Below are 72,089 nucleotides of genomic sequence, written 5' to 3'. Positions count from 1 at the left end.
TTAAGGTTTATACCTGTACATATAGATGTTATTTCGGTGTTGACTTTGTCCAGTGATACTCTTGATTGTCCTAAACCTGACGAAATGTAGGCCTGTGCGTCTTAACATTACGTAGTCAGCGCGTGTAGAATTCTCACACATAATCTTGGCTGACCCAATAATCGCGATGCACTCTGGGTATTACGCGGTGGCGTTATGAGCAAAAACTTCTTTTGATGGGGGTGGAGGCAGAAAAATAAAATGGTTTGATCGGTAGAAACAGCAGCGACAGATCAACAGATAAAGGTGAAAAGCTTCGTGACCTGTCTGACCCTCCACACAAATATGTTATCAATCTCCCACCGCTTTACCCTTATTGTCTTAACGAAAAGTACGAGTATTGCCATTACACAGTCAGTGCATGTTAAATTCTCACACATAATTCTCGGTTGACCCAATAATCGTGGGACACCGGTGCATAACGAATTAAATGTATGGCTATTACCAGTGGCTCCCCGAGGCATTGACATTTAGCTCAGTCTTTACTTTTGATCACTCGTATTAGCGTGACGACGGAACATCTTGTCATAGTGCCAGTTATATTAATTCTTTTCCCTGAAATCCCATTCAGCAGTGGCAGTTGACATTAGGATAGAGCTGGTCTAATTTTCAACTCGGGATATTCGCTAGAGCCACTGAAGCAAGGGAAGAAAAGATAGATAAATAAATAAACAATCAAACAAGACTCGCCCTGGATAAAAAATTTGCATGTTGAGTATAAGTGGACCGTCGTGACATGTTTACTTCATGAGCTATGATAACCTCTTAGTGTATGAGCAGTGGGTCAATTCGATCTTACGGCCAGTACGGTACTACGGCCAATGGAGGTCCATTTTCCATCATATCACATCACATCACATCACATCACATCACATCACATCACATCACATCACATCACATCACATCACGTCACGTCACATCACGTCACGTCACGTCACGTCACATCACATCACATCACATCACATCACATCACATCACATCACATCACATGTCATCACATCACATCACATCACGTCAGTGCCATTACATGTACATTGCATATTATGGAAGAATTTCAGTGATAGGCTAAGACTCAAGTGTTGATACGACCGATACAGTGGGTCAATTCAATCTTACGACCAGTACGGTACTACGGCCAATGGAGGTCCCTTTTCCATCACATCACATCACATCATATCACATCACATCACATCACATCACATCACATCACATCACATCACATCACATCACATCACATCACATCACATCACATCACATCACATCACATCACATCACATCACATCACATCACATCACATCACATCACATCACTTCACATCACATCACATCCCATCACATCCCATCCCATCCCATCACATCCCATCCCATCCCATCACATCACATCACATCCCATCACATCACATCACATCACATCACATCACATCACATCACATCACATCACATCACATCACATCACATCACATCACATCACATCACATCACATCACATCACATCACATCACATCACATCACATCACATCACATCACATCTCATCACATCACATCACATCACATCAGTGCCATTACGTCATGTACATTGCATATTATGGAAGAATTTCAATGATAGGCTAAGACTCAGGTGTTGATACGGCCGATACAGAGAATCTGATTGCTCGAGCGCCAACACATTTGCCACACAGTAGTTCAACAAACATACACACAAACACACACACTCACCCTCCCACACACCCACACACACATACACATACATACACACACACTCACTCAAAGACATGCATACACACACGCACGTTCCACTCACATCCCGAGGCTAATATTGCTATTATCACCGAACGAAGCCTTATGTTGGAGAAAGCCGATGAAGTGTAAAGTGTAATTTCCCAAGGCGGTGTATTGATGTGATTGAGAAGGCAGATGAAGTGTAAAGTGTAATGTCCCCGGGCAGTGTATTGATGCGATAGTGATAGAGAAGGTAGATGAGGTGTAAAGTGTAATATCCCCGGGCGATGTATTGATGCGTCTACTGATAACAGCTTGCGTCTTTTTTTTTTCCCGCCGTATAATAGGTTTCTCAGTATTCTTACAATCTTTTGTGGAGACGGCTGGTGAAAGTCGTGTATTTTAAAACACGTTTCCTAGAAACCCATTAGACTCATCTATATCGTCCATGAAGTGTCTTTCTTTATCATAAGAAAGGTAAATCTGTTCTTTTGGCAAAAGATTACAATCATATGCAACAATAATTCCATTTCGAATACGAATGGCAGGAAAAGTAGAAAACATTGTATTCTCGCATGTAACGTCTTCTCCGAACACGCATCCCTGGTGGCTACGACGATAGCCATGTGATAGGTTAGTACTTATGATTTACTGTTCGATATAAACTTGGAATTCATGAGCCAGGCGTCGATGGATTGAGGTGACTCAGTTTAAAAAAGAGAGAAAGATGACCCGTGGGTTTTGCGAACCTGTAATATACGACCAAACCTCAAGCCGAAGCCTTAGTAATTGGCCATTAAAGAGCCTTTGCGACATAATCTTCCCTCGGGATTGGTAAGAACATCATCACGGGGAACTGAAAATGTGCGCAAAACACTCCTTCCCCCCCCCCCCCCCCCAGTAGTTGCATTTGGTGTCGACGGAAAGCGAACGGAGTGTGTGTGTCTTCAAATCGCTGAGGATGATGTCCGAGGAACGGGCATGACAAATCACGGTTACTGTTTCCTGGGTCAATATTTAGGACAAGCGCGGTGCAATTAAGAAGGCGCAACCTCGCGGGCTTAATGGCACTCTGGTGATTAGTCCGACAGAGGGGAAGTCTGCAGAGAGCAAAGCTTTGATGTATACGGGCGCCCTCACGCTGGTCCTGTCCCATAATGAGGCAGGTGTTCCGCAAGGTGTTCAAAGATACTAACTGCGCTACAGAGAATATAGTCACCGATAAAGTCATTTTCTTTCATTGAAAAAAAAAGTTTAAAGAACGCATCAATCATGTTAATCTTTGATTCGTCTGATTGTGCTTAAAGGAATGAAAAAGAAAGTGATGGGATTATTTCTTTTAAGAAATACGGCAATATCTCTCAACTGATTGCTCAAGCGAACACTGAATCTTTAGACTATAACGAATCTAGGTTTATTATGTCAAAGAGTGTTACATTATCTGGTTCGAAGCTTTCCATGTATTGCAATCTATTGTTCTCATTCATTCATTCATTTTTCATACATTCTTTCATGCATTTTCCATTCCCAACAAAGGCATAAAGATATAAATCTTCACAGAAACAATTGACGAAATTTATAAGTTTGTAAAGCATTGCAAATATTAGATACTGAAATGGGTAAAATGCTTTTTGAAAAACGCAACGCTTATAGGGTACATTTCCCCCAAAACGTAATAATTCAAATTACATAGTTGTTATACATGATTGATATATTCTATCTAGGAAGATACTTTCAATACTAAAACTTTGATTTTGAAAGATTGTAGTTTAGCTATCATGAAAGACAAGTAAGCCTACATCCTTGAAGGGGTTAACTCGGGCTCCAGGCATCGAGTCGCCGTTGGTATGCGGCGATTTAAACTGTATCAATTTGTTGAATCAACGTCAATTACTTTAGAAAGAAAACATCGTAAGCAACATTTCTGCCTTCATGAACGTCGATTACGTGCAATTTCCCTCAGTAATCTTGAGGTCGCCATTATATACCAAACGAGTGGCCGCACGCAGGCCTTCGAAGGTCGAATGAGAGTTGACGGGGAACTGCCCGCTCTGACCAAGAGACCATGACCTGAGCACTGACAGGAATATTAAGCAATCCAAACAAATATCGCTTTCTTTAGCGATGCACCGTTCGAAGACGGGAATGGCTGGCATTCGCTTCCAACACGTCTCCGACTGAAAAAGCTGTAAATGTGGGCGACCTCACGCGGGGCGTGCGGGCGAGGATATAACTGACCAACCGCTGGCATGGTTTTCTTAACCCTAATTACAGGTATTGATCGAACGGCACGTACGCCTTGAAATCAAACTCTGTCATGATAACTCAACCTTTTCTTAGAGGCACCAACCTTCCTAAACGTAAAATAAAAGCTGCATCTCTTTTCATATATCCTTTTTATCTGCTAAATTTCGTCTACATAACTATAATGTAATGATTTGTAAAGGGGAAGGGGGAGTTGATATCTAACGAATGCATTTTCATTCCATTTCATTTCATTTCTATTTCATTTCCGACAACACAAAACATTTACATGGTAACACAAAACCAATACAATGCTGTGACAACAAAAAATACTGTGAACTGACAATAGATATTATGACCTTTTTGATTATACCTAGTTGTAATTAAAATTGTTGGGAATGGAGGAGACTGTTGAAATGCAAAGCTTGTAGTTTGCAGAGATTTCCTATTAGACAATAACAAATGACTGAACCGAGCACATAAAACTAAGGCAAAATACCTAAGAAAAGAAGAGTAAAAAAGAAATAAAATTACCTACTCACACACACACACACACACACACACACATATATATATATATATATATATATATATATATATATATATATACAAACAAACAAACAATCAAACTCGAGGCGGCTCTCTTGTCAAAAAAAAAATAGAGAGAGAGAAAAAAAGGAAAAAAAAAAGGAGTTAGGTAGAAAGAGACTAAAGGAGGACAGAAAAGACACGGAAAAGGGATGAGGGGAAGAGGTGTTGAAAGGTCGATACCAACATACGCGAGGCACAAGATGCTATAGGACTCACCAAGAAGTATAAAGAAATTGTTTAATCAAACAATAAACGATTTTGATAAGGAGAGAAAAGGACTTGAAATAGGAGCGTCCAATAAAAAAACAACAACTCATTTTTCTATATAAGAATTTAAGAAAAAGAAGTCTTCAATTGAAATGTAAAAGTATTTAAACTCACACCTTCTTTTGAAGAAAAGGGGTAATAGATTATATATATATATATATATATATATATGTATATATAAATATTATACAAATATTGACTGCTCATGAGGATGATGGTGGAAATTATCATTCCCAAGGTGCTTTTCATACCGACCCTTCTATCACCCCGAGGCGTTAGCCGAGGGGTGATAGAAGGGCCGGTATGAAAAGCACCGAGGGAGTGATAATTTCCACCACCATCCGAATAAAGAGCAGTTAATATTTGTTTTATATACCTCATCGTTTAAGACTAACGTTAGGTCTAACTAGTAACTAGCAATGTCAAGATCTAGGGCTAGACCTAGTCAAAAGTAGATTCTAACGTTAGGCACAACGCTCGCTTGCATGTTTTGTAGACTATCCAGTACTCACGCGGCCTGCTAATTGTGCGAGCTCCTGCATACAATCTTGGCAGAAGATTACAGTATGTTATTATCCACGTTCCCGTCGCTCGTGTTTTAACATGTTTTCCAACTTGTTGAAATTTGTCTCTGCTTCGGGATCCTAAGAAATCCTAAACACAAAGTGTACGATTTTTTATTCAGCTCACTTCAAATCACGGAGGAGCACTCGGCGGATCGCTATGCCGTGTTGAAACATGCCTGCTGCGCTGTGCGCTAAACTAGCTGGTTGTGCATGTGTTACGATGCGCGTATAGCAGTGAACGCAACGTCTTTGGAGTGGTAGGTTTGCGGACACCGCGCGCGAAGTCTAAGTGTACTTGTTATGTGTGCGAAAGTCGCGGAGGGTTTACGAATTCTATCACGAGGGTTTTGACTTACTATCACGAGGGTTTTGCCTTTCTATCACGAGGGTCTTGCCTTTCTATCACTTACATGAAAACCCTAAGGCAAGATAGACGGAACTACACCTTGTCACGTCATATACTTTTGACCAATCAGTGATAAGAATCTCACTTATGAGGTATATAAATATATATATATATATATATATATATATATATATATATATATATATATATATTAATATTATTAATATTTTCCATTAAACGCTTCTGTCATCTTGGAAACGGTGATATAATTGTGACAATGAAGACAATCTCTCCACCATGACCTCTGTAAACCAGGCATGGGCATTGTTTTAGTTTGTTATTGTTTGTTTGTTTGTTTTTTTATGAGGTTTTGGTTATACTATTCTCGTATAGTGAACTCCTCACGTGCTTGGCGTCTGAAGTGACCCTCATGTTTGGGCGTGGTAGAGTCATTCCGCGGCAGAGAATGACACTCTTGGGATAGATAAATGCGTGTCGTTTATGCCGCGTTTGAAGTCGCGACGTTTTCTGTGTCAATGTCATTAACAAGTGTTTAAACCATCGTTGTTGGAGTAGAGACGAGATAACCACAGCCTCAACTTTCATGACAAACTACCTGATAATGCCGAAATGACCTACCGCCATAAGGTCTTTAAAGGTCAAGTTCACTCAAATATATGTGTGGAGGGAGTGAATGCAGCAACATTAGTACAACATATCAGTGAAGGTTTGAGGAAAATCGCACAATCCTTTCAAAATTTATGCATTTTCAAGGTTTCTGTGCAGCCATAGTTGGATAAGAAGATTACGACCGTATATGATGCCACATATGTACCACGATAAAAAGAGAATATCAACGTAATTCCAAAAGGCTTCCTTTTTTTCAAAGAAAACTACACATTCCCTCGACTTGTTACTAACATATCGTTATGCTTATGTGACGTCACAAGCTGTAGTAGTCTTCTCATCCAGCGAAGGCTGCACAGAAACTTAAAAAATTCCTAACTTTTGAACGGATTGTGCGACATTCCTCAAACTTTCACTGACTTGTTTTCACTAATATTGCTGCATTCACTCAGGTTTAAAGTGTATTGTGTACTGCTTTATAGTAGTACATAATATAGTGTGTTATATCAAAACCGTGAAGACTGATCTGTTTGAAAAATCATGATTTCATCTTATAAATCTGATAATATAATGATCTGCAAAGAAAGGTGTAGAAATTACCTACAAAAGTAACACAAACATCAGCATTGTAAGAAAAAAATACAGCAACCTTCGAAAGGGGAAGTCACGAAATTGTGTGATATAAACGAGAGAAAATAATGAGAGTTTTAATCTCCCGGCGTTCATGGTGTTCTGATTCATAGGAGGAGACGAGCGGAGTAGGGACTGTGGCAAATTAGCCACGGGGGAAGATCTAGCACTTCATTGGTGTCCTTCGTACGTGCTCTTGGAGCCACCGTTGTTTACTTGAACTCTTCGCGATTTGAAATGCATAGTATCGCCACGTTTAATAGCACTTTCTCCCCTCCCCCCCCCCCCATTTCTCTCTACAGTCTTTGGAATCGTTTCAGCAGATGCTTTCTTTAGTACTTTCTGTCTTTAATGATGCCACTTGAGACCGATAGCCAAGCATTGTATAATTTTTTTTTTTTTGCCTTAGGTAAGGCTTTGCATAATGATCCGACATTACTGAGTTGATAAAACTTCACCCATATCTTATTGTCCGTTGCAGCGCAATATACACCGGATCGCACTATTGTTCCTTGCACACGCGCACACCAAGCTGCTAAACAGATGATACACATGCTTTGGTAAGGACACACTTCTAACAAATGTCTCTACCTTGACTAACACGAAATTTTTAACCCTCGACACTAGATGGACAAAATCGCGGAATATGACCAAAAACCACTAGGTCAGTGGAAATGAACGTATAAACTGTACCGCCACCGAAATAATGAGCTATCGACAGCGAATACATTATTAGCTTTACGTTTCAAAAGCGAAACACAACGCCTAATTTCTGTTTTCCTGTATTCCTGACCCTGACACGCTGGAATATTGAGACAAACGAACTCTATCCATTTTCTAATATGAAGGCTTATCCATGAAATTTGTTCTTTTAAAATCATTCTTTGACAACTCGTAAACATGAGCAAAACATTATCATTTATTCAATACTGTTACACTTGCTTGTAACCGGTTCAAATTTCATCTAACAAAGATGCAAGGCAAGTAATTCCCTTCTGGAAAGAACACAGTGTCCCACAGTATGTTCACAGTGTGTTCACAGTGTGTAGTCGACTATGTGAAAACGCTCGAATTTAACAGTGTGAAGATGATTTCACACTGTGGTGTGGTTTTCACAGAGTGTTCACATATTTGTTTCACACTGTAAATTGACGACTCACATTGTATTCACACTGTTAAAACGCTCGAATTTTACAGTGTTAAGAGATTTCACACTGTGTTCATAATCTGTTCACACTGTATTCACACTGTGGTTCTCGCACTGTGGGAAATGAACCAGTTATTCCGTAACAATGAGAATCATGAAATACAAACACGTCCACAACTTTGAGGGAGCAAAAGAATATGGTGAAACAATCGGCATAGTTATTTTGGTGGTTGTGTGTGTGTGTGTGTGTGCGTTTGTTTATGTGTGTGATGGTGCATGCATGTGTGTATAACGATGTGCGCGCGTTTGATGGTGTGTGTATGTGTATATTATGTACAAAGAAAGAACAAAAGTTATTTCTTTGATAAACAAACTTCATGCAAAATTGAAAATCACACACGTTTCTTTTCACAGTATGTCAGAGAATTTATTTGTGGTATTCTAGCCGTGTCTATTAAAGCGTCACCCTGGAGAGAATTTCAGGGGAGCATTCTGTAGTTAACATTTACCGGAAAAATCAAGAGCCAGGCTCTCAAACCCAGTAAGGTCATTGTGAAATTTATACGATAGAAAGTCTAATCACACATTTATGCATGACACTTGTGTGAAATAACGCTATAATAAGACGGCTTCCGTTCTATAACAATGAAAATGCGAAATATCAACCAAAAAGTTTCGCCGGAAGTATTATTGTCTCATTGCATACCCGATGGTGGCTGCTAAGTATTTTTTTTTAATAGTCGATTATCGATAAATAAAGACGCTCAATCGTCGCAGGCGATTTGCAGCTCAGTAGAAAAGCACGACACGCTGCTCCTCCGGTTACCGTACCCCCCCCCCCCCGTACATACCGAATGCCGAACACGACGCTACGCAACGCACCAGCGAACACCCAGCTAGACTACAAGAGCCGTGCGAGCCGTCCACCCTAATTTCAACATGGACGCCCGAATACCTACCGAATGGGGCCGAATGGGTGCACGCACAAAACCGCATAACAGCCATGCGCATGAAAATCTCTCCTACGGGCTCCGATCATGACACAACTGAGAGGGCTGTGTGTGTACGTACGTACCTGGCTCCAGTCTCTGTTTATTTGCACTGTGGTGCCAATTTCAGCAGTCTAAGCAATAACATTTTAAAATTTCTGGCAATATCCTATAACTATATTATAGATTTTAGATATATATATATATATATATATATATATATATATATATATATATTACGTTATTAGATATTTAGTTTTATGAATATGGTTTAACGAAGAAATATTAAAACTCTAAGCTTCATGTATATAGCAAGTTGCAATACATATGACAAGTTGTTTTGATCATTGTGCAATGATCTGCTGCATATCCCATGTCAGCTGTGATACGTTCGGCCGGATCGTGACATACAAAGTCGATATAAAGTCATCGGTATGTCAATATCAATGTGTGTGGTGTGCGTGTACTGTTTGCAATAAAAATTAAGTACTGCTTCAGTTCGGCTTAGCCTTTAGTTTAGTAATGAAACTTCAAAATGGAGATCAAACAGCCCTCGAAAGACTGCAAACGTATTTACTTGTATGACGCTATCGCAGGGCCCCCTTTTACCACGGCCACAGGTACACTGTGCAGTGCAACTGTGGCCGTTGGCCCTACACGGTCACAGCCGCGACGCCTGAGCAAGTACATGATACAGGGTCTCCGACCCAATCGTCCATGTTCAAAATAGACAGCTCTGCGGTCATATCCGCAACCCATAACGATGTCTTATCGTCCATGATGGCCATTCTCACATTTACCTGCACACATGTATCTATTGTCAACTGATTGTGGTCTTTACTCTAGTCTGATCTGATCTGACGAGTATAGTTGACGAGTGACGACGATCGACGATGCGATAATGAGAGGAGGCTACTATAGAAGGTGCGTATACGTATGTATAACTACGGCCGGCAATATTTGCGATCGCTACCGTATACCATGCATGCATTTCACATGTACAGTACGTACACATGGCTGAGCTCAGCGCTCAAGCGAGGAATCGAGATACTATAGCGCGATACATTGCAGCAGGGATGTCTTGCGCACACACACATTTCGCTTCGTAGTAACTTCGGAAGCAAGTTTACGTGGCGCCACCCGCGGCTGAAATATGTCCGTGTACCCTCGTGACTGAGTGTCTTTAACAACTTTGGACATAGCAGCATCCAATGATCTTGCGCGTTAGAGTGAAACGTATGCGGTTGTTGGAAAATTCGATTGCTAAGGCACGATCGATTATCACGTAACCATGGTAACGTTTTACTTGCACCCACTGCTGAATGGGCAGAGCACTTCGGGAATAAAAATCGTTTGCATACGATCGAAATTGTTTTACACTTTTGATCTCAAAATGCTAAAAAAAAAAAAAAAAAAACGTTATCTTTAGCAAATCACGTCAGCCGGATAAGTTTCTTGGTAAACCCTTTCGATGTATTGCAAGCAAATTCCAAAATGGTGGCAGATGAATTTTAAGCCCATCTTCAGAAGTAATACTATGTTTGGGTTTTAACTCTTGTCATATTTTGTTCTTTTATTTGTACAGCATTCAAATGACGTATTCCGCAGAACATAAAGAGAAATTATAGGGGAGAGAAATGATAGGGGAGAGACTACCTTGTATAAAGAACACAGAATAAAGTAAATAAGTAAATAAATAAATAAATAAATAAATAAATAAATACTGTCATTTGATAGCTACTATAACCAATGATGCGCTACACTGTATTACTTTATCATGTTCATCCAAAGGCTGATCCAGAATGACTATCCAGTAATCCATGTAATCCATGTAATATCAGACAATAATGTCATCGAGGCCCACACATATGAAAAAAAAAATGCAATGATAACTACCCTAGTTGAAACAACACAGTGATTTGTGCATTTGTGCGTTTGCCCACAGCGCTCTGCTGTCTTTCAATACACTACATGAGTTTCCCCAATATCTTCGACGTCGGGTGCTCGTGACCAATATGTTCCATCTCTATCCTAGAGAAAGACATGAGGATGCGGGACGACCGACGTTCGGTGACTGCAAAAATTAGATTTATCTGCAGGATCGGCGTGAGAGCGACCCCGTCGGTAGCGTCCTGTCGCGGAACATTACATAGATGATTTTTATTTTGAAAGCTGTGCGCTAAACTTACACTTTTTTTTATCTACTCCTATCAAAAAATAGTCGTTTCATGTCTACGCCCTCGCTTTCTCATTTCCTATTGGTGATGGGAAACAGGCCTGCATCCCAGGCACTAACATTTTCAGGTTACCCCGTCCGTATAGCGAGCCTTTCCTGATGGTTCTTATAAAGACAGTGAGTGACGGAAGAGACGTAAACATGATGAAGATCGACGATTGATGGAAGAAGATAGCTAGAGAAAGGATGCGAGAAAAGTGTGGGAGGAAGGGGTAGAGGGGGAAACGGGGGGGGGTGAGGGGAGCGATGTTGGATGCGGAGAGAAGGAAAAATTTACATATCGCCGTTGAGTGTGATGGGGACGAAGAATCCTCTTCGTTAGCGGCGCATCGATTATCATTTGATCAGACATGCTCTGTGGGGTCTCCGTCTTTTCTAAAGGGCTAATCGCTGTGCACTGTTCCCCTTCGTCTTCTAGCCTTGACAGGCGTCATAACTGCGAAGAAGTCTGAATATAAAATTTGCGATTAATTCAAATTTCAATTTGTGAAGCATCCGCACGCATTCTTTACAGACGCACACAACGAATACCAGAACGGTTAAGCGCACAAACTTACCAATAAAAACAAACCTTTGTGGAAATTTCCCGCAGAACTATTTTTTTCTTCTTTTCCCCTACAAAATCGATAGGAACAGAATTTTATGAAAGGCGAAATGATGACCATACTCTAGTTAAAAATGTTGAGATCTAGTCCAAAACTAGAGAGGCACAAGCAGGCAGAGTCAAAACGTTTGAAGAAAAAATCTGATTCTCACTGGGAGTCCAGAACATCGCAAAGATTCCAATTTCGTTTCTCACAAAGAATTGTCTTTGTTACGTAGTGTCAGCGAAAAGGAAAAGTGTACAGATAATTTTAATACATATACGTTAACTGATCAATTCAAGATCATGATTTGCGCATTTGCAAATATAAACAGCATCTTGCCTCCTGGGGTACTCAGCTCACATTTATTTTATCATTATTATTATTATTTTTTTTTTTTTTGGGGGGGGGGGAGAGGGAGAATAGTTTCCAATTCAAACGCGCACGGTACCCCAGTACTAAGTAGTTTAGTACTTATGACATAGTTTTAGTATACATACCTAACAATGACTTGACCAATACGTGTTGTCCTAGCCCTCTTCACAATCCAGACTATAGGAAATCACCAATAGAAAGCAAATAAGATCAAGTACCCATTTATCAAAGCATGGACATTCTTGAATTCTATTTTTTTAAGTATCCTTACCCAATACACGTCTACTTAAAATGTGAAAACGCTGTAGGAATTTCTGTTTCACCTGTCCTTATGGTTATGACTACAAGTCGTCAATATCTTGATCCTATTGTTTGCTTTTACAGGGATGAATGTAATCATATGTACGAAAACCTATAGCTAAAAAGATATCAAACTTTATATCAGTTCATGGAACATAATTATTAAGCATGTATGATGTTTCAAACCATGCGTTATAATACCTGGTATGCCTACCTAGTAGAGTTTATCATATTATACCAGACACGTTTCTGAAATAACGAAAATGAAATGACCAAAAGTCATGTACATTATGAAGTTGTTAAATTGGCAGCATTATTCAATTTCACACACACACACACACACACACACACACACACACACACACACACACACACACACACATTATCACCTATTCTCTCCCTCCCTTAACCCTTTTCTTTGTGCTGATCCTCCTACTGTTTCGCGATTTCATTCTCGGATTTCATTCATTATTTTCTTTTTGTCAAATGAACGAGGCAATGAACGAACCAAACTAATCACCAGCATCTGCTAAGTCGCAATTCCTACTGGAACCCTAGGAAATTTACATCTTTAACAGCAATAATAAACATTACTAGAATAGTCAATAACATGACCTAGACTTGGCTTTACGACAATAACTCAAACAAACTTGATAGAGAAAATCCTAGAGTGTGGATGCATATTCTTGAAAAGGATCCAATTTGTACAGCTAGGCTGAGATACTTGAAAATGGCATTTAAGAAGGTGTATTGATATGAGGGTGCATATTTTCATATCCGATGAATGTCAGCGTTAAGTGTACTAATTTTGTTGCTTTATGAGTTTACTGTCTATTTTCCATTCAGTGAGGATGTTTACACAAGCTCCGCCTCCTCCTCTCTCCCATCTCTCTTCTCTCTCTCTCTCTTTCTGTCTGTATCTTCCTATTTATCTATCCATCTCTCCTTCTCTTTCTCCGCTCTGTTTTTACAGTCGTTGGATATGGAGCTCGATGGCAAACGATGACGGACGATGGCTTGCCCTCGATCATCCGCTGCAATCCGGTCAGAGGGAAAACGTGTCGCTGTGAATGGTGGCGCCAGGGGTATTGGGGAGCAATCAACGCCGTATCCTGGCCCAATAGGCAGTTGGTCAGGGGTCGGGCTATAAACTATATTTCGGAGTCAAACGATGTTTTCTTTTTTCTTTGAACGGTCAATACACTTTTCCTTCATTTTTTCCCCTCCACCGACAATGACTAACTTTGCGGGGAATCCCCGCTCATTTTTTTTTTTTTTTTTGGTGTGTGTACAGGCATTGTGTTGTTAGGTTTTCGTTTTCTTTCATCAAAATTACTATTTTTTCATCTAATAATAACACTATTTTTGCTCAACTGTCAGTATTGTATTGGTATTTCCTCTAGAATGACTATAATATATACTTTATGAATTTCGGCCGCACTTCACGTTTCTAAACCCATTTTTTTTTTTTTCTTCTTCTTTCAGGGAATCCCATCCGGGTTTGGGAACTGGTGCTTTTACCTCTCCCCGATAAAATGACTAACCTTAATTGACGGATCCCATCCATTGTCCATGGGGTAACGTCAGCCTGCCCAAAGCCCCCTTCTCCCCACTCCCCCTACCCCAATCCCTCCCCCCCCCCCCCCCCCCCCGTCCTTAGTGAGTAACATTTGTCCCCGATCTCAACCATTTTCCTTGGCTGGTATGTCGAAGACAACGTGCGTAAACGTCAACCCAAACTCGCTCCCTTCATCTGATTAGGCAGAGATATATGACAAGCGGGAGTGGACTGTACAACTCGAAACAAAAAGGAGAGGTAAAGAATAACACCCACATACGGTTTTCCCGTCTGATTTTCATCTGCAATCAATCCGAATACCTACTGTGACAGTCTACTGCTGCACTGAGAAGTGTTTACTAGTGCAATAATTTTCTCCATTTTTTTTCATCGCCCTCCCTTTCTTCATGTTTGATTATTTCTTTTTGATTACTCGTAAAGTACTGGTGTTTGTAATTTGTAATCAATAGTTGTGTGTATGTGAGGGTGTGTGTGTGTGTGTGTGTGGTGTGATGTGTGTTTGTGAGATAAGTGTACCACTAAAATCATGCTTTGTCAGTGTGAGTTTGGATGGTTTCTTTCATGCTGTTGTACACATTTTTGCCATCACAACTAGAGCTACAGAATTGAGATTAGTCCACTCTCGAATACAGAGACGAATCTGTGGCTTTAAAAAGACATGAATTCGTCTAGCGCATGGTAAAGACTACCTTCTGACTCCTGCGTTTATGGCATTAATGCAATTATATCCCTCTCAGGTATATGACTCCCGGAGACGAATGTGGCACTTTGAAGGTGTACGACTGGACAAAAAGTACGATAGACTGAAAGCACATTCGAGCAGAGTAGCCCTACTAATCCAATTCATTTATAAATTGGGACTCTGCTGTCAAGACGAATAGAGACAGTATGCTTTTAAAAGTATACCATGGCAAGTCATATTTTGTTATGTTCGCGGCCTTGGCATTATTGAAAAAAATGAAAGATACTGAAAGAATGGTACCCTCGTCAGACAAATCGAGCACCTCTCAAATAAAATCCTGAGACTTGTTCAAATTGTGTACGGATGAAGAGGAGCTTTATGTGGTTGTGTGTGTTTGCGTGTTTAGTTTCTAACTCTCTCTCCCTCTTTTTGTGTGCATGTGTGTGTATGTGCGTGCGTACCGGTGTGTGTGCTTGTGTGTGTGTGTGTGTGTGTGTGTGTGTGTGTGTGTGTGTTGTTGATGTTGTTATTGTTTCCTCCATGCGATCACGTTCTAGCTCGAATGTCGACTTCGAAAGTCACGGTGCATTGACCCTGCAGTTTGACATCACACACAAAAACGCAGACATGCAGGCACATCTACACAGAAACGCACACGGAAAAGGAAAAAAAAAAACTCCACCATCGATTCGACTCTTAGATGCAGAGTATTTTGGTCACAGCTGCGCCGCATGTGTGCCTAGATGCTCACATTTACGGCATCTCAATTACGCAAGAGAGGCTAGGCTCACCCACACATGTCCGCATACCAAGTCAACATTTTGGACAACGCCATAGCTCTGCTAAGACTGGCAAATAACAAGGTATGAGGAGAAATAGAGAGAACGAGAGAGAGAGAGAGAGAGAGAGGCAACATTTTTTCCCGACGCGCTCACTATTTCGAAAGATATCAGAGTTAACAAACGAATTACATTGCATCTCCCGAAAGCAGTCTCACGCCTGTGCGCGTTCTTATCGACTCAAATCTCGCAATCCTCCAGGACTCGATGCCGTAACCCAATAATATTAACTACCTCCAACGGTTTACATTGGAAACTTGTGAATTATGGATGTCGTGCTCTGGAACGAACGCATTTTAGGAAACAGGGACGCAACTCGAGGTAACCCTTTCGAGTAAAAGAAGAAAATAATTACATTCAGTCCCAGCGGTTCAAACTCACTCGATTTAGAGTTTGCTTAAACTCACGAACGAAATCTGACCTTATTCAAGTCTTGGCGTTTAACGTGCGGCAGACACTGTTTATACCAACTGGCCGGGAATAGCCGTGCCCACGGTACTTATTGCTACATTTTGGATAGACAAAGATAACGGGGCATCGTGCATCAATGGCATAATGGCGAATCATGTGTAAGGCGAGTTCATGCTAAGCTTTGCTGGATTGTATAAAGATCAAATTGAAATCAGCACTTATTATACTCCACCGGGCTTTTATCACTGCCGCTTCGGCCACCCTGAATTGCCAATTAGTGCATTACCCACGACGCTATGAGTATACATGTATATCTCCATGACAAATTGATCGCCGTTACGGCGCATCGGTTCCCTCATCCTATAACTCATATAGTGCCACATTCATACATTGCAACACGCTGACGCTGTTCAAGATGCATATATACCCACAAATCTTTTTTTTCTGTGTGAAAATGCGAAATTTATCCCTTTTTCTCTCTGTCTCTGCATTTATTGGTCCATTGTTGGCATTTGTACATTCTTTACCAGGAAAGAATATCGACAAATCACGAGTTGTTTTGTTTTGTGGTGTTTTTCTTTGTTTGTTTGTTTGTTTGTTTTTTTGGATGGTTTTTTTTTTTTTGGATGGTTGCTTAGATATTCTTCAGGACAAATTCTGACATCATACTACTTTAAAAGACTTGAAGAGAAAGACTTATAGTAATGTTTATTAATCTATAGTGTAGTTCCTTCAGTGTTGACACTGTTCTACCAAAAGGCCCTGTCATTATTTAATTATCCTACCTTTGCCAGGTACCCATTTATACACCTGGGCCGCTAGAGTAGGTAAACAAATCATGTCCCAGAACCTACGGGATTCGAACTCGCATGACGGGACCTCCGATTGATAGTCGAGAGTAGTAACCACCGTGACACAGTGCCCCCACTTTGATCTGGCGAATCTCGAGGCTTAAAAGATGTTTCGAAAATTCATGGCTACCATTTACTACTCAGAATTAGGTCGCGGCACATCACGGGGGAGTGATACATCGTCGAGACGTTTCGGAAGATTTCACAAAATTCGACAGACACTTATAATTTCACCAAAATGTCGATGTACTTTGCCCCCTTTATGTGGGTACATAATGTATCTCTGGTTGAAGTCATTTATCCTTTAGGTTTCTTCCCTTTTCTTATGCAACTTTAGTCATGGTGAATCGGGAATAGCTATGAATTCCAAGCTTAAGACTTTGAGTTGCAGATTACTTGCAGGAGAAGCCATACCAAATAACGAGAAACACTGTGGCATTAAAGTATAAAAGAGACAGATCAAAAAGACTCTTTACTTGTGCATGAATAAATTATTTGGTCTGGTGCAATAATCTGCCTGAAGTTGAATAAACATTGAACAATGTGCGAACGGAAATTGAATTCGACTAAACCCAGATTATTCGACAGGAAATGCAGGGCCCATTAACTCAGGTGAATCCAATTACTAGTTACAAAAATAAAAGAGAGGCCAGATTTGCAGAATAGGAGATTCAAATCTCCCGTCCGTGACTGTTATAGTATCATTTTCATATCTATTAATAATCTTTTAGCACAATAGAACTCTCTGACGTCATCAATTGGTGGGCGTGAATGAGCTTCACATCATAGTAATCCAGCACCTGATTTAAAGATGTCAACGCTGTTATAAAATTTATTTCTACGTTTTGTAACATCTCCTTGAGACGAGTGGAAACAAACGCTTCTTACGGGTTTTTTTTTTTTTTATTTATATGTGTGTGTGTGTGTGTGTGTGTGTGTGTGTGCTTAAGAGCGTTGTATCCATGGAAACAATCTGTGCGTGTGAAATACTGATGTACATGTTGAGCATTGTCATAGATCCGCGGGTAACGTGGAACGTGTGAGGGACAAACAAGATATGGTGCTGGCGCCTCGAATGGACTCAGTGGAGGCTTTCCTGCCCTATCCTCCACAAGTGGCCGTAATAGCATCCAGGACGACCGGTAAGACTCCGTGGTATTCCTATCCATTTCAGCGCCCGGGGCCCACCGAGCCGGGATGAAAGGAATCGAACTCGTTCGATGGGCGTCTTTTACATAAATATATTTCCAAAAGGAAATGTCAATAATGATTGACGTAAATTGGATTTTGTCAGAGCCTCTCTCGGGAGGAATACGGCGCGTGGAGTGCTCCGTGTAGCTCACGGGAGCGCAATGTTTTCGTGTAGTATTGATGTAAACGTATGGAGGACACACCATTCGATGACGTCATTGATACTTCCGAACAAGCATGTTATGTTATTCCCCCTTTAACCAGTCACTTTGCTCATTCTTTTCTCTCCCTCTCTCTCTCTCTCTTTGTTACGTTTAATTGTACTTTGATATCCGCTAGGTACTATATATTTGCTTCCCTGTAAGGATTGAGCGCTGTCGTGTCTACTGAATCACGTACAATTCTGGTAAAATCGCCACACGTGACAAGTTTCGGACATAAAGCGAACTGAACTGTCCTCCCTGCAATAATTGTTTGCGTACAAGCCGTGCTTCCGCTGCCATGAGGCCAAAACAGAAAGAAACATTCAAACCACGAACATAGTGGTTTATACGATCTAGACACGTTTCTGAAATTGTGGCATGGGACGGTGTCAGGTTGTTTTACTATATCACTCTTTCTACTCCATAATGATGCAACAGAGACGTCCTATAAAGACTCAAACGTGTTGTCAGCAAGGGATAAGCAATTTCGCGATCAACAATCCTAACCAAAGTCACGGCGTGTCCACTGATTTTAACTCTCGTACATCGCGCACAGCTGGCAATGTATCATGACATGCCTTTGTTTGGTTGTTTATTTTGTCTCGAGCATCTTTATTTCTTCCTCTTGCCTTTCCTTTAATTGCTGCCTTATATTCACGTCTTACTGATGACGAGTCCATTCCCTTGAAGACTGAACACACTCTTTGTATTCGGGAACTTTACTGTTTTATAAAGCGGTCTGTTTTCTTGCTCTTTTATTCCGTCATATTTTTCACATTATTGACTGTCTAACTTTACAACGATTAACCTAATATTGTTCTCGGATCCATTTCTATTAAGACTTAACACATTTTTTTTTTCATTTGGGAATGCCCTGTTTAACAAGCTATGTGGCATTTTTTTATTCCTTGGTATTTTCAACGTTGTCATGTCATGTTAGTTAAATGAATCCTTGAGTATTTGTCTGAAAACTATACTTGTTATAAATATTTGTTATTACCTGTTTATGTGTATGTTTTGCTTGGTTATGTAAGGGTAAATTAATACTATTTGTACAAGTTTGTGCAAGCGTGCTTTTCCTTTTCAAGTTGCCTTGTATAATATGGTTTATCAATGTGTATATTCATACGAAAACCGACTGTCCAAGAAAACAATATACCATCCTCTACCGCTGATAAGGTCACTGTGGTGTCAAACAAACACACACACACACACACAAACGAACAAACAAACAGACATATTTGATATGACATGGATATTATGTTATGTGATTTGGCCGTTACAAAAAAAAAAAAAAAAATCTTTAATCCACAGTGCGGAGGAAGCAAAATTATTTAGCAAAGGATGCGACTACTCCAAACATTTTAAGTAGACAGCAATGTTCAAGAAAATTAAGATGATATATTATGACATTCTAAGAGTTTAGATTTTCGAATTTAAAGTGCCGTCGCATTCATCCCTCTATCAATTTCTATTTGAATTTTACAATTTCTTTCAGATATGATTTATAAAGCAGTAGTCTGTGGCCTTCATTTGATTACAAAGCAGTCATTGATGTAAGAGAGATTAAATTATATACACCTGACTAGCAGTCATACTGAACACAGCAATAATCTAACAACAATCAAAAATTACAAAATCCTGACTACTATCAAGAGAGAGGTTTGGATTTGTGCGTGGTACATCCCTGGCAGTAATATAGCATCAACAGCAGCAATTGCTTTTGACGAGTAGGATCGTGTATGTTCATTTTTAATGTGCACCCAATGCAGACTGTATTTAGAATAAGACGATGAAATGATTGCACGACACATAATGATGTGACGTCTGGACAAAGCTTTATGATGAAGAATATGAAATGCTAGAGTTCTATTTTTTCACCCTTCTAATTACAGACAGACATCTAGTACAAGCACAAGGACAACCTCCAGTACTAGCTGCGAGACATTAACGGAGAGAGAGAGAGAGAGAGCGTGACCTTTGGTCACTTCCCGTCGAGTTATCGACGATTTTCTTTGTAATGATGCTGGCGACGGAAATACATCGCAAGGTGCCAACTCATGTCAACTCATGAAAATCTTGCGTTTGAATCTTACAACGTAAACAACCTCCACCCCTGCCTCCTCCTCCTCCTCCTCCTCCTCCTCCTCCTTCTCCTCCTCCTCCTCCCTCCGTCCCTCCGTCCCTCCCCCCCCCCTCTCCCTCCTCCCAGGGAAACTCGGCACCTGTTTGTATTGAGGCAAAGGAAGCTGATTGGTGTTTACGGGCGCAGATGAGCAAACTCTCAATTCTGTGTATGACTGGCGATTCCCAGTTCAAATATCTGTCTAGCGTCCAAGAACGTGATCTGGTAAGTACTCCGGGAGATTTCGCACCTGATACCCGGAAGCCAAGGTTTGGAAGTAATGTGACTACCAGATGGAAAAGATGTTGACGATTCGCTTTTGATGCCTTTGTCTAAGCTTCTACATAGTCAGCGCTTCTCTCGCAGTTTTTGTTCCTTTTTTTTGTGTTGCTGTGATTGTCCCCCTCCCACAGCGTATAGGTATCAACGATTTGATACTTTGTGAAATGAGCATTCTGTCTCCTCGCAGTAAAATCGCAAAACGAAAAAAAAAATGAATAAAAAAAGAAGAAGATAAGTTCCCTTCTCATCATGTTACATTTGGATTGAAAGTTGAGCAAAGGAAATTGCGTCATCTTTTGGAGACACATTTCTTCATAATATATCTCGTGATCCTCCTTATCATTTTGCTTTTATGTTTAGACAAACCCAAGGAATAAACCGGAACAGTAAAGTTACAAACAATCTGTTGGCTATCTCTTCAATAAGCGACAATTTGTTTTTAGATGATAGTTTAAACATCTGGGTGTTTGGTTTGGTTTTGTTTTGTTTTGTTTTGTTTTTTTAATTTTTGCTCATCTGGTTATCTACGAAGTAGAATATGCTTTTTGAAGCTGTAGGTCTAATATTCCTGGTTCATATTTCTCGCTAGTGCAGCAATACACGAGTCGTGAATTCAACACATTTATGCTTTAATTCTCCGCTTACAAGGCAACATTTAATCCAGTCATGACGCATGAACATTATTCATTTCCCGATCATCGCTATGGCTGAATGACAGCAGTAAAAAGATCTCCACTACCCTGGAAAAGAAAGTGTGTGGAAACAACATGAGAATAATGGACACGCGGAAATTGAATTCTCAGGCACCTAAATAACAAAACCTGTATGCTAAAAAATGAAATAAAAACAAAAATGAGTGGGAACCGACTGACGGTCTGAAACATTTCCAGAAAAAAAATGGAAGTCATCCGGGAAATTACAGACAGACCCACGCTGTAAATGAGATGGCCGTGCTTTGTCTTCATTGTCAAGGCGTGTACACAGAAGAACAAAAGCATACGATGTTATACAAATACATACAGACGAGCGGAGGAGGAAGGGGTAATGACAAAGATGAAGAGATGCTATAATTGCGAGATATATATTTTGTGTGAATAAAGAGTGCGGTGGTTGAGAGAGCTGTAATAGCAGATGTGTGTGTGCGTGTGCGTGTGTGTGTGCGTGTGTGTTGTGTGTGTGTGTGTGTGTGTGTGTGTGTGTGTGTGTAGAGAGAGAGAGAGCGAGAGAGAATTAGAGAGAGAAGTTGTGTGTGTGTGTGTGTGTGTGTGTGTGTGCGGTAGGGAGATCACTGTTCGACGCTGCGCAGTTAATTTCAATATTATGACGAGTTATTTCTTCCTTCTGTTTTCACATAGATTATGTTTTCATCTCGCGCTGGTATCAGTAGCACGAAGCGAGTTAAAATATACCGTTTTGATAACAAAGTAAATGTTTTCGCTTGTGCATCAGCTGAGTTGATCTTTCACTAATTCAAATAGAGTAAAGCTTACAGCATACTCTTTCAATGATGTGTGTATTTCCGTGTGCAGCCCTTATCAAAGATTGAGTTACGAAAGAAGCATCAGAAACAGTCAAGGTTCCTGGGGGGGGGGGGGGTTCTTAGTTTTAACTTTTTTATCACCTAGCAATTAAACGAATGTTTTTTTTGTTTTTTTTTACTTGAAAGGCCTTGCATAAGCTATTGTTAGGAGAAGAAAAAAGTAGCTGACATTGGTCATTGGTCATATTTCATCCTTGCCAATGCTTACTGCATGTACGTTGCTGAATATTGAAGAGATGATCTAATTGATCAAAATGGAAGCGTAAAATTAGCCGAGTGCATATTACAATATTGAATATTACTTTCAATGTACCAGTATAGCAAAGTGTTGTATACTCACCAACACACACACACGCACACACACACACTCACACGCGCACACCTCCACGTACACACACACACACACACACACACACGCGTTGTCCTGATTATTATCTTATTTCTAAAAAGAGACGAGGTGTCTTACTATTTCTTTCTCTCATGCTCTTTCTCACCATCTCCCATTATCGCTATCTTTTTCTCTTTTTTTTTTTCGTTTTTAGCATGTACATGACCATGTATGTTTTGTCGCGTGAATAGTTTCATATTTGCCGTAGTTAAGTAAGCTGATAGTTTGTTAAAACTGTTTATTTATTTCTTTGTGCATTCAATGAGGCCTCAATATTAAGCTCGGCTTACTGGGGATCCTCCTGTTTATATATGGTACTTTGATTTTTTTCCCCTTTCATTATATCGCTCTTCTCTGTCACAGTGATTTACTTACCTTTCATGTGCAAAATCAGCCATGAATAATGATGAACCATGTGTATATTTTTGAAAGTGATTTCGTTGAGTTCTTGTACCATGCAGAGACAATAAATGAAATGAAATGAAACATTTCTCCTCTTTTTGCTCAATCTCACCTTCCCTTTTTGCGATATATTCCTCTTCCTTCCGACCAAGCATGAAGACAAACAAAATGTGATTTGGAATATAACTTGTTGAACGAGACAGTCAGTCATATTTATTTCGAAATACATTCACAGTTTTTGATAACCAAATAGTATAGTGACATATTCATTCTTATTGGACATACAATATCTCGAATATGATTATACATGTGTATTTCTTTCTGTTTAAATGACATTACATTTGAACTGCAAATACAAAGGGAGTTTAATGTGTATGTGTGTGTGTGTGTGTGTGTTTGTCTGTATGTGATTTTAACTGTGTGTGTGTGTGTGCGTGTTCGTGTGTGTGCTTCAACCAATATTTGAGCGACATACTACCTGCTTGGTACCCTTGAAAATTTATATGTGTCCTCACTCCCAACCGGAGTCTTGTTGAATATGTGAAATACATTCATTTTGCAAAGGAGACGAGAGAGTTGAAAAGGTTACACATGTTCGCTAATGTGATGAAGGCGTTGACATAGTAACTCGTATTTACTGATTTATCCATATTACATTACGCATAACCTGTGTTATTGTACTTGGCCTGCGCGGAGGCTTAAAGATCACATCCAGTTTGCGGACTGATTTTATCCAGTGGGACTTCATCATCAACGAAGCGTCGAGCAAAGCCAATGGAAACAGTTCACACAGCCACAATAATCATAACCTCCTCACTTTAATTTCACTTTCATTGACTTAATTCCTCTATGGCAATATAACATAGGCCTAATTACGCACTTCATTGGGATAATATTTGTCCTCATTTAACCTTCCTGAACAGATAGTAACTGTAAACCTCGTTCATTTGAAATAATGAACATGTGGTATTGCGTGCCAGCCGATTCCGCGTTGGTGCTCTTAAGTTATTAGCTTGGCTCTAACGTAGGGAGGATTTACAAAAACCGGCTTAATTAAGTTTACATTGCAAGGTACACCTGAAAACACATATTCAGCGATGATGCTTTTGCACTTTCGCGAACGCCAAAAGAAAAAAAAAAAGGTTAATGATTCAACTACTGATACAGGCGCAGTTTTTAAAAGAATGTCAACGACCGACTCAGGACATTGAGAAAAGGGTTGATTGTTTTCGTGACTGCGCGGCAGCTAACGGCGGGCGAATGGAGAAGAGGAGTATCTATTGATTGAATTGACATTTAACAATCCTTGGTGGAGTTTAGGGTGAAATGCGTAAAGAGGTAAATAAAACATTTAAATCACATATACCACAGTTCTACACGTCGAGACGGTAGAACGCACCGCATAGCTTAACCAGCCGCACGCAATGAATGCAATATTTCCACCAAAATAGATGCATCATTATTTGAGAACCTCGTGGAACAATTTGGAAAGTCTATTTGAGTTGCATATGAGCTAAGTAAGAGCGATTACTGTGCCGCCATCGGATATGGAATATCTGTCACAAGCAGTGCTGCCAGCCCTGTTGTTTAAAACACTTATTGAGAAATATCCATTACTGCTAACAGCTTTGATATAATATCAAATCATCTTGGAAACAGGCTACAAAACATATCTTTTATTTGCCGTATCATCGTTATTGTTATAGTTGTTGCAGTCACTGCTATCGTTAACAGTATCATCATTAGTACTATAGGGTTTTGACTCCGTCATTTCCCCCTGTGAGCTGATGTCACTTCGTGTTGGTTGGTAGTCGTATTTGGATGAATTCAACAAAGACATATTATATAATTATATATATGCATACCGTTGTGTGTACGTATACTTATACGCATGTTTCCCACTCCACAGTGGATGAATAAATATCTTTTTGTTGATAACACAAGTTAATTAATAAATGCATAACACACTTGCGATTTTGCAGATAACACGCTAATAATGTTTAAAAAAAAACGAGATAATGAATAGTACTATGACCTGTCGGAAATAAATGGAACTCGCATTAATATCTATTATGTCATTAGAGCACACGAGACTAGAACATGAGACATATTTTCCAGACCTACCCATCTGATGAACTTATTTTCATTGTCATCATTGGTTCCGTCATTAGCTCTTATCTATTAGATATTGAAGCCAATAATGTATAATTGTAGAGTTTGATTGCAAAACAATTTAACTCCATTGTCTTGTCAATTTGAGATATTTGCAATTAAACCTGCTGAAAAGCAAAGAAAGTTATCATAAAATATGACATTCTTTTTTTATACCTTCAAGGATATTCTTTCTTATGGAACAAGTGAGCTACCATTTGAAAGGTTTGTTTTGCACTATAACTTGTTTACTAATGATGGGCTTACTTTGAAATGTTTCCAAATGGCGCTTAACCCGGTTTTTTTTTATAATGTTTTTGTGATCAAACTATTAAAGTTATATTGGGAGATATGTGGTACAGACTCGTCTTTCTTCGTTCCCATGAGGTATATGAAACCATGGTAGAAAGACAGTTTTGGTCATTTTAATATTGACTCATTTAATCCTCATCACAGCATCGTTCATTCAGTTTTCGTTACGATATGCTTACATTTAACACTGTCATGTGATAAAGTTTTTATATTGAACAACAACAACAACAACGACAACAAGCCTTGTTTTCGTCATTCCTTCGGGATTTTGTTTTCCTTTATGCGTCTTCGTGTCAATTGCTGATTGCTTGTAACATGACTCATGTAATTTCATGCAGTAAGAAGCATAATGCTGGCCGAAACCCATTCGTAACCATCGGTTTAAGTGAAAATGACAAGTTTAAGCAGCGTGCTCATAAATAGCACGCAGTGAAAGGGTTAAGAATGTGTGACTAGAATATTTCTTGCGTTTTGCAGCTGCTTAGTTAGTTAGATTGGAAAAATAAACTCGGGGAAATGACGCAGACTGCTCCCAAGATCTGAAAACGAGACACTGATTCATTCAAATGGGTGACATTAGGACGATAAGAATTCCCTGAAGTTCACTTTTCTTTCCCATGTCTTTCATCTCAGTCGTCATCTACGATTCTTCAATACTTTTTTTTTCTCCAAAAGTTTGGTTGTGGGTCTCTTCAATCGGCTCTTTTTTAATCACAGTACATTAAATTTCATTCTCTGAGTTCTCCTGCTTATACACTGTATATAATTTTCTCTGTTTATTTGATGGAAGTGAAAATAGATTTGAACTCTGAACTTGAACTTTGCCTTTTGGACGTATTATATACGTCTTTTTGTAGAATCGAATTCGAACAAAATAGCATACACAAATGTGATTAAAAAGTAGTCAAGGTAGTGGTAGTTTCCTGCCATCGAAGGCCCTCTAAACATTTCCAAGAGTCAACATGTATCTGATGACTAGACGTTTTGTAAATCATCCATTAAGTCCCAAACTAGGTTTGATGTTGATAAACGAATTCGTGCTTAAGTTCATCCACATTCAAGTGGCATTTTCATTTCTTTTTTTTAACTATGCTAATTTCACCTGATCATACATCATGACCATGGAATAAGAATCCATATTTATGACAGAACACATTTTACAGGCTATGATGACAATAAGCCATAATGATTGGTGTAATCTCTGTTCTACGACAAGAGCTCCCGTAAAACTATTGGCTCTGTATTGGGCTTCAGAGGATAAATAAATGAAAAAGTTATACATCAACAACTGAGCAAGTTTGTGACGCCAAAATGCACTCTTTGATAGCTTTACTGTAAATTCGTCAAAACGCTGGATTCAGGCTTTAAAATAGCAGACAATAGTGTGTTCTGGATGGTCAAAAATTCGGGAGAATATGAAAACTAACGTATACACACATCACAGGGTATATAGACACATTGGAATTTTGAATAACGAAAGTACAGCACGTTTTGCTGTCTCTTGCCTTAAATATAAGAACAAGAGTGAATGCAGATATGGACAGATATGCGCTCGCGTTGGCTATAACGCTGCAAGATGTGGTTTGGGGATAAGAATTCCGAGAGAAAAAGTGGAACCAGATTGAAGAGCGAAATGAAGAGATAAAAGATACACGAAATAAAGATAAGGAATGCTTTGGACAACGGTCATCGCATTTTCGGGCGACGAAGAAAAAAAAACACAGGCTGCGGCAAAATATTTGCATCCAAAAGTGCTCTCTAGACAGAGGTTACGGCAACAGAAGCGGGCAGGAGCAAAGACGCAACACAAAGCAATGATGATAACAACGATAATGATAATGACGGTGATGGTAATGGCGACAGTAAAGACTGGGGGAATGTTAGAGACAAAATCGATGATAGAGTTAATGGCTGTGAGAAAGCTGAAGATAATGAATATGATGATGGTGACGGACATGAAGTGATGGTGACGGAAGAATTCACGGAAATGAGACTCCTTGCAGACTTTACAGGAGGGCATCTTAGACAACTAAGCTGGGATTGACTTTTTAATAGCGATTATGAAGTAGTAAGACTTTCTTTTCTCCCCTTACATGAATTGATACCATTGACCCATAATGAAATTCCCATATTTTAAGGGTGCTCGAGATTCTATGAGTCTCTATTTTTATAAAACTATTAATGATTATGGTGATGGCATAGAATATGGTGATGGCATACGGATAATAGTGATGGCATAGGATAGACGTTATGGACAACGGTGACTTAATGGTTTATTATGGTGACAGTTGTACTAATAATGAATGCTACTCCCAGACTCCTGGCTTTATACCATTTTATTACATTCCTATTGACAAATTGTTTGCGGTTCTCTTTTCACACAACCATCGTTTGTCTATTCTTCTGCATGTCTGTTTTTATGGCTGTTCTAGAGATTTAAAGAAAGAAGAAATATAAATTCATATTTACTTTAGCTCCATCATGTATCTGTTGGGGTATATCGATTGTCACTAAAAGACATTCCTCCGTACATTGGTGCACACTTGTCGCTAGATAAATGAAAAGTGACTGTGCTTTACATCAAAATAAAAACAGAACGTGGTAAGTCAGCCCTTCTTGTCAACCCGGAAGTACGTTTGACAAAAAGGGTATATTCTGCATTCCATTTTGCTGTTCACAATGGAGAGAGAAAGGTGATACATTATGTTACGAGATTTTCGTGGAAAAAAACAAGAAGAAAAGGAAACTGAAAAAAAAACGGATTCCTGCAAAATCTACTCAAGATAAAAGAGTGTGTTACACGTACAATGTATCTCTAGGGGGGTTTTCTCCCTCTTAGTCTCCTTCTCTCTCCCTCTCTTGCACCGCTTACGATTAATGTCGCCGGAGCGTGTCAAAGTGAAAGTATGTCCTTTTTAAGCTCTAAAATTGACGCTATAACTCAGTCTGGCCGGATCTAACAGGATTTCGTCGTCCCGCTTTATCTCAAATGAACATTCCTCTTCCGCGAGCGGGGGTCCGTGGATGCCGTGGCCCATGCCTGTCTCCATGGATGCAGTTGCCATGGAGATATCCACCTCTTCGCTCTGCCCATCCGCCTCCTTCTCATTACTGGCGTCCGCTGGGTTCATATCTTCAGCTGACGAGCGTCGCACCAGCTCGCCGTAAGATGGCGCTGTTGAACGAGAGGATTTGCAGAGGTCATCCTCCGCCGTGAGGTAATCGGAATCGATGGCGAGCATTTCGTCGAGCCGCTTGAAGATGGTGGTGAACGTAGGTCGCTCTGCTGGGTTGGCATGCCAACAAGCTCGCATGACTTCGTAGCTGTGGGAATCCATTTATGGAGCAATTAGGCGCATTCATCCCTCATCTTTCTTGGCAATAAAACATTGAAGTCACACAACATACAACTCACGGTCGCTTCATAGGGCATAGTTATCTCTTAGTAGTAGTAATATATATATATATATATATATGAAGAGTTTGTTTGCAAAAACCGATAAGTCCATTTTTGAAGATTTTGAAGTACGATCTCTGTCATAAAGTATAAAATAATACCTTTTAAATGATATATTGGTTACTACATATAAAGCTATATTTTTGAAGATATGGTCAAAAGAAGCAAAAATTTTCTTATTATTCTCTTTATTTTTCTTGACCTTTAATCGCAAATATCTCCATTTGGCAAATATGGACTTATCGGTTTTTGCAAACAAACTCTTCATATATATATATATATATATATATATATATATATATATACATATACTTCATACGCGTACTAAGGTATAAAGATACTAAACCCCACCCCCCCCCTCCAAAAAAAAAGAGTCAGTGAAAAGATGTCATTCAGTAAAAGGCAATATTCATGATAATGATCATAATAGATCGATTTCTTTTGAGGTTATCCCGGATCTTCTGCCACTGACATTACAGGTTGCATGATGTCGAAGAAGAAGAAGAAGTAAAAACAAGCTGAAAAAACAAGCAAACGAAATGTACGTATCCATGGGGACAGACTGATAATAGCTTTGGAAGACTGAAACTTGAGATCTCCGAGCATTTTAACAACATTATTGATGCTATGGGGACCAAGATTCCAGCGGAACCCCCCCCCCCCACGTCTGTACCCGAACTGTCAAGCTCACGTCTGACTGTCCTGCATAGGTACTTGCAAGGAATGAACAGCAGATGTTACGTCTTATACCTCTAATCAACTGACATTGCTAAAAGATGCAACGTTGGATAGCTTTGCAAAACCGCAATTCAGGTTTTTGATCAAGAACTTATAATTATAATAATATGTTGTGGACCTTTTTCCCCTTTTTTGATCAAATCTCTTTTATTTGCTTTGTCATGACATGAACAAAATAACAATCACATTAAAATTAGACACAATGTATGCGGTAGTACACCAGAAGCGCAACACACAGGCACACACACTATACGTGCAATGCACATTATGTAGGTGCGTGTGCGTGTGTATGCGTGTGTTCGTGTCTGTGTGTGTCTATGCAATATGTTTATACTAAGGCGAGACAAGCACATGTTATATCTGCAGTAAATTATAATTCATAACAAGGGGGGAAAATATGGGCCAACTTTTTTCTCATCTATTTTGATGATATCATGCTGGTTGCGAAACAACCAAAAATCACCAAATATTGATTGGAAGACAAGACTAAAATTCTATCACCAATGGTTTAAAAAAAAATGACTAAGTTTCATCATTTTGGTGACTGAAACATCATCTGGCAACGGTGACAGGAAATTAATGTTGCTAGTGCGGACACCCTGGAAAATACCACCGGTCATTTATACACAGCGCCTGAAAGAGCGCGAAACATGGAGTAGAGGCAGAAATGGCAGCATTGGATTTGCGGAATGGCACAAGCGAACACTGTTGCGGGGAATTCGAAAGAATATGTGCCACTTTTGTTGTTCTGTCATATCATCTGGCCGCGATGAAAGAAAAAAAAGTGGGGGAAACTTACATCTGGTCTGTGCAATGATCGGGTTTTTCCATCCGATACCCCTCCTGTGTCCTGTGCACCACCTCTCGTCCGTCCATGCCCGAGTAAGGAATGCCGCCCAGTGTGTAGATTTCATACAACACGATCCCAAACGACCAGCTGCAGGAAGGAAAGAGCGGGAAACGCGCACATTGGTGAAATGAAATCACGTGATGAGGCATTGGCCTCGTTCCTCAAGATTCTACCAAGAGAGGTGCGATTCATCATCACTCACAGAATGTAACAGATGCGGAAGATTTTAGTGATGCGCAAACCCCCTTCAAATTTAATAAAATAATGAGTGAAATGTAGGCTGATCATCTATTACTGGCGCCTGTAATTGATTCAATATAAGTACCAACTAAAGTGCGCAAATATTTAGTGAAGGGCGATTTCGCATCCCCTAGATGGTTGAGAATGATTTTCACTGATCTATGACAGTGTATGACGCAGTTTTTAGCAGTTTCAGGCTTGACGATTTTTCCATGACAGATTTGAAAAATTGGAAAGCTTCAAAGAGATCTCTATAATTGGGGGATTTCCCATGGATTTTCTGCATTGTTGTTGTTGTTGTTTTTTTTTTCTATTGTAAAGAGATGAGGTGAACTCACACATCACTTTGGATGGTGCACTGTCCAATGGTGTTCGTCTCCAGGCTAACCCACTTCACGGGTCGCTTCCTGTCTGGCGCCAGGCGCTTGTATCCGCTCTGATAAATGTCGTCTGCCAAGCCAAAGTCCGATATCTTTACCTCCAGCCCCTCACCTACCAGCACGTTACGCGCCGCCAGGTCTCCGTGATAGTAGCGCGCCTTGAAGATGTACTCCTGCAGTCGCCAACAAAAACATAGAGAGTTAATAGTGAAAGATCATGTTTCAGCACCAAATCCGCCCGCATCCACCCCTTGGGTATATAAACCAGCTATTAGGATGATGGAGAACATCCTATTCTGGGAGACAACAGCGAAAGATGAAACGATTCTAAAGGATGGTGGTACGAGCTCCCGAGAGATGGTTCTTCGTTTTTATCATCATTTTTTGTCACATATCAAGCATGCGGTAAACCAACGTAGGACCAATATTCATACCAATAGAAGGATTGAATTTCTCCTAAAAATCTGCCCACTCTAAGTCATCATCGTAGCTTTAAGCAACTTGATGTCCAAAAGTAGAAGTAATGGCATTTTGGGGAGAAGAAAAAAGAGCAAGCTCGAGGTTGACATCCTGCAAAATATCAAGCTTCATCATCCTTTTTAAAACATTTCAGTAACAAAAGTATTGGAGTAGTCAAACATGACAAAGTTGAGACGATGACAAAGTTACAACTATTTTATTCTTCATTTTCTCAAGATATTCATCTTTCCACCATTATAAGGATCTAACAGAAGTGTTTGGGGCGGGATGTGATGATCTCATAGCATGGAATTAGAGAAGTAAAGAATGCAGCACTTGGAAGAGGAAAACTTCTGACATATTCCTACCAGACAATCATAAGATAAAGAAATTATCATTAAATTGTCATTCATCTTTTTTTTTTCTTTTTTCTTTTTAAGGGAGGGGCAATGATTACCGACAAGATATCAGGCATGCATTCTAAAGAAGAACACCTCAGAAGACTCCTGGTCACGGCTGGCATTATTCATTGCATTTGTTATTAACATCGCTCGAATAATGGAGGGGGAAAAGGAGAAAAAAAAATGCTTACCCGAAAACGTTTCCACAAATTACTTTCATGATGTTTGATTTCTATTGAATTACCATGTCATCAGATTCTTGAATCATCAAGCCTCAAATGAAGCTGAATGCAGCTGGCAAAAAACAATCATGTAACCGTCATAATACGAAACATATTCCCTCGATTCCTCAGTTTAACATTTTTTGATATCATTTGATGGAAATGACTGAAAGGAATATGTCGCTAAAGTAATTTGAGGAGGAGTCTCTTGTGCTAACTTGATTGCGCTCTGCCATTTTGATCATATTTGATCGGAACACAAGAAATTGTTACCCTGAAAGACGAACGTTCTATGTTTAGAAAAAAAATATGTAGCCAGAGTACGCAACTCCACTATGGTTTCTCGCCTGAATAAATTGTATCTCTTATTATCTTTTTTCTTCACTATTTCTTCCCGCTTTCCCTTCATCACATCGTCATTTTAAATCGCTTGAAATAAAACCTCATAACTTCAATCTTCCCCTTCTTCAAAGACATTCTTTACACATACATTTTATTGCGCTCCCTGACGACGAATGTGACGACAACTTTTATTTTCTTTTTTTCGCATGTGCGTCTGTAATTGTAACATAATACATGTGTGGGTACCTCTGTGCGTGCATATCTCTTTGTCTGAACGTATGTATTCATGTATGTGTGTGTAGGCGATTAAATGGCTGGATAGATGGTTGTCGTTGTTTTTTGTCTTTGTACATGAATGTCAGAGTGAGTGAGTGTACTGAAATAAAAGTATGTTATACCAAGCAAAATTGCAAGTCACCTTAGTTTAATACTCGTTTCAAAGACATACATGATAATAATATTCCCACTTTCATGTAGGCCTTCCCAAAAGGATAGTGAATAATGCATAAAGACGTATCATTATATATATATATATATATATATATATATATATATATATATATATATATATATATATATAAATGCGTCTTCGTATGCCTACGTAAAACTGTTGAATTCAGCTAGAAAAGTCTACGACGACAGTTTTAATGTAAATGTGAAATCGCTTGGAGGGATGAGCTAAACTTAGACCTAAGTGAACACCTCTTCTTGGTTTTATGTCGCGTCACCCGCCTCCTGGCCTCGACCCAGGAAACTGTCTGATGTTTGACATTTTCAAGTACGTTATAGGAAATTACAGCTACATCACAAGGGGCTGCGTCAGTAATGAATATGCCGAATGTAACAAAATTTATTACATCTGCGCTCTAAGAGAGTATCGGAGAGAGAGCGAGAGATGCTCATTGCACATTACAATGTGGTGTGGGGGAGAGAATGATGCACATCCGCTCATACATACAACACACACACACAAACACACACTCACACATAAGCACACGCACGCACACTATTTTTGGTTTCTTTTAATGTTGCTTTTAACTTGAGCATGATATACAGTGTGCTGTCGGCGCTTCTTGATCAACATAATAACTGTGACCACGAATGTAGCCCCACTGCTACCATATCGTCTTTCGTTTGTTTCTGAGGAGTGTGTTAAACAAAATGCACTCTGCATAATAATAGAACAACATCTCAAGTCCTCGTGGAGCACATGTAGGGAACGCTGTACAGTGGGGCTGGGGCTGCATCATCCCTCCCCCCCCCCCCCCACACACACACACGCACACACACACACAAACACACAAACACACACACACACACAATTTGACTCTTATCAAAAAAGAGAAAAACAAGACAGAATCAAAATTTTAAAAAAAATCACAACGGAGTCCATGACTGTTGGAGGGATACGTGAGATCTTCCCCACAAAGCATGGGGAGGGGGCCTGACGTTTGATACCTTATAACATGTCTAGCCGTTTTTAAGACATACATGGACAGAAAGGCGTTTTAAATTCTTAAGTCTCAAAAAAAAAAACTTAGAGTGGTCTGTGAACGAGGAGGATTAATTATTAGCCTTTTGAGATTTTTGTTACCAACATGCAGGATTCAACCCATATAGATTTTACAGTCACGCAATTTATGAATTACGTGTTCTCCCTGTAATAATCTTGTCCTCTAGAGAACTCTCGGGAATCGTAAAAGTATCCATTTACCACGCCTACACAAGCACCTGAGGAGGCAGGGCTGTAATTTTACAGCTGCCGCTTCCACACAGTCAACACATTACCTGATAATGCCGGATCATTTCGGCTGTGTGCAGAATCTGTCCCGGGGGACGTTTTTTGAATTAGGCATCTTATCTACCTTTCACGCTCTTTATTGGCACATTAATCGTGCAAGCAAGTCCGTAAAAGTGCACACTTGGCGATCAAATCAAGCCGTGTTTTTGCAGGAGAGTGCCAAACGAGAAAGTCCGGCCTGATATCAACAGTTGGCGCGTAGAATCCACGCTGTAGCGACAAGACTGTACGACGTGCACAAGTCGTGGTGAACGTGTCGGCTTGACGAATTGATATTTACTCATCGCCTTCAAGATCATCCCACGCGTTAGTTAGGCACTAGATTTCCCGGCTCTGAAATATACCACAGAGATATAATACATCCTCCGCCCCACTCCCTCAGGTGGTCATCTGTACCGAATGCGCGTGCCCGATTTTTCGAGAAAAGGAGTTCAATTTAGGGGCTCAATTCCCGAAAAATCGTTGAAATAGAGGGTCTTTTAGAATTTTTCCCTACATATCTTTTATTAGGGATATAGTGTTAAAATCTTTCCGCAATAATCCTGAAGTATAGGGTCCAGAAAAGGTTAGTTTCAGAGGGGTCATCCCCCTAGACCGACACCCACGAGTTATACAGCCCACGAATTTGACACTGAAAACAGGTCCATGAGTCATACAGCTCACGAGTCATACAGCCCATGAGTTCAACACTAGGCAAACAAGGAAAAGTAGAAATTACGCGGTGCGTAATATATGTCCCCGCCGGAAGTAGCATTTAGTAGCAAAATGTACAATATAGGTAAAAAGATGAAGGTCAAAGGTCAAAGAAGTCAAAGGTCAAAATTCTATGTAGAAGTTTTGAAGCCCTCACCTAGTGCCATCACATAAAGCAAACGGAATCGAAATCGGGTTAGAAATGGTGAAGGAGTAGCATTTTGTAGCCAATGTACAATATAGGTAAAAAAATCAAGGTCAAAGGTCAAAGAAGTCAAAGGTCAAAATTCTGTGTAGAAGTTTTGAAGCCCTCACCTAGTGCCATCACTTAAAGCAAACGGAATTGAAATCGGGTTACAAATGGCAAAGGAGTAGCATTTTGTAGCAAAATGTACAATATAGGTCAAAAATCAAGGTCAAAGGTCAAAGAAGTCAAAGGTCAAAATTCTGTGTAGAAGTTTTGAAGCCCTCACCTAGTGCCATCACATAAAGCAAACGGAATCAAAATCGGGTTAGAAATGGCGAAGGAGTAGCATTTTGTAGCAAAATGTACAATATAGGTCAAAAATCAAGGTCAAAGGTCAAAGAAGTCAACGGTCAAAATTCTGTGTAGAAGTTTTGAAGCCCTCACCTAGTGCCATCACATAAAGCAAACGGAATCAAAATCGGGTTAGAAATGGCGAAGGAGTAGCATTTTGTAGGCAATGTACAATATAGGTCAAAAATCAAGGTCAAAGGTCAAAAAAGTCAAAGGTCAAAATTCTGTGTAGAAGTTTTGAAGCCCTCACCTAGTGCCATCACTTAAAGCAAACGGAATTGAAATCGGGTTACAAATGGCGAAGGAGTAGCATTTTGTAGCAAAATGTACAATATAGGTCAAAAATCAAGGTCAAAGGTCAAAGAAGTCAAAGGTCAAAATTCTGTGTAGAAGTTTTGAAGCCCTCACCTAGTGCCATCATATAAAGCAAACGGAATCAAAATCGAGTTAGAAATGGCGAAGGAGTAGCATTTTGAAGCAAAATGTACAATATAGGTCAAAGGTCAAGGTCAAAGGTCACAATTGAAATTCTGTATAGAAGTTTCAAAGCTCCCATGTAGTGCTATCATATAAAGCAAACAGAATCAAAATCGGGTTAGAAATGGCGAAGGAGTAGCATTTTGAACATTTTGATCACACACGGACGCACACACGGACGGACACACGGACGGACACACGGACACACGGACGGACACACACACGTACGGAGCCCGTTTCATAGTCCCCTGCTCGAACTCGTTCGGCGGGGACAATAAAGCCCATGAGTTCGACAGATACAACACGAGGCTTAATGTGTCGGTCTCGTGGGCCTTGTTAGCTTAGTGTCGAACTAATGGGCTGTATGACTCGTGAGCTGTATAACTCATGTGCTGTATGACTTGTGAGTTGTATGACTCGTTGGCTGTATGACTCGTGGGTGTCGGTCTCGTGACGTGCACCCGTTTCAAACCCCCGGGAAAAAAAACCGAAATAGGGGTATGCGGCTTCTTGCTGCTTGGCCGGATTCTCCTGAATGTGCTTTACTGTGCATGTTTTGCTGCAAAACATGATGGGCGCTGGCCCTCTTTTTGCAAGGATGTAGATCTTCTCTGGAATATTCAGTATGAGAAAATTCCCATAAATATGTTCTTGTCTATACACCCTTTGCCTTGGAACTCTTCCTTTATTTAGGGGGTAGTTTGCTACATAGCTTATCTTCCAAAAACCACTGAAAGGGGGTAATTTTGATGGCTTCCCTTCCAAAAGCCCGTGGTAGGGGGTCACAATCCTACCCCATCTCCATCCTCGAAGGGGTTATCTGTAAGAATCTGGAACAACCATATGAATAATAATGTATTATGGTTGACGGCCTGAGGGAGATGCATCCTGACTCTGGAATGAGTTGGTTTTCTTCATTTTTTGAATCGGTATATATGTGTTCATCTCCAATTCTAAGAATGTCCTAAAAAAGACACAAAGACGGGAAAATAGGGGGGGGGGGGGACACCTTACCCTGAACCTAATTCAAAGGTCTAGGAGTGTTTTGAAATTCATGCCATTTCGGTTCTTCATAACATTCATTGTCTTGGCGTTGAAGGAAACATATCGGATGTAAATGTAATATCTCTTGCCAACTTCAATTTTAATATACATGTACATATTTTCATCCTTTAGATATAACTGTGTCTGGCAGGAATGATTTTACCAGTTTGAAAATAGTTTTGGGTGCTCAACAAAGCGGGAGAATGCACAAGTATTTGGGGGGGGGGGAGGAACTGAGAATACTTTTTAGTACATAGAGAGGAGCATTACATCTGCAATTTCCGCTAGCCTGTTTTCTTTGATGTTGCGCTCGTCATACCACTAAAGACTGATGTGACGACTAGAGCTGAGAGAGTTGGGCTATGATCTTTTTTTTTTTCTTTCTTTCTTTCTTTCTTTGCTTTCTCAGCTTAAAGTCGACAGCTTTCGTGCACTTCGCTCGTATTGAAAAGTTCAAAGAGACGCCCATCGAAATAATATATCAACTACTCTTGTATGCTTGGTCATCTACTAGTTTTTCAATCTGCAAGCGTTAAATTACTGAACAAAAAAAAAGAACAAGACAAAACTTTCCATTGATTTTTTTTTTTTGGGGGCAGCGTGCTTTTAGCACGTCCACACATTTAGATATTTTTTTAATGAATTGTGATCATTAAGGCATATGGAAGTTGGCATGAAAGATAAACATAATTTCGTTGCTCCGTTTATAACGTCTATATAGCCCCCACACTACACACACACACACACACACACACTCAAAACTATCACCTACGCCATCCACAAGATATATACGTACATAGGACCCATATATATATATATATATATATATATATATATATATAAATTATAATTTCATATATATTTATATACATGTATATTTGCTTCAAGGAGTGCATGGTTGTTTTAGATAGAAAGCAGCTGCTCTCATTTAATCGCCATGCTTTGAGAAACCGCCCCAAAAATAACGTTAACTCAGAATCTCAAACACTCCTAATTCCGGTCAAATGCTTTGCAAAAAGACGTTATTCTCTTTAAGATGTTCTGTGCGAATGTACTTAATAGTCATTATTATCATTGTTTCGTCTAATATCGTTCCTCGCAACCTTCTCCGGCTTTCTCGGGTTCTGCATTCAAAAAAAGTTTCTTATCCATTTGATTCATTTACATTAGTGGAAAAGGTGGAAATATAATCTTTTTATTGCAAAGGATGGGTCAGCAAAGAGTCAAATCCCATGCACGTTTAAAATGCAAACTCATCGTTTTGAGACAAGTGGGCGAAAATAAATGAGGGAGAGGGAGAACGGGGGCAACAAAAAAGTCTTCTTCTTCTTTTCTTTTTTTCTTCTACTTCTTCTTCTCTCACTCGCCGAAGTTTGTGTGAACAGACGTGTGAAAGATACAGTTACTGTGGTAATTCGGGAAAAAATCGATTTAGCGGTCGTGCAAAGGCGTTGACCGCTTCCGGAAGTGCACGGTCGTTTGCTACAACAGTGCAGTGCTTGCATAATGGTTAGAAGACGCGCTCTCCACACAAGTCATTCTCTATATAAATCAGTCACTCTACTAGTCTGGTCTCCAGACCCTTTGCAAACTGTAGTCCCTTCCATAAAATGCGCCCTTCAATGCCCTTCGATGTCGTCTTTGCCGAACGTCTGCAGGACCATACAGCTCAATGACGCTACTTCTTTGGTCGTTAGAGGGCGTCGATATTCGGGGGAGACAAAAAATAGTATAGGCAGATGGTCTAGAAGGGAGACTAGCATTCGACGCAAGGCGGAATCAAAGACGGCTGACAACAACAGATTATACGAGGAAACAACCTCTGCAATAAAGTATTTATCTTGACTCCAGGACCTAGAGCGAACTAAATCAGCCATGATATTCCTTTACTTAACACTTGATTGATGTAGAAGCTCAGTTTTGCACGGCTGCCGGTTCAAGAAGAATGGACGTTATGACAGTAACAATACGTCGGTTGAGAATGATAAGGGCGTTAAGTTGCCACTAAACCCATAGTGTTCAAGACAACTTAGCGCCCTTCTCATTCTCAACAGACGATTTTCAGAAAATATCTATGCAACGGCATAAAATCAAGCGTCTCCTTGTTCTCACTACATACACCGATTTGACGCAGACAATTTTTAAAATACGATATGTAGACATGGAAACAAAGTGACTTGCGCATATGCAAAATAACGCCTTTTGCGCACATGAGTGTAGTTAGTAATCGGCTTGTTTGTTTAACATGGCGTTTCCACTCTATATAGATGTGACTTCATGTCAAGAAATGTATACGTAAACTGAGAGTCGAAGAGTAGAAATTGAGGACCACTAGCTCTAAACATTAAATTATAACATGCAAAGAGACTACTAGTATGGTAATAATTATTTGCTTGTTTATGTGTATGTAGCTTCATGCAGTCTAACCGTCTACTCCAAAGAAATCCTAACCTTTGACCTCTTGTTGGCGCCCAAAATCTACTACTCCGTGAAATATCTCTTACACTACCTGTAAAATAGAATCACCCCAAAATATAATAATAATAATAAACCATTTTTATAGAGCGCAAATTACATTCAAGTCTCTAAGCGCTTATATCCATAGCTATATTCATCTTATGTGTAAGTGTGTGTGCGTGTGTGTGAGAGAGAAATCAGACAGACAGACAGAAAGGAAGAGCTGAAAAAAAAAACAATTTTGACAGAGAAAATCATCTATCATGAGGAAGTCGCATTCGTATAGAGAAATCCGATATACGCTCACTGCCTTTTTCTGTGTACTCCATAATTTCTGTCTTTTGCTTGTCTTTGCTTGCCATTTCCACCGTCTGTTGTTCACATTGTAAGATATAAAGAAAATCCTCTCATATCCCAGTATCCAACAAAGCGGGGCATCTCTTTTATCGCAATAATATTGCTGCTGTTGCTGCTGCTGCTATTTTCTTTTTATATAATGTTTATATAAAGTGCCAGAACGCTTTTGAAGAAACCAAATATGTATTTTCACTAACGCTGAGACTAATGTTTGAATTGCAGTCAACCATGGGGTAGAAACATGAGATGTGAGTGGAGTTTGCCACTATTCGCTTCTCAAAATTAGATATGCTTAATCAGCCGGTATACGAGAAATCGTATACAAGGTAAAATAGTCACATTACATTGCCAATAATTACTTTTCATCTATCATTGCTGGGAATTTGGTTGAAAGACGAGAACACTTTTGTATGAATACCCAACTATGAGGCATGTTTTGCTTTGTCAACTTCCAGTACTGCCTGTATCATAGCTTGTAAAAAAAAAATCAAATCAAAAGTCATATTCATGAAAGCGTTTTAATCTTATTATGTCTTGAGTACACTAAATAAGGAAGCGTTGGGGGTATCATGACGCATTGTGAGGTATTTCAGTGCTCTTTTAATTTCTTTGTACATTAAGTTAAGAATTGATAACCACTGTCCTCACATGTCAATAGTTCCTCTGCACATTTTCTCCTTTCCCTTTGTGTCATAGAACGAAGATTCTAGGGCTTAAAGGGGATGGCTAGTATCTGATCACCGGGAATCAGTGGGAATGCCGGGGGATGATTGTTCCAATTCTTGTGGGATTCATTTAAGAGTACATTATATATCTATTGTTGTGTGAAAATCATTTGCTTCAGAATGGTCTCATATTCAAGTAATGTCTTCCTATTGTCTTCCTATTATGACAGTCTTGTCTCGTTCTGTCTTGTATTTAAGTCCCCCTTTATAAGTTTTATCTTCCCAGTCTCGTTTAATGTCCATTCGCCTGTGTATGTGAGTCTGTTACTCTGTCTTATTATTGGGCTTCCAGACTTTTTTATCTGACTTTATTCCCAATTTTTCCCCTTTTTTGCATCAGTTCATTTTCTATTGACATTCTGTACCTGAGGGGCCCACATTCTACAAGCATTGCCTTTTTAGTGGGTCCCTCCATTTTTTGATATTTTGTGTAATGTTATATCGTCTATATCACTTCAGTCAATTTTCATTACAACATTATTTGTTACCTCAAGGTTCCACAATTATGTTTTATCGATTTACTCTGTTTCGATTATATGTACCCTTATTCTCTGTTACCAAAGAATGTGAAATGTTTCTTTTCGAAAAATGAAATAAAGTTTGAATTGAAAAAAAAAAATGTGCAGTTTAATGGTTCCAGGCTAGCATGCCTGTACAGTGACGGGGCATTAAACTGCACATTACTTTAATATGAGACCGTTCTGAAGCAAATAATTTTCACACAACAATAGATACATAATTTACTCTTCAATGAATCCCACAAGAATTGGAACAATCATCAACCAGCATTCCCACTGATTCCCACTTATCAGTTACTAGCCATCCCCTTTAACTTCGATCTAAAATCGAAGTATAGGCATGATATCACAAGTCATTTGAACTACATGCAATAGACATTCTAACCCTCAACGAAGAGATGCGAATTCGAGCTATGAGTGAAATACAATGTGACTACCCACTTTAAAGAGCAATGTTATGAAGCATATTGCTGCCACTATAGCAACCTCTTAAAAGGGGGCGTGTCATCTTTGCAATCATATGGAAAATCCAGAAAGGTCAGATTGGATGCTTGAGAAACGTGTTACGATGCAGAATTTGACTGTAGATAATTATATGAGGCTAAAAGATGCCTAACTAGGTTAAAAATGTATTGAACCTTATGAAGGTTCGTTGGTATGAACTTTTACAATATTTTACAGGCATTCATTGCCAAGTGATCCACATAAATTCATTGAAGAAGTTTAGTATACCCCCTCCCCTCCGAACAGAAGATCTAGTCTTTGTACAAATTGTTTTAACGCGTAATAATATACATTAAAATAATCATGTTTTTATGGAAACGTCTGCACTTTCAATCACAGTCGATTTATAAGGAAGAGAGCTTTTCTCCGAGGAAGATGTGGGTTTATATAAAACATCACGCCAGAAATACCACGTGGAAGATCACTTATACCGTTACTCCTTAATCACGCAGAATCGTGCCGTTATGAGATGCATAAAAAACATAATGATATCAATTCTTTTCAGCTCGGACGAATAAAATCATACAAAAGGAATCTCTTCATCAAAGGGAGACGTGAAACTTTAGAGAGATTCTGTATAGTTACCATTCCTCTTGCTATTTGGCGAGCTATCTGTAGTTGGTTAGCTGACGTCAGGTCGAACGTGTTATCTTTTTGTCGGTACTTGTCCTGCGCGGGGAGAGATATAAAAGGGAATTAAGATTAGTGATTAAAGATGATTTAATGCCTAAATTAAAGGAAATATTACGTCAGTCAAGGAGAGTTTAGATTGTTAATATATATATATATATATATATATATATATATATATATATATATATATATATATATATATATATATCAGGGCTGCACACTAACCCATTTTTTCTGCCGGTCCGACATGTCTCTGTCGGACCGGTAGATGCCTCATTTTACCATTTTTTAACGGTCCGAACAGAAAACTTACCGGTCAACAACGGCAACCTAAAAAAAACATTTAATTACTTGCAAATTTATTTTCTTGTTTTTATGGACGTACCCCCCCCCCCCCATGTACATTTTACTGATTAATGTCTTTTTAAACTTGAATTATTTATTGCACAAGAAATAAAAAAATGAGAAAAAAAAATAGAATGTTTGTTCGTGAATTACAGTGTAAAATGATAATGAAAAAAAAAATCAGATTGTATCATGCGTTTGTGACTTTTTCTAAACATCGGCGCACGAACTTGCTGCATAACCGTGATTTAATGAATTATTTTAGCTGTGATATTTTCTGATGCACGAGCTACAAGGGGTTCATTATTTTTCTTTCGACACTCTCTTCGCATTTGTGCATGCGTTCTGAAAGGTACACGACATGCAGGGCCGAATTCGCAATCCTCTTTGCGCCCATTTCTACCTCAAATATCAGCGGGATTGTGACGATTTCATGAATTACTTCGGCTGTATGATGCACGCGCCAAAAGGGGTGAAAATGTGTCCTTTATTTTTTTGCCGATATAAACTCTTCGAATTTCGTAAGTGCGTTCTTAAAAGATGTACCACACGGCCGAATTCATGATACTTTTTGCGCCTATTTTTACCTCAAATATCAGCGGGATTGTGACGATTTCATGAATTACTTCGGCTGTAATCTTTTATGATTCATGCGCCAAAAGGGGTTGAAAATGTGTCCTTTATTTTTTCCCGATAAACTCTTCGAATTTCGTATATAAGTGCGTTCTTAAAAGATGTTCCACACCGCCGAATTCATGATACTTTTTGCGCCTATATTTCTACCTCAAATATCAGCGGGATTGTGACGATTTCATGAATTACTTCGGCTGTAATCGTTTATGATTCACGCGCCAAAAGGGGTTGAAAATGTGTCCTTTTATTTTTTCCCGATAAACTCTTCGAATTTCGTAAGTGCGTTATTAAAAGATGTTCCACACCGCCGAATTCATGATACTTTTTGCGCCTTATTTCTACCTCAAACAAATTATCAGCGGAATTGTGGCAATTTCATGAATTACTTCGGGTGTAACTTTTTGTGATCTCATGCACGCACCAGCTAAAATGGTTGAAAATGCGTTCTTTATTTTTCTCCCCACAATCTCTTCGCATTCCGTACATAAAGATATACGACACGGCCGAATTCACGATCCTTTTTGCGCCTATTTCTACCTCAAATATCAGCGGGATTGCGATGATTTCATGAATAACTTCGGCTGTATTCTTTCATGATGAACGCGCCAAAAGGGGTTGAAAATGTGTCCTTTATTTTTTCCCGATAAACTCTTCGAATTTCGTAAGTGCGTTCTTAAAAGATGTATGTGTACCGCACAGCCGAATTCATGATACTTTTTGCGCCTATTTCTACCTCAAATATCAGAGGGATTGTGACGATTTCATGAATTATTTCGGCTGTAATCTTTTATGATTCACGCGCCAAAAGGGGTTGAAAATGTGTCCTTTTATCTTCTCCCGATAAACTCTTCGAATTCGTAAGTGCGTTCTTAAAAGATGTTCCACACCGCCGAATTCATGATACTTTTCGCGCCTATTTCTACCTCAAAATCAGCGGAATTGTGACGATTTCATGAATTACTTCGGGTGTAATCTTTTGTGATCCACGCACCAGCTAGAATGGTTGAAAATGCGTTCTTTATTTTTCTCCCCATAATCTCTTCGCGTTTCGTATACATAAAGGTATACGACACGGCCGAATTCACGATCCTTTTTGCGTCTATTTCTACCTCAGATATCAGCGGGATTGCGATGATTTCATGAATTACTTCGGCTGTAATCTTTTATGATGAACGCGCCAATATGGGTTGAAAATGTGTCCTTTATTTTTTTCTCTTCGCATTTCGTAAATGCGTTCTTAAAAGATATACGCCACGACCAAAAATCATAATTCTTTTTGCGCCTATTGTCTCCTCAAACTTCAACGGGATTGCGATGATTTTATGAATTATTATTCGGCTATAATCTTTATGATGCACGCGCCAAAACGGGTTGAAAATGTGTCCTGTATTTTTCTCCCAATAATCTCTTCACAAATCGTATACATGCGTTCTTAAAAGGTAGGCCTATACGACACGGCCGAATTCACGGTCCTTTTAGCGCCTATTTCTACATCAAATATCAGCGGGATTGCGATATTTCATCAATTATTTCGGCTGTCTTTTGTGATACACGCGACAGAAGGGTTGAAAATAAGTTCTTTATTTTTCTCCCGATAATCTCTTCACATTTGTGAATGCGTTTTCAAAATTATACACTGCACGCAGGGCCGAATTCGAGATTCTTTTGCGCCTATTATTGTTTACTCAAATTTCAACGGGATTGCGATAATTTCATGAATTACTCTTTGGCTGTAATCTATATGATGCAAGCGCCAAAAGGGGTTGAAAATGTGTACATTATTTTTATCCCGCTAATCTCCTACCATTTAGTACATGCGTTGTTAAAAGGTATACGACACGGCCGAATTCACGATCCTTTTTGCGTCTATTTCTACCTCAAATATCAGCGGGATTGTGGCGAATTCATGGATTACTTCGGATGTAATCTTTTGTAATGCACGCACCAGAAGGGTAAAAATGTGTCCTTTATTTTTCTCCCGATAATCTCGTTGCATTTGTGCATGCGTTTTTGATAACCGACACGGCATGCAGGACTGGATTCAAGATCTTTTTTGCGCCTATTTATTTCCTCAAATTTCAACGGGTTTGCGTTGATTTCATGAATTGTTATTCGGCTGTAATCTTTTATGATGCACGCACCAAATTAATGTCCTTATTTTTTTTTTCTCCTCTATAATCTCTTCGCATTTCGTACTTGTATGAGCTTTTGAAAGGTGTACGACGCGGCCGAATTCATGATCCTTTTTGGGACGATTTCTACCTGAAATATGTAAGCGGGACTGCGATGATTTCACGATTTTTTTTTCTCCCTTGTATTATCTCTTTACATTTTTTTAAGGGCCGATTTCGTGATCCTTTTCGCGCCTATCTTCATAATGAGACCATTCTGAACGAATGAAAATATTCATTTACTGTATCGCTGAATATAGAATATGTTTTTACTTTTTCTAAAAAGCTGCGAAGCCGGGATCGGATCGATCTTGCGTTAAAAAAAAAAAAAAAAAAAAATCATGAGTAAAATGACCCAGAAATGCGTGCGCTTCTATCAATGCTTCTTGTCTGGCATGACCGCCGATCGCAAGCAAACGAACAAACAAAACGGGATCGGGGAAACAATCCATGCATTTCAACAGTTACATTGTACCGTACATCCTTTGCATGTATTGCATAGCATGGCAGTGCGTGAGCAGCGCCAATGCGCAAGCGAGCGCGAATAACTGGTCGACTGCTAGTGCTCAAAACTAATATACAATGTATGTATGTTTACTTTACAAATTGCACCGGTAGACATATTCGAAAACTTGCGTAAAACGTGTTGAACAATGCGATATCTTGCATTCTGTTTCTCCCTGATCGGGGCTGATCTTTTTCTTTCTACTGACCCCGCCAATGCTTTTTTTTTTTTTACTGGTCATGTCGGACCGGTAACTTGTGGATTTCCTGAAAAGTTACCGGTCCGACAGTGACTTTTGCCGGTCTTGACCGTCGGACCGGCGCCAGTGTGCAGCCCTGTATATATATATATATTAAATATATGTAAATATGCATATATTCCTGAGAAATTCATTTTGTCAGTGGTTAAAAGAGAACCTCAACAGGTGAGACCGTTATTCTAAAATGTTTTCTACCTTTGACAATAGAGGGCGTTGTAAATAAGGATGAAACAAAGTACCAGTCGTGAACGAGACTTGGGGGAACCCAATATCAAAATTACGGGGCACCAACAACACAGTTCAAGTGGCATTCTAGATCCATTCTTCTCATTGGGTCTTTTTGAAATTTCTTCCGATGTGACTGCCAAAATTTAGGATTTCTAATGAACGCTATAGTATTTCGAGACCAGGGCTAGGGATGTGGGCTTTTACTCTTTTGGTGTTGATCTTAAGAGTCATCAGCATTTCAGACGAAAAATGACTATACTGGGTGCAATGTGGATCTGAAGAAGGAGATAAACTTCGGGATCTCACCTCTCGGCACTTCCAAAGGAAGTGTAAGAGGTCGCCGTACTTCATGTACTCGGTGATGAGATAGTAAGGCTCCTCCGTCGTGCAACAGCCTAGTATTGGTAGGATGTTTGGATGGGGGCCCAGGTCGATCATCAACCGTATCTCATTCAGAAAGTCCTCTTTCATAGCGGACGTGGCGTTAACTGCATAACATTATGAACAGAGTAACAGGTGGTGGTCATTGGATGGTGAAGCAAGAAGGGAGTGATGCTCGTTATTCCGAAGTTTCGTTAATCCAAAAATGAAAGAAGGTTCGTTATTCCGAAGGTTCGTTATTTCGAAGGTTCGTTAATCCAAACAGAAAATAAGGTTTGTGATTCTCAATTTGCTATTCTCAATGCTCGTTAATCCGAAAATGAAAATAAGGTTTGTTGGTTTGAAAATGAAAGAAAGTGTATAATAACGAATAGTTAAATTGCAAACCTTATTTTCATTTTCGGAATAACGAACCTTCGGAATAACATACTATAACCGCAAGGAGAACATATTTTGGGAGGATTTCACAGAGGTGAGCTCTACGAAATATTTGTCAACAGTTTTATCTACAGAAATGTTTGCGTCACCAGCAAATTGTAAAATGTTCATTTCTACTATCCCAACGTTTCAAATCTCTTTATCTAAGGGCTAATCTAGAAATTATTTTGCCTCATGCTGTTCTGCAGTTTTCATTTGGCAGATCAAATTTCTCCTTACGCTGTGTCCATGTTCAACGACCCTTGCCACATTATGTTAACAACATTAAACTTGTCGCCAAATACAGTGTCTCGTTGAAAGTTATTGTACTATGTTCACATCGCTTCCCGCTCTCCTCAATGACGGAATTTCGTCGAAGGAAGGTCATTTTTCTCTGTTGTAATGCAATCATTTCAAGCGTCTATTAAAGTGGAACTTGTCAAGACGTTAATGAAAATACAGCCTGTCCCAACGAAATAACTAAATGACAACAAGAAATGCACGTGAGAGGGACAGGAAATCAATAGATCCGGCTCTGGCAGGCATTAACCATGTCACGGGGACCAGACGGGAGAGAGAGAAAACGTATTTACCCACCTCTCAGACTCTTGGCGGCCACGGACACGTACTCCTTGAGACCGGTGATCCCAAAGGCGAAGGCTTTGTACACGATGCCGAATTGCCCGGCGCCCAGCTCCTTCTCTATCTTCAGCAAGGAGCGATCAAACTCCTTTCCCTGGAATGCAGGGTCCTTTGGCTGGTACTCTGTTATCCCAATTTTTCATCGCGTGACATGGCATTGGGACGAGAACAAACACTCATTTATGCGGTTGGTTGCTTGGTTGGTTGTAATTAAGTTTGGAGGTCTTAAGCCTATTGTAACTATTACGCTTCGTCATTATTGAAAAGATTTGATCTTGGTGTAATACATTGTATATTTTAACGGGAAAGAGGATCTCCGTCAAAAACTTTAACGTTTCTATGAACACTTTACCTTCTGTATATATCATTGAAATCTTCAATTGTCAATTTCTTTTTTTTTCTCTCATCAGCATCCAAACGTGACACCGCATCTCGATAGTGTAGACAGCATTATGTTATGTTTAAGCAGCAAAGAGTGCCATAAGAATTAAGATGTGCTATTGATTGTGTTATTAGCAACAACGAGTCATAAAACAAGGATAAGCCACAAAAGTCTGAAGTGATATATAATAACATTTCATTTGGCGAACACGTGTCGCTCATTTTGATACAAAAATTGTTTTAAATGCATATTTCACGGAATCTCAGGAACTGTCAGTGTAGGCTGAAATATATCCTTTGCCATCCTTGGTATACAGAAAATCGGTACAGAAATATGTATGATATGAAAAGTTTTGTCGCAAAACGGGTTAAGTACAATTCTTTACGAACATTGAAATCAAGTTCATCATCAGATAGTGTAAAATAAAACCTCTTCATTGATACCTTGCTTGTTGCACAATCGGAATTGTTCTTGATGAAAATTATCCTATATTTTCTTTTCATTTTTTAGCAGTTTTAATCGCATATATCTCAACTTGACGAAAATGGAGTTAAATCTTTTTGCCATTAAGCTTTTTAATATAATTTTCATTTCGTGGTCAGTGGGGACACTCTATATCCCAGAGTGGCAGTATTTTCTACATATTTTCTTCTTTTTTTTTAGCAGTTTTAATCGCATTCATGTCAACTGGACAAAAATGGAGTTAAATCTTTTTGCCATTAAGCTTTTTAATATAATATTCATTTCGTGTTCAGTGGGGACACGCTATAGCCCGGAGTGTCAATATTTTCTGCGTATTTTCTTTCCCTTTTTAGCAGTTTTAATCGCATTCATCTCAACTTGACAAAAATGAAGTTAAATCGTTTTGCCGTTAAGCTTTTCATAATCATATTCATTTCGTGGTCAGTGGGGATACGCTATATCCCGGAGTGGCGGTATTTTCTACTTTCATGTTCTGGGATGGTCTACGACCCCGCACTAGATATTCCGGCAAAGAGCACACCGGAGAACGTATATCCCAGAATAATCCTTAGTTTGATGGATCATCCCATCCCCCACCTACCCCCCCCCCCCCCCACCCCCATCACCGTTCCCACCACACCAAACACTTTTCAACATACAAGCACACAGCTATTATGACAAGTTTAATACTAAGTTGGAGAGCCCCGGATTGTAACATGAGCCCTCTGCGTTGACGGGGATGTTTTCTACGTTCACGTTTGGGAATACTCTACGACCCCGCACTCGATATTTCGCCATAGATCACACCTGAAAACGTATATCCCAGTTTGATGGATCGTCCCATCCCCCCCCCCCCCATCCCTCTTCCCATCACACCACACACTTTTCCACATACACGCACACATTTCATTATTACGAGTTCAATACTGTTGAAGAGCCGGATTGTAACATACGCCATCTACGTTGACGGGAAGTCGCTAATAATGACCTCCCCCACCCTCCTTTTGAAGCATAGCCACTAATCTTTAGCTGCACTAAACACAGGAGTCTTGTAGGTAGTCTGTGGGTAGGCAGCGTGTCACAGATTACTGTGTCAATGTCAGTTATTCCAATCGATAATAAAAACAAGGAAGTTTACCTTGCAAGTATTGGTTTCTGTAGTCAATGCTACCAAAACAGTAGGGAGACCTCTACGAGCACAAGCAAGCTCCAGATATTGTATCTATATATATATATATATATGTATTTAATAACTCATGATTCAGATGATGCGGAGTTGCTTCAGCAATTTAGATGTTTCTCAGCTTGACTGAAACGATTGTTTCAAGAGATTTTTCTTTTATTGCTCTGCATAACAGCTTCCTTAGAAATATCTTAATGCTATTCTTGGAGGCTTGTAAGTGTTCTCCATTTTCTTTTATATAACGTGCTACCAAAGGCACCAAGTTTTGATTACTGCGATACAATTTGGAATATTCAGATAAATCCTAGTGTAATTCGAGTAATTTCTTTTAAGTGGTAGTGGTTTCATTTGCGTTTGCTTCCGATCGAGTCCCTGGGCCCTGTTTCATTCAAATTTTTCAAATTCAAGTTTATTCCGTTTTTCGACAATAAAAAATAACATAACATACATTACTCTTTCTTCAGTGATAAAAATCGTATTAAAAAAACCAAACAAACAAAGTGAGTTTAACAGAGTAAAACAGTACTTGTATACTTGCAGTAAAGATACAATCCAATGCCTGAAGTAAATTGAAATAAAGTGGAATATCAACGTACACAAGGCGAAAAACGGAGGGACCCACTGAAAAGACGAAGCTTGTAGAGTGTGGGCCCCTTGGGAGAGAAAGAATCAGTGAAAATATTGGTAACAATTATCGGCATCAGAACAGCAACGAAAATGTCTGAAGCAACAACAGCGAAAATAGTTGTAACAGCAGAAAAAGAAAAAAAAATAGAGAGAAAAAAATGTTTAAAAACATTGACAGAATAGAAATAGAAATGGAAGCCCATAAAGAGTCAGACAGAAAAGAAAAAACACATAATGACAACATTAACATATAAACGGACATAAAGCGACACTGGGACATCGACGAGGCTATAGTTAAACGCAAAAGACAGGCTACGACAGGAAGCAAGACTAGCACAACGGAGATAATGATACACGAGGGTTGGACGATGGAAAACAAAAACAAGACATAAAGCTGTTTCATAAAGCTGTTCGTGAAGTTACGAACAACTTACGAGAGACTGGTTATCAGTTCTGATGTGCTTATTTACTTATCAGAATTTCCATAACTCAGCACAAGAACTGATCACCAGTCGCTCGTAAGTCGTTCGTAACTTTATGAACAGCTTTATGAAACACCCCCCCCCCCGGATAATATCCTAGCATAAATTATTATATTATTAGCATATCTGAATTGACAGCGTATCCAATATCGATTATGATAAGACAGACCAGGTACAAAGGGACGTAAATCTACACAAATCTGGGGGGAAAAAGGTCAAATTTAGCAGAATTGCAAAATCAAAATTTGGACTTCTAAATGCTGTTGCCAAATTGAGAATCATCTAAAGATTTGAGCAAAATACAAAATAATTCAAATGAGAGTAAAACTTTACTTTAGCTTGTGAAGTACTAAATATGAATAGTAAATAAAAAACAAACAAAACAGAGTTGAGTTGTTTGAGGGGGAAAATGAATACCAGCCTTCAAACGAGATCTTACCGGTGGCTTGATTTGGGCTATTTATTTAATTTCATGTATTTATCTTTTTTAGGGGGTCCTTCATATATAGCTATACAAGATGTTACCACGACTGGATGAAAAAAAAAAACAACAACACAAATAAACATATCAGTGTTGCTAATAACAAAACATTATGACTTGCCTTCAATCGGTCGCTTGACTTTTGGACTCGGGGAGCGATCGGCGCTACCTTCGTCCGGATAGCGGATAAACTGCGTCTTGTCGCTCGCCTCGGCCCGACGACGACGTAGACTAACGACGAGGAAGACGACCAGGCACGCGAGCACGAAAGCGGGAATGCCCGAGTACAGGAGCACTTTCGTCCACTCACTGAGCAGTGATTCTGACACCGGCAGAGGTGTTGTCGCCGAATTCTCACTGAAGGGAGACGATGTCGCGGACGACGGTGTGGTCTGATCATTGGATTCGATGTTCGGCGTGGTAACAGCGGTTGTCGTGGCATTCGTGGTCACCTGCCCATCGTCGATAACGGGAAGTATGCGAGGTCGCCTGGTCCTCACCAACTCGAATCCCGGAGCGAAACCAATTTGAGCTGGAGTGATAAAAAGCAAAATTGTAATAAACGGAGAATAACGGTTTGTCTTTTCCGGACTAATAAATTACACCCGATAAGCCCGATAAGTCACATTCCTAGCTTTATAACATCGTCTTACCAATCCAAAATGTGTGAAAACATCTTCAGTGTTTTCGTTCTTTCACTCTTACAACCACGGACATTAATAGATTTACCGTTTACATTTGTTAAAGCTTTCGTGACCATGAATATTGATATTTGATTGACACTCTTCAACAATAGTTGATCATTATAAGTCTACATAGCAGCCGCCAGCGCCTGCCTAACGTTTCTGCTCGACTGATGATGCAACGCAACAACTAGTTTATTGGTGTAACAGTTAACCCACATTGAATAAGGAAAATCAAGCCCTGAATATAGCATGTCTATAAAAAATATTTGGAGAGTTTTGTTTTTAACTTTTATTATGAGTGATCATTTTTTCTTGTATCATTATGATTAATACTGTCGCATATTTGCTACGATTACTATTGTCATTATTTTTGTCATTTGGATTATCGCCCTTATTATCGATATCAAGTACTTTAGCACTCACGTAAACATCGCGGTGGTTTGACAACAGCGGGGCATATGCCCTACCTAAGAAAAAAAAAGTTCTGGCTAATAAAGGACTGTTGTTGTGAACGTTGACCAAAGACCCAATATTGTGCGGATTCCTCAGTGGCCCGATTCATTCACTGCCCACCTGGGTACTTTGGAAAACTAACAAAGCTCTACATAACTTGTCATTCGGGGATTTTCTAATATATCCCAGCAGGGCCGGCCTTCCCACTCCATGGCTGGCCCACACTGCCAGGTCTTTAGAGCTGCAAAATATAGGAGGGGGGATTTCATGAAGCGTTATTGTCAGATATTTTTCTCTGACAATTGTTATGAGGTACTAAAATCCTTGCGCCCGATTGGTTGGGAGCAAGTTTTGAATATTTTGAATATTTTGAAACGTTTTATGAAATGCCCCCCTGAAGGCATTTTCTCTTTTAAATCCATTCCATACTGAATTCTGAAATCCCCATAGACTTATTACACAAGCCAACAGGTTCCCGTATGGAAAGGGTTAAACGTGTTTTACTACTTACCTTTCGTCGTGGTCGGAGGAGCAGGAGTTGTCACGTGACTAGTCACGATGGCCATGAAAGTTATCATTATTGGAGGACCAGGAATAGAGATGGTTCTCTCTCCTTGTTGTACACATGCCTTGACCTGTGGGTGAAAATATCTCAAAGTTTGACACTTCCCGAAACAAAGACATCAAACATATCAAGAAGACTTTGGTACTGTTCATTTCTTCATTTCTTTGCAAGACCCAACATTTGTCATACGTACTCTAAAAGCTTTAATATAAACACATGTTCAAATATATCATATAATATGAAGTACATATATGCAATTATAAGTGGGTGCACGAAATCATTTGGCAATATCTATTTGTAAATTTAACCCTATTCTGGTGAGCGGTTTTTTTCCCCCTTCCACAGGGTGTTTTATTCATACACATATTCAGAAAGTCACATTTACAAATAATTTTTTTAATACAAAACAGAATAATAATTTGGTTATCGACAAACAGTGGCCTACTGCACTTGTACATATAATAACAAAATTTCTTTAACTTTTTTTACAACATATATCCCTTGTGCAGGCTTATATCTAATAATACAACATGCAATTTTATTTGAACTCCCTCTTCTTTATCAGATTCGTTGTTTATCATATGTATTCCATGTTTGCCTTTTGTTTTTTGTTTTTACTGAGTCATTTATGTCAAGGCTATTCCTGAATTAATGAATCATTATGTATCATGTGCGTTTTTGCGCATTCTTACAGTTACGTAACTGTAACTGTAACTGTAACTGTAACAAAATTTCTTTAACTTTTTTTACAACATATATCCCTTGTGCAGGCTTATATCTAATAATACAACATGCAATTTTATTTGAACTCCCTCTTCTTTATCAGATTCGTTGTTTATCATATGTATTCCATGTTTGCCTTTTGTTTTTGTTTTTTTACTGAGTCATTTATGTCAAGGCTATTCCTGAATTAATGAATCATTATGTATCATGTGCGTTTTTGCGCATTCTTACAGTTACGTAACTTTGTTGCTCGGGTGACAAGGATTCTTGTAAACGCGTTACAGGTGGCTACTTTGTATTTCGCTATGCTTTCGTATATTTTATTCCTTTCTTTTGCTCTTTTTGCTCTCTTTTCTTTTACGTCCATTTCCTTCCTTTCATAGTTTTCGTTTCTAGGTTGTTTAAGAAGACCAACACTTTCATATATACAGGGACCTATACATTACAAGCTTTGATTTTTAGTAGGTCCCCACATTTCATGTTTGTTAAATTGTCTTCTCTTGTATTTTTTGTAATTTACGACGCTATGTTCAATCTTATGTTCAATCGATCGTAACATGTTTGATGTTTTGAAATGTGGAACAATAAAATCAAATCAAATCAAATCAAATCAAAACCTATATCATTCTTTTATTTTATTGGCAGAAATAACCCTGAAAAATCTATGAATATCATGTAATTTTAATATTCAAAAGCACTTAATAAATAAAGCCCATTTTTTCACAAAATTTTTTTCTCTACTATTCATTTGACTTATACATTTTTCCATCTCAAAATAACATTTTATCTCAGATATCATATGTTCAAATGACGGAACGGTTTTTTTTTTAATTTCGCTGAAAAAAATTCTCTTCTTATAACAATCATCATACAGTTTAATGCACTGTTGTTGAGACCATAAAATCCGAATAACTTGTGTTGGTTTGTAAATACAATTTGTGTATCTATCTTCAAAAGTAACCATCGCTCAAACTTATTCCATATATTATTTGAATAAGGACATGAACAGAATATATGCATTATGGTTTCCTCACTGTCATTACAAAACGTACACTTTTTATCTGTTACAAAACCAAATTTTAAAAGAGCGTCTTTCATATATAATATTCTATTGAGAATCTTAAATTGAAACCACCTCATATTAATATCAATAGTTGATTCAAAAGGAATTAAACAGTATAAAGACCATGTTTCATCATCAAGATCCAACATACTACTCCACTTAACAAAACTGTTACAATGTTTTGACGTGTGTCTTAACAACGTTTGATAAATATCAGAACAACCTTTCCTATGTTTCAGTATTACATTTAAACCATGAAGAATAAAAGGGTCTATTTTCGACATTCAGTTTTTTGCAAATGATTAGATAGAATTACACAGTCCACCGTGCTGAAGAAAGTTATTTTGTATACCAAACTTCCTCTGAAATTCAAAATATGAAAGACATTTTCCATCATTATCTAACAAGTCATTTATAAAAACGTACACCTTTTTCACACCAAGACTTCAAATATACAGTGTTATTATTCATTTTAATCAAAGGATTATTCCAAAGAGGCTGGCTTGCCCAATTATCATTTGTATTGATTTGTAGAAATTCTGAAAAAGCCAGAATTACCTCTTTCCAAAAATCATTAGACATTACATTGGCAATTTTTTTGTAGTACAGTGACCCCATAAATAAATGAAACGATACTGGTTTGGGCAAGAAAGAACGGAACATGTGGAACGTGTAATTTTCAGTCTGCGGATCACAAATAAACCTTCTGATCCAGGATATTTTAAGAGATTTTGCATGTATGAAAATATCAATCATTTTAGTATCACCGTGACAATATAGCTGGCACATTTGATTTCTATTTATTTTATCGGGTTTATTTTCCCATATAATTTTTTTTTCTTGTAGGATTGAGTATAATGCACACATAAATAACATACATATTAAATTCAAAGAAAATCACAAGCACAATCATTTATCACGGAGACTTAGAACAACATAAAAAGGAAATTGAAATTTTCATAGCATTCACTAGACTCGAGGTTAGTTAATCCTTTGTTTCAAGTACACATACCCACACGCAATCTGTGCTGGCTTACCGACATGATGTATGTCTCTTCTTCTTCCAGCCCACCTATGTCCCGGATAAACGTGACGTCTCCTCCATCAACATCCGCATCCTTAGATAGAACAGGAGCAAAATATGACATCATCAAATATTACTGTGTTGTACTTCTACGGATATAACACACATGTATGTTCAAATAATAATGAGAGTTTAAACGCAAAACCAGACATATCCATCTATTATCATTCTTGAAAATAAATTTTGAGGAAAAAAAAGAATGTAATAGAACACTAATTTGATAATTTTGGTAATATTTTAATTTTTGATATGTAGCGAGTAAAATTTAATTGAAGAGATTTATGCACATTTCATTTCATTTCATTTATTTCCACTTTCGTAATTGGTTTACAAAATTTGTTTTAAAAAACAAACAAACAAACAAACAAAAATGCATGGTGTCAAATATGATAGTGGCGGAACCATGAGAAGCACAAAGTAGGCTTATTGAAAATTACCCTTAACAAATATCATGATGTAAATATGTGTAATCATTTATAATCATTTGTAATTGGATTGAAACCAACATGAATACAAAATGCGATAAGATTCACAACTTGAAATCAATTTTTTTTTAAAAAGATACGTGTACATGATGAGAGAAAAAAAGTAAAGAAGAAAACTCCACATTTAACTATTCATAACTTAATTGCATCAAAAAGATGTTGTTTATATAATCTTTTAAATTGTCTTACAGTCTTACTGATCCTGAAAACTATATTCAAATTATTTCATAAAAAGTACCTTCATAAAATATTGATGACTGCGTACAAGATGTAAGAAATAACAGGTCTGCACTCTTATTTGGGTGAGCAATTAGACGATAAAAATAATGACCTAAATAACATAAGATAACAGCAAAAAAAAAAGGAATAAAAAACATAATACATATTTTATGACATGTCAATACTGGACAAATTGTCAAACAGTGTGGTGACTCAGTTAAAAAGTAGATATACTTCGCCATGCCTTTGATTCCGACAAGCATGTTTTTATCCCAAAACTAGTGTGGTAAATGCGGTCATTCACTCCTCCGATGCATTTTGATAACATTAATTTTTGACGACACCTTTTCCATAGCTTCGTGTTTTTCTTTTAGGAAAAAAAAACACCCAGATTAACCGTTTACATGGAGTACCATCACGACCATGCCATTCAAATTATTTAAGCTAGGAAAATCGCTCGACAGTATCTCAACAAGCCCACGCCTACAGCAGAGTAGATAACACTCGATCTATTTTGGCCATTATTGAATTGAATCCTCCCCGAGCACTCTCTCTGATGATTTTTTTTTTTTTGGTTGGTTGTTTGTTTGTTTGTTTGGTCGTTCAGTATTTGATTGATTTATCGAATTTAAATCCTCGTCTGTAGAGCTTCGACTCACTTCTGGATCAACGGAGAGAACTTCGGAGAAGGACAGAGATGATGGTGCATCTGACGTGTACAGGGCGATCATGAATATGGAGAGAGTGCCGTTGATCTGGATCGGACGATGCCACGCCACTCGTGCTGTTACGCCCTTCTTGTTCCAAAACTTGGTAACACTCTCCACGCGGAGATCCAGTGAGATACCAATAGTCTGCACGCCTGAAGATGTATATTGAGAAGGCAAATTGCTGCGCTGGTGTTGACTAGAACTTGGACCTCGTTTGGTTTGGATTTTATTATATTACACAGTATTTGGTTTGGTTTGGTTCTTATTTTTCCAGATGTCAGATGAAACCATTAAAAGATCACAGTCGTTAAGGTTTGTGGCCAGATGCAGGTTTTATTAGTCAGTTAATGGGAAAATAGGTCTTTTTACACTGCACTGATTAATTACATGCTCGTATCCATCTCAACCTTTCAGATAGTATCACGAAAAGAATTGATTGGTTCTGCATTCTCATTTGTAGTTGTTCCTCTCTTTGCTTACAATTGTAGTGTACATTCTAAATAATTTCATTTCTTTTTAGACGAAATTATAGTGAGAACATGGATGAAAGAAAAGGATAAATGGCATGAATGGGATGTTCCGTAAGTTCGCATTAGGGACTATGACGTGTAAGCATATGACGTTTAAGCGTCGCTCAAACCTGTTTTCTAGTGTCTTTTTTAATCTATTGACTATGATATCACTGCAGCCTTATCAATGACAAGTCATTGTTACCTTTATTTCTTCTTTGTGGGCGGTTCCTCCCCCCCCCCCCACTTATTATTAACAGGCGTCTTTCCTTAACTAAGGAGAACATAGATTTCAAGAAGACTTCAATAAAGAAAAGAAAACTGCCATTCAGCGCTCGCGTCGTCAACTTTTACACACAAATAATATAGCAGCCCGAAACAGTGGCAAAGTAAAGCCGTCTCCATATCGTCTGGCTGGTGACGAAGGCTCGTTAATGGGTCTGACGACATGGTTTTAATGAGACACCCCCTTTAGACCGAGGAGGTACTAGGCGAGACTCACTTCTCGAGGCGCAGTAGATGCGATCCTGCGTCTCCTCGTAGCAATCTGGCAAGAGTTGAAAACGTGGGAATAATAAGATCGACTTTTAGCTGATGCTTTCATCCTTGAAAGTAGATGAAAGAAGCACTGTAGAAATACGGATAGAAAATACGGCATCTATTTGTAGATTGACATCATAATATTTGTCGTTGTGGATTTTGATAGACGCCACTTATCAAAGCATGAAAATTTGGTAATTCTTTAATAACCTGTCTTCGTTAAACTGTCAGGATTTAGCTGTATTTATATCATTTATTGCGCAATGGCATCAGAGTGTACCATGTCTCAGTGTACCATTTGCAATACAAGAAAATAAGGTTTTACCAGATAACTACATAGGTATGCGTACATACATTCATATATTACTTTATATATATATATATATATATATATATATATATATATATATATATATGGTAGGCCTATATATAAGTAATATATGCTATATGATATATATATATATATATATATGGTAGGCCTATATATAAGTAATATATGCTATATGATATATATATATATATATATATATTACTTATATATTTTTATACATATTTTAGTTAAAAATTGAGAAAAGACTGGTCATTTGACTTCTTTTTTTTTTCACCACTGCTTCAATGACAAATACTGTATAATGCCTTCTTACTCTTTTTATACCACAATATATGCCTGTTATCTTTTACCAGAGGATCACAGTCTAAAATCTCTACTTCATTTGATATTTGGAAAGAATGATGAAAAAAATAAGACAGGAAATCAAGTTCGTTTTCTTTCTCAAAAAATAATCGTCATTCTCTGTGAAGTTTCCATTCTCTTGCTCTTTCAATTCTCAACCACCAACTCTAGAAATCTGCGAGAATATCAGACTGATCATATTCGAACAGAAATAACAACCAGTCAAGAGGTTTGCAGGACGATATTTCAAGCAACGACTGTTTTGCTTTTGACTTACCTGGTGTTGTTGCTCCGATCTCGGCATCTCGAATCGACCCTTTCTTGGAGGTCGAATTGTACGTTGCAACCTGATTTCAAAATCCATAAAACAACAAATTAGCTCGGCCAACACTGCGAAATGCAATATGATATTTGCCCATTTCAGGGTCTGCGGAAAGGGCAGTGGGGGGGGGGGAAGATGGGTAAGATGGATTGCAGCCCCCCCCCCCCCCGCCCGCCACACACACACACACACACACACACACCTACACACATCTTTATAAAGTTTTTTTATGGAATAAGGAAAATGCACGCCGGCTGACTCGTCTCATGAACCTTTGTCCTGCGTTATTTGCTGGGTTTTCCATAGATGTTTCTGCGTCTCTGTGTATGTTCGTGTCTGTCTGTGTGTATGTGTATGTGTGTGTGTGTGTGTCATCTTGTCCAATTGCTTTACTTAGACCACTACCCCTCTCTTCTGACTACTACTACTACCATCTCTTCTGATTCGCAGTGCCCATCCGTTTATTAAGACATTTACGCAAGTAAGCAAATACTTTTTCTTTTCTTTTTAACTTTTTTTAACAGGCATCTTGCTGAATAAACGAGTCCCATTTTTATCTTCCCTCAAGGTCCCTTCATATTCCTTACTATATACCCGGTGCTTTTTAAACTCACAGTGATTTCACGAAGATCAAGACATTTATATGTTATGTGTATCTATGTGCATGTATGTGCAGGTTTGTGTGTTTCTTGCTATTGTGATACAATTATTGTTTGGCTTTGTATATGCCTCATGCCATTTCACCTTCGTGTGTAAATCTTCATTTTTATTTTGCAATGATTTTGTATTATTTGGATATGGAAATAAAAATGAAACAAAATGAAATGAGATGAAATGAAATGGAATGAGATGGAATGAAATGAAATGAAATGAAATGAAATGAAATGAAATGAAATGAAATGAAATGAAATGAACTCAAGAAAACTCAGGACCTTCGACAGTCCAGCCACATGCACAATCCCGACCCCATTTCCCACTCCTGCACACAGAGTTGGAAAACCAACAACAGCCATGATCTCTAAAAGCTTGAAAAAGTAACATGCTGGAATCTGTTCTTTTTGTTTCTCTCAATAAGCATTAATGAAATTCCACTTTGCACTTCATTTGATTGCTTAAGCCGGTGTTTCGTGAGGTTAGAGAACGTCAAATGTCCGTTACTTTCAGTCCCTACGTCAAAGGCTTGTATGTTGCGGTAGATATCGTCAGTCGAGATTTCTTGAGACATTTTTTCTACAAGATCATTATTTTGTTCATGATTACATTGTGTTATAATCTCTGCCGAGATATAAGCTTTTTATTTTTGTTTTACCAGATTTATGTGTATACAACGGAAGAACGTAATTCATAGTAATAATTTAATCCAAACTTGAATTTATTAGTTTTTTTTTTTTTGTAATTTCAAGTCTACTGAAAACAACGCAATTATTTGGTATGCAATTTTCAGCATCTTCTCTATGCCGTGTGCGTATTCTATGAAACATAATTGATTTATATAACATGCGATTCTTTAATAGGCATTGTGTTGAGAATCCATATAAACTTTTACATTGGTATTATTACGAATCCACTATTACCGATGTAAAGTTCGATCAAGGCATCGATACACACGAAGTGGATGTCAACCCTTAAGGAACAAACAAAAAAAAGGACAATCGGAAATAACATATACCAACTGCATTGAAAAATAGTATGGAAGTCCGCATTCTACAGTAATCTTTCAAAATCATAACAAAAGTAAGTATATGATGCAACTAATTTCTATACACTCTTGCAATGTGCAGCTATGGAAGAATGGTAACCATGGTACAAAGAGCTTGTGTTTCCCTCTGTTTTCTATGATCTTACCTGAAATCTGTATTGATATCCATGCAGGAGATTGCGGAACTCTACAGAGGTTTCATCCTGTAGAAAAAAATAAATAAAATCAAGATACAGTCTCTCCGTAAAGTGTACACAGCGTTTTATGCATTTTATCGAAAATCTACAAAGGCCATTTGAAGCTTCTTCAAGGGGTCAAGAAATTTGTGTAAATTTGTATTAAGTATAGATAAGATTTTACGTTGTTTTCCAAAGGTTTATGTTTATATATGTCTTTTTAATATAATGATTATAATATATACCAAATTCGATGACAACTATTTTGAGTTGAAGTGCTAAATATTACATTATGATAAGACAGGATGAACAAGTTTTAGATGCTCTCAGTGAATAACAGGCAAAGGATATCTGTGACCTTTTACTTTCTATGTTTATCTTTGAATCATTGTATCGATGTCATTATACGGTAGGGACTTTAAAATAACCTTATTACATTGAATGTACGTTCGAAGCACTTAATTATGTAACACATTTTGAGAGTATAGGGGGAATAACTATTAACCGTAAACAGTGCTGTATCGGCATAACATAGAAGGAAACTCGAGACTTCTTCATCTTCTCTCACGATTCGAACCCGGAAACCGTCATAATCTACATGAAACAAGAAAAGAAAATCAAAAGACATATTGCGCAAAGTGTACGCTATGATGATATTAGCGCCCATGAGATGGACTTGCTTCAGCTTAAAGGTATAACGTAATAATAATAGTATGTTTGCACGCGTTTATGCTTATTGAGACCTTCGACCAATCGTGCAGAGCCATATACTATTATTCCCTCGTCTTTCATACATCCTCCATTTCCTCATGATCATCAAACTAAAGCGAAACATTGGATATGCTACTCGAAATAATTGTTTGAGAGAGCATTCAACAAAAAAGACAACAAGCCCGCATGTTATCTAGCTCATTATTCATCAAAGGGTAGATTGATCGGTGATTTTTTTTTGCTTGTTTGTTTATTTGTTTGCTTGTTTGTTTATTTGTTTGGTTAAGATAGTTTGAAACAACCTAATGAAAAGTTACAAACTTCATCTGCTTTATTTTTGCATGCTTTTGTTACTATAGATGTAAACATAGATGTAAATATATATCTATATAAAAGACAAGGCCATAAACAAATGATTGTTGTAAAGATTGTTTCACCCCATGGAACAGTAAGGATGACTAAAATCAAAGGACATTTATTATGTACTCCGCTGCTAAGAGCGATAAGAAAGACACAAGGCACATTGAGACAAAGTCCGATATTTAAGACATGAGACTCATAATTGCAAAAATTGAAGGTAAAAAGACCAAGGTTATCCTTATATATACAGGAAACAATTTAAAACAATTAAACTTACCAGTAATTCATACTAAGCCCCAAAAAGATTCTTTTTGAGATAATATTATGAAATGATTTCCGAGGAGGCAGTTTAGAAATGGTAAGAACAGTAGGAATCATTTTTACATCGAAAGGGGGGGGGGATGAAATACTGTGAGAAAAAAAAAGAATGGATTTCATTGTCAGTGATATGTGATAACAAAATATTCTGATTTCTGATATCATCTTCACTATTATGTTTTGCAAATCGGACATAAATAACAGAAATCTTGTGAAATTAGCTCGATAGATATTAGGTGGAAGAGGAAAGCATGAATGCAATCGAAGCAAACTGCCAGATTGCAAAATCTTTTAATGTTTCTTTGAAGGATGACTTTCACTAGAATATTTTTAATTTAGGCAATATCATTCGAGTCCAATTAAATAATTTTCATTTCACACTGTATCAAAAAAAAAAAAATGATGAAAGATTATTTGTCGCTTTCTCCTACCGTTGGATGTTGGTCTCTCCCAAGAAATGTATGCCCGGAGATCGTACATGGTCCGATTTGACACGATGTCCGTAGAATGGACGGTGTTAAATTCAACACTAAGGGAACTTGCGGCGACACGGGCTGTTGATGAAACGATTAAGAATTACTTAAGAACATAGCAGGAACAAAGAAGCAGACTGAAGCCGTTTCAATAATACGCTGGGATGAACAAAAAATGCCTTTTAACACTGTAGTTGATTTTTTTTTTTTTTTGTAGCTTTTGCGTTACGTCATTGCCTCATGACATGCACATTAGCTCTTCATCTTATCCTGAAGAGTAATCTCATCTTATTAAGTTACCGTCATTCAAGGCAAATGGCAACGATATTTTATTTCGCATCACAAAATCCTAGATATGTTACATTAGATGAAGCAAGCGTGATCAAGACAAAATTCCGATCTGAGACACTCACAGAAGAGTATGCCTGAGCATCCTTCGCACCGCGGCAACGATACAACAAACGACAGAACAAAGATTTGGCGCCAACTTAACGTCTGGAGTGCCATCGTCAATTTTCCTCGTCTTACACATGGCGATTCGTGGTTACTCAGACGAGATACCAACCGCATCTGATCGCGATGATTTCTATTCCCGTCAAATGCAAGAGCGAAATGAGCGGTCGATAGGGACGGGCTCTCCGCTGCATCCGACTGCTGCGGATGAGGATGATCTACAAAACGAATTAGAGATGTTTGAAATCAAGTGTGTTTGCGCGGCTGCCTAGGAATTTATTTGGTTATCAGCAATTCTGCAGTATTTTCACCGTCTCTATTTTGGCTCCCAGCATTCTTGCTCAGCTCTCTCAGTCTCTCTCTTCCTCTCTTAATTGCTCTTCTCTCACTCTTTCCTCTCCTCATCTCTCTCTCTCTCTCTCTCTCTCTCTCCACTCTTATACCATTCCTTCTTTCCCTGCCCTGTCACGCAACTTTTCCCTTGCTCTCTATTATTGTCTTCTTGTTATTCAAAATTATAGTAATCACCTGATGTCAGGACATTGGGAAGATGCCGAGAGAAAAATGAAAGAACCTATCTTTAACAAACTCCATCTAACCAGTAAACGAGAGTAGATTTATCATGTTTTCTTTAGTTATTTTCAAAAGAAAAAGAGAACTTTTGGGGTTTTTTACGTGTGTGTGTGTGTGTGTGTGTGCGCGCGCGCGCGCGCATGTGTGTATGTGTGTGTGTATGTTAAGGCTTACAGCCAAGAAACGCCTAGATGTAAGTATATAAGTGCCTTTATTGACGTTAAGATTAAATGTGTGTAGAATTGAGGTTGCAAAATATTATATATACATGTATATAAATTCGTCGGTGAAAAGATGAACCGACGTATCTGAGAAATTTTTTCAATTTTATCGAAAATTAGATTTTTGCCTTATTCCACTGTTCTCACTTGCACCTATCATCGTAGCAAGTTGGGGACTTCAAATTAGAGCCAAAAGCTATGATCTCCGCACACGCCGTACATTATTTTGTCACTGCTGTTGTGGCACTGACTGCATGAAGTGACGCATCCGCATGCGTCTGTTCATGAACTAGCGCGTATTTTGCAAGTGCGTGAATGAACCGACGCATCGCATAGGATCGCACGTTATAACTTCGGGGGAGAAATGCCGGTCCTCTGCTTGTCATCGAATCCTCAGTGAATGGATGAAGTGACGCTCAAGATGACAAACAGGTAAAGAAGAATACATTTCTGTTAAAATTCACTTATGAGGTGTACATCACAGCCTATTTCACATTCACATTTGTTTTTGGAGGCCTATGTCGTGGAAATATAACCAAGTTTGTAATTTTCATAGTTTTATGTAACCTAGTTGCCGTCTCAATTATTGTAGTCCCATTCATCAGTAACCGTGTAAGAACAATCAGCAAGAGTTTAATTCTTTGTGTTCATTGTAGCCTTTATCTAACAGATTCTGTATCTGAACACCTCTCGCTAAAAACTTATTTTCGCTTTAGAATTCCCTAAAACTCCCCTGTTAATTGCGTGATAGAAAATTTCCGTTCATGTAGATATCTACAAAAGACACATAAACTTATTTTAATTGTACTTTCTGTTTGTATCAATAGGCGTCTACCCTAGATATCAAAACACTGTCCAGCCTAGGCTAGTTGTAGTAGCAGTAGTTCTACTAGGTTGGTAGGAGCCTAGTACTTGTACTACGCCTATGTTATGGCTATGTTTTTGGGGTTTTTTTTTTCTCCAAGTCTAAGCCAAAAAAAGGAAAAAATCCACTCATATTAATCAGATTTTAGAACTGAAGTGGCTCTTTTGGGACCTTGCCTCAACAAGCAATACAACGAAAAGCTGTCAGTCACGTGGAAATAAACATGGACTCTGATGGAGGCATTTGAAAACATGCAAAGTCTATGGGAGAGTGATTTTTGCGAAGCTGATGTCTGGTGTGTGCAGTACTATACTAACAAGAGAGGGGGAGAGAGAGAGAGAGAGAGAGAACAGTGCGTGTAAAAGAAATGTATCTCTAGTCATGGTGAGTGGTTATTGCAAAAAACGACAACTGCTAAGATTGAGAGACATTGTTCAGATTCTAGAGTTATCAAGCTGTATGAAAAGATAGATGGTCTGGTTGGACCCAATCAGGGTATTGTCATTTAACTTGTTTACATTCAAGATCCTACATTTTACAGAGGTCCATTTGAATAAGAAATATGTGGATTACAACTTCAGTGTCATTGTAGTTCATACAGTCAAATAATTTATGTAGGAAACAAATATCAACGATCAGAATTTGGTTTAGTAATGGGTTTTATCTTAATGATGATGTTAGGTATTTATCTTTAGATATCTTGCGCTGTTCTAGTGTCAGTATACTTACGTAAATCGATATAGATTATTACAAAACTTGTACTTTTAGGCCTGAATTCACGAAGGTGGTTTAAATTTAGACCATGGTTTATGCAATTCCCTCTGCGTAAATGCATGTGACAGCTTGCATACGCTGGCAGATGCTCAATAACAATCGCACGTTGATCTGCACTTGTCAAAGGTACACCCATTTTATGCTTATTTTGTACCATGGTCTAAATTTAAACCACCTTAGTGAATTTGGGCCTTAGAGCCGAAAATCAACTTTTCTATCAAAATGAAAGAGCACTGGACTAACCGCTTTCAGAAAGCAGGGGGAATAATTGCTACCCATAACATGTCAGTATCAAGTTGATGGAATGTGTTATTTTCATTTTTTTTAATGAATTTTTGTAGTAGTCCCTTTATTTTTTCTTAATATTGTTATCCACATACATCATAAATTACATGTACACGTATAACATTCAGGCTCTTCTGCATGGGATTATACTATTTGTACAGCTTGTGCAAGCCGAACAGACCAGGGGCAGAGCTGCTGCAGCCAGTCAGAGGCAACAACAGCACCAATCGGCAACTGCCATGGCACTGGTTTTCAAGACCACAGTGCTCCTTCAATACCAACACTTGGTCCACACCGTGATACTTGTCTGCAAGGGCACAGCACCCCGTCAATGGCAGGAACAGTACCACTTGCTCCCTACCATGGTACTCTTCAAGGGCACAGCACCCCTCCACTGGCAGTGACAATGTCACTTGTTCCCAAGCAAGGTACTAGTCTTCAAGGGCAGAGCACCCCTTCAATGACAGCAACAGCATCATCATGTAATTTCCACTATGGCACTGGTCTACAAGGGCAGAGCACCCCTTCAATTTCAGGAATAGTACCACAAAAGGTATCCACCCAGACTGTATGCCAACGTCTGCAGATAAGGAAAAAAAAATGGTTTAGTGCTTCAAAAGAATTCTTAAATGTGAGTTAGGGATGAAAATCATGAACATTAAAATGTTTATCTGTATTTATTTCATGTTAAGTATTGGGTATTGTAAAATGTACAAAATATGGACAATAGTTTTGTCAAAATTGTTACTAGAATAAACCATCACTGGAACAATATTGCAAACTATTTAAATGCTAGGGTGTTTTGCAATGCAACTGAAGCATACAAGTGCATCAAATGTGATGATTTTAGCATATTTTTAATCATTGTGCCCAATGTTAAAAAGTGAGTTTAATTGTCCCACTCAAGGTACTGGTCTTCATGTGGAGAGAACCCTTCAATGGCAGCTATAGCACCACTTGGTCCCCACCACGGCACTGGTCTGCAAGGGCAGAGCACCCCTTCAATGGCAGGAACAGTACCACTTGGTATCCACCCAGGTACTGTTTTTTTCAAGTGCAGAGCACCTCTTCAATGGTACTTACAGCAACACTTTAAACACCTTGCTAACATTTGCAGATGAATAAAACAAACTGTTGTCGTGCTTCAAAGTAGTTTCTAACTATGAGTCAGGGAGAAAAAAATCACCAACATGAAAATATTAATCTCTATTCAATCAGTGTTAAGTACAGGGTATTGTAAGATAAACAAACTGTTAACAATAGTTGAATAAAAACTGTTTCTAGAATAAACCGTCACTGTGCAGTTTAATGAGAAAATTAGTACTATCTCCTTATGTTTGTGGTTTTGTTGCAAAATTTTTGTACGCCAAGGTGTTTCGTGACACAAATGAACCATACATGTGCGATAATAAGCATTTCTTTTTGATCACTGCTCCCAATGTTAAAAAAGTGGCTGTAATTGTCCCTCCAAAGGAACTGCAAGGGTACCACTCTACCCAAGGACACCACATTGTCAGGTGTCATATGTTCCTGCATTCACTTTTTTTTTCATATTATAGGTCAATTGCAATGGTAGTGAGAATGGACAAATATGACATTGTCAAGATATGATGTGTAGCAGATGTGAACAGCAGGGCTTAATTTGCAGATTCACAAGAATGCACTCATCATGAATCCATGTCAATATTCTTATGATCAATGCAGTGATATTTTTTATTAGCCTTATTCTTCATTCAAATTTTTGTATTTTGTATTTCCCTCACAGCATAAGCATTTTGTTTATCTTCCATAAATCTCAGAAACCAAGAAATAAGTTGAGAATATCAAACCAGCCCTTGAGTTCTCTTTAATCATTCTCATCTTCATCTATTCCATGCCTGTCAATTTACCATTTCAGCATAACACACCTGACTTTTTTCCCCAAATCTCATCCATGCTTTTAATTTCTCATTTGCTGCATAGCTGCCAGCTTTCCAGAATTTTCTTTAATTGTAGTGTTGAGCCTGGAAATATAATTCTGGTTCTCCTTTACTCTAAATATGATAATGTTGTTTTAAATAGGAAATGTACATTGTAATTGAAAGTGTACAAGTGGATTTCTACCTAGAATTTGGTACAGTGTAGTTTTGATTGGTTCATGTTGACGGCTGTGCTATTGTACAAATGTCAATGTTGCTGAGATACAATATAACCCAACATTCTTGCTTTCCTTTCCTTTCCCTACCCTTGCCTTGTTAAACTTCTTGTGGCTCGTCATGTTTTTTTTTTATTCATTTTTGTGTGTGTGTGAAATTTCCCTATTCCCCACATGCACACAACCAAATACTAGTAAGGCTAAGAACACACATAAAAGGCATTGCAGCTCAGTACTTTGAAAATTTCTAAGAAATCCATGTAGGAATTAAAAGCTTTAGTAATTCATTTCTTGTGACTCTGTGGCTATCAAGGAATACATTCCACTGGTGGATTTCAGTTGAGTGCATTATGTTCTCTTAAAAGATTTGTGTGTTATCAAATTCATTCTGGAAGGGAAGGTAGTGTGTTTTTGCTCCCTGGACATGAATGCACTAATTATCAGAAGTGGTTGTTGTTGTTGTTGTTTTTGTTGTTTTTGTCTTGCCTGCGTAGCAGAAGGAAGACATAGGTGTTACTTTTCAGTCGTTGTTTTCATCGTCGTCCGTGGTCAACTCATTAAAGGTCAAAGGTCCATAAACTTATGTTGAAATGTACTCAACTCACAAACTGCCGTATGCAGGTGAGATGTTGCTTGACATTTGCCTTTTTATTTTTTTTAGTCAAAATATGCCATGATACCACATGCTAAAATGGACACTTCTATTTGACTATACTGCATGCTTTTGTTGTGACATGCTGTTGTACTGTGGCTAAGACTTGATTTTGCAATGCAATGATGCTGCATTTGCTGGATTTCTACTGCTTGACAGACTTATTGCACATTTTCCTTATTTTAAATGCAGTTGTGATTTTCTCCATTTTTTCTACTTTGCTTGTCATACTCTTTGCTACTGTATTCGTTTTAGCTAATGTAACAATAGATACATGCTGCTCACACTATTGCTATCTCATGTTAATGGTAATGTTTTTAGATTACGAACATAATCACGTTATATCATCACTCTTGTTTGTACAAATTAGTTTGTCATGTATTTGTGCAGTAAGCTCATAGTAGTGTCCTCTAACAAAATTCTGTTTATACTTCATCTACCAACTTATATTTTATATTCAATTGAAGGTCTGTCATGTTTCTGTATTGTATGTTCTGATGATAGTAAGTCCCGAGTAATATTGTTGACGCACAATTTGTACTATGTATACAACTATGTATTAGTATCTACCGGCTACTGTTAATAAAGGTGTTCATAACAAGAAAAGAATTGTACAGTGTTTCATGTGTGAAGATGTGTGTGATGAATGAGCGCACATATTGTCATGTGGAGATTTTATTCTCATTTCGATTCACTAATATCCAGATTGCTAGATAAACAATAAGACAGTTTCAGTATTGCAAACTGGTAGTAAATCTTGATTTGTCAGAGGCATCATCTTGTTTAAAGATGAGATCAAGTAATACATATCTTGACCACTATAAGTGTTTGATGTGAATTGATTTTGAATGTAAAAAAAAAAAATTGAGTTTGCTTTTGTGTTGTCTCTATCAATTTTCCATACTGTTAGCAGTTATAACGTACAAGAGATCAGTTAAAAAAAAAAATGAAGTAAATGGTGTGGCAACTGAATGCTCACCATAACTTGTAAGCATTATACAGGCTTTCAAGTGGCCCTACTTTTCCTACTTTTTCCTACTTTTTTACTGCTGTCCCTACTTTTCCTATTTTTTTGCTCAAAATCCTACTTTTTCCTACATTTTCCTACTTTTTTGGTGAAAAATCCCGCCAAAAAAAAAAAAAAAAAATGTGCAAGGCTACCCGGTACTTGAATAGTTTATATTCAGAAATGATGAGTAGACTCTAGTTGCAGATTCTTACTGGTGGGGAGAGCCTCTTCAGCATGAAAGAGGGATAACACAAACCAATCAACCACAAGACTGCTGCCAGCCTCAGTTTTTGCTCCTGTGCAGATGTGATTGATCCCACTTATATTGCAGCCTAGGACATGGAGCAGCGCTCAACAAGCTCTCATCATCGCTCAAAATTACCAGGTAAGCTTGCCATGTACTTAAAAGTAGAATTTGACATGTGACTTCCAAAGAATACAACTGAGGGAAAAATGCTGCCTATAACAGCCAGTTTTAATGGATGTAGAGTTCAAGCATATCATGTCTAATGCATGTGCTGGAATGCAAATCCTCAGAAACCAGAAATTTCCTTTGCTAAAATATGGTTTACTACGTAAATCGTAAAGGTCATGTCAAAACAAGAAATGACACCTTCAGATCCCCTTTGCCTGAAATCCTTCAATAATATATGTTTTGATAATAATTAACAGAGATTGCAATATGAAAAACTTAATATAAAAGTACGTGTTTCACCACAGAAACTAGATCTGGTTGATGTGAGGATGAGTTATTCCCAAGAAAGCATGGATTGGTAGGGACCCATTTGTATGAAACTTGCATATTACTGAGGCTAAATCAAAAGCACTGCTCCCAAAGGTAAACTGGACCTTTAACATGAGACATATGACTTGTGATATCTATTTGTATCATGGGCAGAGGGTAGATATGACTACTAAAAACCTTAATTCATCTGAAGGTAAACAGCTGAGGAAAGTTAGTTGCTGAAAAATCAGATGAACAAAAAAGAAATGTTTAATTAACAGATCCCACAAATTGTTAACAAGGAGTGAGAACAACAGTAATTACTTTAGCCATCGTGAAAGATAAAGACTAATAGAGCAGAAACCTCTTTATGGACAATCTTAAAAGTTGATGGCGTGTATACATCTTGCAAGTATTGTTTAAGAGGTTGAATTGCATCATAGGTAAGACATATACATTACCTCGAAGAACTTAAAAGAAAGTAGGAAATGGAGGAACTTCACAGAAAACGAACACAAAAATAATAATTCAGTAACGTTTAAAGATTGATTGAAGTTTAAACCATGAGACTTTGAAGTTCACTTCCTGACGACACTTACAAACTATCAGGAATATGTAGAGAGAAAAACCATCTAGAGCATTTAGGAAAGATAATGAATGCATATTCCACAAATAAGAGCAAGTGTGTGGATGTTTTAAGTTGAACCGCCAAGAACAGTTTGTTAAGTTTGGAGGAAACAACTTGCAGAAAAAGTAGAAGCCATGATGTCTTTTTATTCCACAGATCTTGCAAATTTTAGTTAACGCTGAACATCTTTTTATTACCCAGCTAGTTTGAACAAGATGTGAGAAAATGGTAGAACAGAAATCTCGTAATGAAAGTAGTCAAAGTGTGATGAGTCACTTGAAGTGACATATCCAAAATATTGAACCGTCTGAAAGAGTCTTGGTAAAATGTGAGACAGGGAAACTTTTTAAAGAAG

General features: G+C 38.4%; 1 protein-coding gene across 1 annotated transcript; it reads right to left on the bottom strand.

Moving 5' to 3' along the window:
* Positions 1-28,529: 28,529 nt before the first annotated feature.
* LOC140230592 (uncharacterized) lies at positions 28,530-64,823 on the bottom strand. The gene is made up of 15 exons (XM_072310734.1): positions 64,811-64,823; positions 63,945-64,087; positions 61,525-61,581; positions 59,635-59,704; positions 58,647-58,691; positions 57,585-57,787; positions 56,175-56,255; positions 53,298-53,421; positions 51,769-52,179; positions 47,986-48,153; positions 46,897-47,078; positions 42,402-42,485; positions 31,238-31,452; positions 30,609-30,746; positions 28,530-28,938 (listed from the first exon to the last, which is right to left on the bottom strand). The coding sequence occupies exons 1-15, from the start codon at positions 64,821-64,823 to the stop codon at positions 28,530-28,532; spliced, it is 2,343 nt and encodes a 780-aa protein (XP_072166835.1).
* Between the last annotated feature and the right edge of the window lie 7,266 nt (positions 64,824-72,089).

This window comes from Diadema setosum, chromosome 7, assembly GCF_964275005.1.
Source record: "Diadema setosum chromosome 7, eeDiaSeto1, whole genome shotgun sequence".
Classification (NCBI taxonomy): domain Eukaryota; kingdom Metazoa; phylum Echinodermata; class Echinoidea; order Diadematoida; family Diadematidae; genus Diadema; species Diadema setosum.
This window is presented reverse-complemented; position numbering and strand designations above follow the sequence as displayed.

What these genes read in the sequence shown, in the direction of transcription:
- LOC140230592 (XM_072310734.1), bottom strand. An exon ending in TTCTCTCCGTTGATCCAGAA is followed by an intron (nt 56,256 to 57,584) that starts GTGAGTCGAAGC and finishes GTTCTATCTAAG; the next exon opens with GATGCGGATGTTGATGGAGG. An exon ending in TCCTCCGACCACGACGAAAG is followed by an intron (nt 52,180 to 53,297) that starts GTAAGTAGTAAA and finishes TTATCACTCCAG; the next exon opens with CTCAAATTGGTTTCGCTCCG.